Raw genomic sequence first — 72,089 nt, forward strand, 5'->3', positions numbered from 1 at the left:
AGATCTGTTCTTGTTTTCACAACCAGAAGCCCTCCCTTCATAAGCAAATGAGTATAAACAAGGATACAAAAATGCTATAATGGAATTTCATAAGCAGTACAACTTAGGAAGTAAAAAGACTATTGGAAATCCTCCCAGTGAAACTCAGAATGATGCCCCTTCCACTATCCAAACAAAGGATGACTATTAAAAAGAGCCTCCTAAAGAACAAGAACATAATAGCAAAGAGATAGACAAATCTCAAACCTCTTTCAGCATTGAGACTGAGTTGGCTAAAGTTAAAAGTTTGATTCCCTTAACAAAATTAAACAATAAAAATGCATATAGGTCATAAGTTATGAAAGCCCTCAAAATAGGGAAGGGACATGCACAGTAAACCTGACCGATGACTAACCTGAGTTATTATTTGGACCTGAAGTGGAAGGAAAATCTTAGGATGGAATTGTGCCTCCTTTTTACATTAGTTTGAATATTGATGACAATATTATGTATAACACAATGCTTGACTTTGCTGCTTCTCACAATCTCATGCCCAGAGCCACCATGGAAAAACTGGGTTTAGATATGGCAAGGCCTTACAAAGATTTGTATTCCTTTGGTTCCAACAAGGTTAGATGCTTAGGTCTCATCAAAGACCTGCGTGTCACTTTAAACCAAAACCCAGTGAAAAGTCTAGTCATGGACATTGTAGTCACAAACATTCCCCCTAAGTATGGAATGTTCTATCAAGGTCTTGGGGAGAAAAGTTACAAGGTACTTTGCAAATGGATATGACCTATGCTGCCATTCCTATTTTTCGTCAATAGAGAAAATTATACAGGGAGAATATCATGAAATACATGGTTAGTAGCCAAGAAAAGTCAAATAATTACTCCCTGTACTCTGTGCATTCAGATTTAGACTCCTTTATTTTATACAATGATGAATCTGTAGAGGAGGAAGTTTCACATTTAGAATTTGAGCTAAGAAAGACAGAGGAAATGAAATTTGAACCTGGGAAACCAGAGGAAGAGAGTGAAGCCCTATGGAACATGGAATTTGATGGGGCTATAAGTAAGGAAGGAGCAGGGGTAGGTGTCTAGATTCTAAACTCACAAACATGGATAGCTAAAGGACACTCTTACAAAATAAACTTTCAATGTACAAACAATATAACTGAATATGAAGCATTAATCTTAGGACTGCAACTTTTAAAATGTAAGGGGTAAAAATAATTTCTGTGCATGGAGATTCAAAACACATAATTAACCATATTAAAGGTGAATATTCAGCCAAGAACCCTAAATTAAGAGCCTATAGAAATATGTTTTTAGATTTTCTTAATATTTTCCCTGAATATCAATTATCTCTTATTCCTAGAGGCCAGAATTTTTTTGCAGATTCTTTAGCTACTTCATCTGTTACTTGTAAGGTGTCATTCCATCCTAATAGAAAATATGAGGTTGAGATAAAACACAGACCAACTGTCCCAGTTAATGCAAGATATTGGCAAGTTTTTGAAAGTGACAAATAAGTAGAGAATCATTTACAAATTAAAGATGATTTTGAGTCTATAAATATTGATACAGATAATGATGTAGATGAAAATAAAAAAGAAATAGTGTTAAATGAAACTGATGACAATCAAGAAGAACTTGAGGTTGTGCAACAAAAAGACATTGTGTTTCCAAGAGGATTGGTACCATTGGAAGAGCTTTTTGGCGTCAATGATGTAGCCAAAAAGCCAAAAATAGAACCAATACGAACTGAGGTAGAGGATGATAACATAGGAACTGTAGAGAATCCTAAAATTGTGAAACTATCCAAGTCCTTGCCTCCTAAAGAAAAACAGAAATACATTAAGCTACTTAAGGAATTCTCTGATGTGTTTTCTTGGAGCTATGAAGATTTAAAATCATATGACACTAGTATCATACAACACACCATTCCCATAAGGGATGATCAAAAGCCCTTCAAACATAAATTGAGGAGAGTGAATCCAGTCTTATTACCTTTGATAGAAAAATAAATTAATTTTTTCTTTTGATGCGAAGATCATTGTACCCCTCAGATTTTAGAAATGGGTCTCTAATCTAGTACCTACCATAAAGAAAACAAGAGAAATTAGGCTCTATGTGGATTTTAGGAATCTAAACAAGGTCTATCTTAAGGACAAATGCCCTCTGCCCAAAATGGATCACATCCTACAAAAGGTAGTTGGTTCCAACAAAATCTCTTTGCTATATGGATTCTTAGGATACAACCAGGTTTTGGTTCATCCTGATGATCAACTCAAAATAACATTTACTACACCTTGGGGGATTTTTATGTATGTAAAAATTCCCTTTGGCCTTATGAATTGTTATAGACATTTTTGTGCCTTACAGCATTGAGCACGAAATGTCCATAATCTAAGGGATCCAAAGTCCCTAAACATGTTGTTCCTACCCCTAGAGAAACAAGGCTAACAAACCACAGCAATTCACAAAAGTTCTCCACCTGAAACTGCTCAGAAACAAGTCAATTCAGGATCATTTCAGTGGCTACACTAGCTGTCTGCGCTGAATGTCAAGGCCAACACTGGCTACCTACGTTGAATGTCAACTGGAATAAAGGCTACCTGCGTTGAACGAGAGTGGACAAGTGGCAGGCTCATTTCTCAAGGTGTCAAAACCCAGGAAGCTTCCAAAATGACACTTGCCTCAGGGAATTCGACTGGTGATGAGTAAGAGGTTCCAAATCTCCAAGTGGAAGCAAGAACCTCCAAGTGGACTGAAGAACTGACAGAGGGAGAGGACACTAGTCAGATCTCAAGCTGACTCATCCTCTCTCCAAACATCTATATATGGATCTCTCCTCCATGAGATCTAGGGGCTGGAATTTTATTATTGCAAAGAATTGATGTTGGTTTGAGATTGGAATCATTGGGTGCTTAATGCTTTGAAGGGGCTAAAGATAGGAATTCCATTTGCTGGGAAGGAGATGCTGGATTGGAGCCCTCTGGGTTGTATCTCTTCCTGAACCTTGTTATTCATCAATAAAGCTATCTTGGTTTCTCCTATATGCTGATGTATTTTGATGTATGAATGTATTAGCATGTTTAGTTTATTTCTAATCCTAAACTAGTTATGAATGTGAATATCTGTCTTTGTGTAGTGTTCTTCTCTTGTCTCAAGTAGTTGTTCTCTTGTTGCAAGTAATTGTTCTCTTGTGATCTTGCAGGAAGTTGTAGCTGGATAAGCAAGAAGGCAAGTAGCTGTGAACACCCGAAGAGAAGGGAGATTGGATCGAGGGACAAACGGAAGACACCGGTAAGTCTATTGATCTCTCTTCTTTCACATTTCATAAAGGAAGAAACCAGTATAGCTATACTCGTTTGTTGCTAAGGCACTGTCACACATTAGGTGGATAGGATCGTCCTGCATAGGCATTTTTCCCCACAAAAAATTGGCGACTCCGCTGGGGACATTTGTTTAGTCATTTTATTTGTGTTTCTATCATTTGTTTGCATCATAGACTTGATAGCAACAGTCGAACTGCATCTTTCCCGGATGCAAAGTAGAAAGTTGATGCTTTGATCCAATTGCTAGACTTGTCTATGATCTAAACAATGGATCCACAAATGATTTGATGATCCTTGTGATAGATCTTAGTAGCCTTCAAAGCATCCCTTTGATTACACCTTGCTTGTTGCTTTTATTTGGCCTGAAACAGTTGATTAAGTAGCAAACTGTGACCCAGAACCTGAGGGAAACGAGAGTTTCTCCTTCAGTGCAGACCCAGTGAAGGGATTGTGCATTTCAACGTAGGTCTCGTGAAGGCTGCCTGCGCTGAATGTCAAAACCCCTGTGTTGAGGTTGCGTTGAACCAGTTTTTCCTTGTGCAGCTGGGGTTCTCTGCTTGTTTTGCCTTGTTTTGATCTCTGATTTTTGCAGCCTGTAACCAGCATAGGTACCAGTCTAAAAACCCCTTTTCTCTGCTTACATTCTGCCTCCTTTTGTACAAAAAGACTGTGAGTGTTTTTATGTGTTTGTGGCGTCATTTACAGTTTTCCTTTGCATGAGTGAAATAGTCATCCTGTAGCCTTTGATTCAAATCTATTGATTGTGATCTTAGAAGAGAGTTCATTGGCTGTTTGCAGATTGATTATACATTTACTTTTGCTTATTGGTTTGAATTTGTCTCTTTTAAGTGTCGAAACAAGTATTCATTTCGAAAATCGTTAAGTGTTGTAATCTCTTCTATCTTCTCTGATTTCGAAAAAGTGAACTTGTTTATATTGATCATTTAAAAGCAAATTCAAAGTTGTACAAAAAGCTTTCTTTGTAGGCATCAATACTAAGAAAGCGGAAAACAAACACCTGCATTGTGCATTTGCATTTGATAGTTTGCATGTTGGATTTAGGAAAAGTGCATTAGAGCGTGCTGATTGCTCTTTCAGAAAAGACGGTGTCTTTCTTTTCCCTTAGTAGCTAGGATTTTCAAAGTTGAAAAGATATAAAGCTTGCTTATCATCTTTAGACTACATTTAGGAATTTGTATCATACATCTCGTGGTGAACCTTGAAAGGAAAACTTTAAAAATATCAACCTAAAATAAATTGAATGAACTTAACAACGCTTTGTAACATAACGCACAACATAGAGGTCTAGGCTAGAGATGTGTTCCGGCGTCGTTAAGCTGGGTGACTGTCGATCTCGTGGAAGGTGGGTGATTCCTCCTGAGGGACGATAGTGCCAGTACGGATTGTGCTCCCACGTACCGTCGCGTATATATTGGGAGACCCCTATAGGCATAAAACCTTTATCCTTAGGAAGCCGTGTCGGCCGCCCTACTGATCGCAATGCACTGAACACAGCATTAAGGAAGATCGACCGCCCGTACCTTAAAAAGTATTCTGCAGTTTTGTGAAAAGTTTGGCACACCCTCTACCTAGAACTCCAGAGCAGTTCCTTTTGGCCTTTTTCAGACTCTATAATGGAAAAAGTCCATCCGAGCATTTGTCACTTCGGGCTCGTTAAAACATCGAAGGAGACTAGAGTCATCTTTTGCTTTTTCTCGACTCTTTAAAATTGAAAAAGCAAGTTGTGTCCAAGCGTCGTTAAAATTTATTTTAAACGGAATAATCATCACCTTTCCCTCGTTGATCTTCGAAGTTAATCTCCCTTCATCACAAGTTCTTGTAGAATCGCTAAGAAATCTTTTGGATAGACTAGATATGTCTGAACAACCGTCGACATCTAGGACTGTGTCATCCGACACAGCAGTGGCACAACCTCCTACTGCTACCCCAACGATGTTCAATGGTATACCATCTGTCCCGGCAAGTTATCAACAACAAGCCGGGGTCCCACTAGGGACTGCTTCGACGACATGGTTAGTTCCTATTTCCTCATCCAGATTATCATCTGGTATTTCTTATGTTGAAACTCAACAAATTGATCCAATGTGTCTTCAAAGGCCAATCTACCCTTTAAGTACTGGATTGCCACCATATGGAGGGCAGTATACCTTTTCATTGTTCCCTCCCAGAGAACAACCATATGAGAGTTTACAACAAAGTTCAGGTCAAACTGGAATTACATCCAGCGGTTGGGTACCAATACTGCCTCAGCAACCAAGGGTTGTATATTCAACACAACCAGTCCACCCTGTGTCGAATATTCCCACTATACCTACTATAGTGACTGTGTCGCAAGTACAAGCGCTACCTGTTGTATGTAAACCCCAAGTTTCTCAGGTTGCAATACAACAACCTCTTGTCTCAACGACTCAATCACAACCTCAGGTTAGTGCCTCCTTATCTGGAGCGACTCAGGATCAAACAAGTACTGTGACTCCTCATCTTGGTCAATCATCCAGTATTGGACAACAGCAAATGGTCCAACAACCAGGGCTGGTTCAATCTCAACAACCGCCATTCCAGCAATCATATCAAGGACCTGAGCAACAAGTCTTTGTAAGTAATGGGCAACCATATTATAGTGGTTATGCCCATCAACCTTGTCAAAGTTGCCAGCATTATGCTGGTATGAAAAGACCCACTGCTCAGGCGATTCCATCTTATCCTAGGTATGCTTCGCCTAACCTGAATCAACAGTTGCCCTTTGTAGCAACTCTAGAATTACCAGATCTAAACCGGCTGACGAATGATCCAATTGCTTATGCCCCTTGGTGGCCAGCGATTCCGCATAAACTTCTGTCAGATTTTCCTAAATTTAATGGAAATCCAGGTGAAGATCCTTCGAGTCACGTGATGACATTTCATCTATGGTGTTCATCAAACACCCTAAACGATGATTCGATAAGGCTTCGCCTTTTTCAGAGGACGTTAACGGGTCCAACAGCAAAATGGTATATTGAATTGCCTAGAGCTTCGTTTGACAACTTCAGTACCTTAGCCACGACTTTCTTAACCCATTTTCAATTACCGATAAGGTATGAAACGGGAACGGAACTCCTAACCAACTTCAAACAGACAACGGCCACTCACATATCTGATCATATACATGAGTGTCGACGTCGTCGTAGGATGGTGAAAACGTATGTTCCCGATCAGCTATTAGCTGAATGGTTTATCAAATCCTTACTTCCTACAATCACGGAAGATGTGGCAAAGGGGGGAGTCGTAACAGAAGAGCAAGTCATCGCTCGTGCGCAATATCTGGACTTGGTCTATACTCAGTCTGGCACGCTCTATGACAAGATACCTAACGCCCCTAGACCGGAATTCTCAATTCCTCCTCCTCTTAAATAAAAAAATGACTCTCAAGCCGGTGATGGTGTGATTGGGACGACATAAACGAAATCGACAAAGGCTACATCTAAAGAAGCCTGTAAGATTTCCAGTCAAAATGCAAATGAGGAACTTCTTGCCTCGGAAGTAAATGCCGCGTCGACCGACAAGGGAAAACAACTGAAGCAACCAGGGGGCAAGAAGAAAAAGAAAGGGAGAAAAAGGAAACCCCCTGTGGGGTGTCATATATGCGATGAGGATCATTGGACGAAAGATTGTCCACATATAGCTGAAGTTAAGAAACTCTTTAAGAGTTCAAAAACCTCAGCAGTATTGACTGATCCGTTTCCAAGCCCAGGAACCAAACTGGTTGCTAATCAAAATGCTTCCCGATCCCAAGTGCTTATGTTGTCTACCTCAAAGCAGCAGAATGATGCTTTGACAAGGAATAAAGATTACAGGAATCCACAACTGTCGAATAACAAGGCTAATGAACAACCTAGTAGTTCGACGACAACTTTGACCGAAGTTGTGCCACCCATCATTCCTGAACCAATGATAAAGTCGCCAAAGGGAGTAGTACACAAATCGACATTTAATCCTTGTGCCAAAGTAGCACAGAATTATAATATAGTAGAGGACCTGGCCCAATCGCCGTCCGCTACGTCGACACTTGAGGTACCGCAAAATTTCCCCTCCCAAAAGCAAGCTTTATTATCAGCAATAGGTGGGATTGGCCCAATGGATTCCAATCTTGTGGCCTTTGATCATAAAGGATATGACCCTCAGTTACCAGCTCAACTAGCTTTCCTTATTCAAGTGAAAGCCCTCAACAAAACTGTTCATCGAACAATTATTGATGAGGGGGCATCTACATGTATTATGTCGATGAGTTGCTGGAAAACTTTAGGATCTCCAACCTTGTCACTATCTTCGACAACATTAAAAGCATTCGACGGAAGGACATATACCCCATATGGTATCCTAAATAACTTGAAAGTTGAACTAGGGGGAAAAACAGTAGAAATTGATGTTGAAGTCATCGATGGAAATCTTGATTACAACATCCTACTAGGAAGACCATGGATATATGCCATGGCAGCTGTTGTGTCGACCTATTTTAGAAATATTTCATTCCCTTTCCAAGGAGGGATTACAATCGTTGATCAACAAAACTTCCTCCCCAACGGTTCTCAAGTTACTGGAAGCATTCCAATGATCCATGGAAGCAATCATTCGCTCCAAAATATCGGAGTAGGTCTCCTAAAAGACCCTGCCTTAATGGGTACTTTTTCCCTACCGCCTCCGAGTAATCTGGCGGAAGTGGCCATAGTGGAATATGAAACCTTCTATATCTAATGTATTTGGACTCCGAGGACGGTTACTATCTTATGTCAACCTCGTTAAAAAATGAAACAAGGAGTCATGAGGATAGTTCTTTTACTGTGTCAAATCTCAAAGGTAAACCTTCATTCCAACCACCGAGTTGAATGCAATGAAGCTTGGGGAGCAAGCATGCACCTCGATTTGCGTTATTATGCTGGGGGCATGCAAACTTATCGAGCAGTTTCAGCATGCAGTTCAAGCTCGTTAAAAAAATAAACCCGCATCGAGCAGTTTTAGCACAAAGTTCATGCTCGTTAAAAAATAAACGCAAGATCCGAGCAGTTTTAGCGCATAGTTCATGCTCGTTAAAAAATAAACATAAGATCGAGCAAGTGTTTCAACCCGCGTTTAGGCTCATTAAAAAATGAACTATCCCGGTAAATAACCACTGTGAATGTAATATAATCAGCCGTTAAAGCCTTGGTCGTGTTTGCACCGTCACCTCCACTTTTCATTTGGCCGATCGTTCACCTCCATATGATTGTTTACCCATTTTGAGGAACAGCTGCGAAGAGTGATTACACCTAGCCATCCTTGTGACACTGCCGTGATTGGAAAATTCCAACCTGTACCTGGAATCAGCTGCTATCCCTGTTTATCACTCGTTTCTCAAAAGACGAGTCTTCTTTAAGCTCTTTTCAACTGACTCGTAAAATATGAAAAGATTGCCGAGTTTTGGCCTTCCAACTCGTTAAAGCGACCGGAATAGCTATCCCTCCTCTAGATTTTAATCTTTTTGGACCTAAGGGATTATTGCACAAAAAGATCGAGCGCTTGTTTTGTTCGGCTCGTTAAAGCTATCGAAAACTCATCCCTTCTGTATTGTTTTATACTTTTTCGGACTTAAGGGATTAGATGACGAAAAAGGAATTTTGGAGTTGACTTTATGTACCTTTTCAGACTCTCTAAAAATGAAAAGGACCGAGTTATCCTTATCGTTAGACTCGTTAAAATCATTAAATAACGACAAACTTGTCTTTAGATGAGAACGAGTTTCACTATCGCTAGGCTCGTTAAAACATAGCGATGGGCTTGCCCGAAGGGCAGGTTATAGAAAAAGCATATGTTATCCTCCTCAAGCTTGACAAAAATAAAGAGGTACTGGTCAGCAATGACTGGGGAAAAATTGGGAGAAACTAAAGAAAACTTTGATGGTAGCAAGTCGCTCTTGAACATGACACTTTTCCTCCGTACCACAATCGGGTTGGGTTGTTTCATTCACCGGTCACATCCATAGTCTCGCCATACCATCCATATTTGGGGTAATGCTACCGATCCATCACATCAGTGTCGCCATATGTTCAAGAGAAGTCGTTCAGAAAGAGTCAACCGTGTCCCATCCACTACCATACATTATCCTTCATCCATTCATGACCGCCACCCTGAATCATATGTCATAGATCGTTTTCACCTCCATTAAAATCATTAGCTCTGTTCCGTGTCACTGATGTGGGATTCATTAAGGCCCTCCTGTGACTGATCGCTTCTTTTCGACATCAGCTCATTATCCAAGAAGTTGATCTAGGAACAACCCCTTCAGTACTTTGAAGCTTGCATGCCACAATGGCAAGTTTCTCACTTCTGGCGACAGGTATACATCAATGACCTTCGACCGAAAGATTTTGCGTGGTGTTCGACGCCAAGTCCTTTATTCACATCACGTGAATTGTACTGCAGTACCTTGAGGGTCATTATCATTATCGGTGATTCCTCTCGCGCTTGTTAACGGTTTACATCATTGACTGGTAATCAAGCGATGTCTTTCCATGTTCGACTTCAGAACAATTCTCACATGGATCGACTTGTACTTAGAGTGAAGATCGAACGAGTTTGAAGACCCCGGATCTAGTTTCATCCATCCGGGCTGTGATATATATTCAGGAAAGATAAAGACATTGACATGTACATCATTGCAGCAGATAATCATCCTATTCAAAGGATGATAATTTCATCAAAATTATCAGTCTATCATCAGACGATTGTCTGTTCTATGTATAGAAAAATGAATTTATGAAGCTGAGCATGGGAATGCCCGCCTCAGCTAGATCATGAAAGCAGTATGAAAAATAATGTATTGTATTGTATTACAGGTCTCCTCCCAGCATTGGATGAACTTCGGATCCCCCTGATAAAGCATTTCGCCCGATAAACAGCCTCATACTTTAGGGGGCAACTGTTATAGACATTTTTGTGCCTTACAACATTGAGCATAAAATGTCCATAATCTAAGGGATCCAAAGTCCCTAAACATGTTGTTCCTACCCCTAGAGAAACAAGGCTAACAAACCACAGCAATTCACAAAAGTTCTCCACCTAAAACTGCTCAGAAACAAGTCAATTCAGGATCATTTCAGTGGCTACACTAGCTGTCTGCGCTGAATGTCAAAGCCAACACTAGCTACCTGCGTTGAATGTCAACTGGAACAAAGGCTACCTGCGCTGAACGGGAGTGGACAAGTGGCAGGCTCATTTCTCAAGGTGTCAAAACCCAGGAAGCTTCCAAAATGACACTTGCCTTAGGGAATTCGACTAGTGATGAGTAAGAGGTTCCAAATCTCCAAGTGGAAGCAAGAACCTCCAAGTGGACTCAAGAACTGACAGAGGGAGAGGACACTAGTCAGATCTCAAGCTGACTCATCCTCTCTCCAAACATCTATATATGGATCTTTCCTCCATGTGATCTAGGGGCTGGAATTTTATTATTGCAAAGAATTGTTGTTGGTTTGAGACTGGAATCATTGGGTGCTTAATGCTTTGAAGGGGCTGAAGATAGGAATTCCATTTGTTGGGAAGGAGATGCTGGATTGGAGCCCTCTGGGTTGTATCTCTTCCTGAACCTTATTATTCATCAATAAAGCTATCTTGGTTTCTCCTATATGCTGATGTATTTTGATGTATGAATGTATTAGCATGTTTAGTTTATTTCTAATCCTAAACTAGTTATGAATGTGAATATATGTCTTTGTGTAGTGTTCTTCTCTTGTCTCAAGTAGCTATTCTCTTGGCGCAAGTAGCTGTTCTCTTGTGATCTTGCAGGAAGTTGTAGCTGGATAAGCAAGAAGGCAAGTAGCTGTGAACACTCGAAGAGAAGGGAGATTGGATCAAGGGACAAACAGAAGACACCGGTGTAGAGTCTCCACTTTACACTTGGCTATCCATTATTTCCTACAGTTTTCCCTCACTCATCTCTCCCTTTTGCTCCATTTTGCTGCATAAACTCACCCAGATCATTACATATGATGCCATTAAGCATGATTTAGGGATTTTGCTAATGTGTGACTATTTTGTTTAGATTTTGATGTATTTACAGGCATTCCGCAGCCATCTGCTAATTCCGCAGCCATCTGCTGATTCCGCAGCCATCTGATGATCCCGCAGCCTTTTTGTTAAACTAAAGGTTCCACGTGTCATTTTGCCAAATGAGCCACATGGGTACTTAGGAATCAAGGTGCTCGAGGTTCCTGTGCTATCTGTTCAGCCATCCACGTCACCTGTACCTCTGGTCAACGAGGGTCAAGTTACGGTCAATAAAGGTAGCTTAACGGTGATACATAAGCTGCTAGGTCACGTCAGTCTAAAAGGTGACTTTTCCATCTTATGCAGGCCGTGGGGGACATAATCCAACTCTGGATTCAATGCCCATATCGACCAGAACCTCCAGCTCATCCACGCAGCATTATGACGTGTTTTGTTCCTTAATTACGCATGACAGTTAGTTAGTTTTCCAGTTTTAGCTGTACGCATTAGGCCGTCTTTCAGATGCCTATAAAACTAGCGTTTGCATATGCTGAACTTTACTTTTTAGTTGCTGCATTTCATAAACTTGTTGTTAATTTAGAGCATTTGAAGACTCTGTTTTTATAGTGCTGTTCTAGCACTCTGGACTGTATTTTTCTGCACATGGAGTAATAGAAACAATGCTGTTCTGAAGTTTACAATTCTCTGAGTTTTCTTTGGATGATATGAATGGAGGGCCCCTATTCATGTTAGCCTTGTAAAGTATTTTATGTATTTTATGTGCAGCATTTCCTTATTTCTATTCAGCATTTCTTTTAGTTAAAACATGTACAGTGTAATTTACCTTCTTGTTATTTCATTTTCCAGCCTTTCTTTTTAGCTGATCAGCATTGTTATTTTGCAGGTTTTTTAAGCCCGGGATTGATTTCGTGTTTGTGTATTTGCTTAAATATCTAGTGGTAGTTTTAGTTGACAGATTCAAGTTGCTGCCCTTACTTTATTTTCATAGCTGATTTTTTAGCTTTATTTCTCAAAGTGGTTTGCTAACATATGAATGATCTCTTTTATCATAAATTGTCTATCTCTTAGAGATCAAAATACTAATAACTTGCAGCTGGCTTTGGGTGCTTTATAGACTAATCTTTAACTACTCTCTAATCGTGTCTTACACAGTACTATGTGTTAGAGGCAGAGAGTTAGAGAGAGCTGAATATCATAACTAGTCTTTAAAGTAGATTTTCTCATTTTTTATCATTTCTTAGACTTATCTTTAGCTACTTCCTAATCGTGTCTTACACAGTACTATGTGTTAGAGGCAGAGAGTTAGGAAGAGATAAACTTTATCATTGGTCTTTTAAGTGATTTTCTTACCTTTTATTTTGCAGCAACATGAATGGTGTCTAATGCCATTAGAAAGTGGTTCTTTGCTTTCAAGTTATTTCAAGTTATTTATTTCATTCAAGCTTTTCCTTTTCAGCAAGTAGTTAAAAATCACTAATCACACACTCTCACTCATCTAGAATTCACTTTACACACACCATCACTCATCTGTTTATAAATCACCACTCCATTTTAGGAAGATAAATCACCCACAAACAACACCCCCAAACGACAAAAACTCTAAGAGGTTGCTTAAGTACATATAGTACACCTTCACTTCATCACCTTACGAGCCCCGGGTTGACAATTAATGACATCAATTTAGGAACACTAAATTGACTAAACATTTTGGCGTCGTTGCCAGGGAAGTGAAATTAAGTATCCATATTCTTAGAAAAAAAAACACATAAAAAAACATAAAAAGATTTCAAGGAAAGAGGTTGATAACCTATCAAAGTATGCTCTCCTCTTGCACTGCAAGGTGAACTGGAGGATCAGAAAAGAGAAAGTTATTGATTTGGTAGTTTCTTGAGTATGCTCTCTTCTTGCACCTAGAGTGAACTGGAAGATCAGAAAAAGAACTATTAACTTGACTTGAAGAAAAAATAAAAAATGACATGCATAGAGCTAGAGATTCTAGAGGACGGTTTTTAGCTAGAGCTCGAAGTTCAATTTTTACAAGTCCATCTGCTTCAAGGGATAGACCAGAGACACCCCCCTTATCTCCAACCGAAACTCCTAGTCCTAGAATTCCTGGAATTCAAGAGCCAAGAGTTGACTCTCCTACACCTTCTATTGAGTTTGAACCAGGAAGAGACTCTTCTCTCTCTCCTACAGGAAGACCAATTGTAATTGAGGAATTGGAATCATCTGAAGAAGAAGGAGAAATCTCTTCTCATTCACCTTTTGTAGAGGAACCATAAGATTTTGAAATCCCTAGGAGAATCATCATGGCAGAGGAAGAAGGAGGAGGTAGAGGTAGAGGTAGAGGAGGAGGAGGAAACAACAATAACAATAATGGAGGTAGAGGTCCCATTGGAGGAGGAAATAGAAATGGGGATAATTCATTTGGGTTTCCCATTGTTAATGAGGATTCCTGAGCCACCATGAAAAACATATCACCATCTGTCCTCCCTAACTTCCATGGGTTAAGGACTGAGGACCCTGAAACATTCTTATTTGAGTTTGAAGTGGTGTGTCGAACTTATGGCTACCTGGATGACTCTCAGAAACTCAAGTTGTTCCCTTCAACACTGAAGGATCAAGCCTTGAAATGGTTCATTGGGTTACTCACTCAATCCATTAGGACTTGGGATGAGATGAAATAGACATTTTTGGATAGGTATTTAGACTATTGTATGCCTACTAATCACAAGGACGAGGTTTTTAAAATGATACAAAAAGAAGATGAGAGTCTAGAAGATTTACTTGAAAGGTTTCAATATAACTTGAAAAGAGCAAAAATGAATACCTTGGATGAAGAGACCTTAAAAGCCCTCTTATTAAAAGCCATTAGGGATGAATGGATAGACATCTTAAACATGATGGGGAAAGGGGATATTTCTCAACTTTCTCTCAATGACATAGCAGAACTTTGTATCCATCTCTCAAGGGGCAAATCAAAAACTCAAAAAGGGCCTAGAGATCCTTCTCTCCTTAGGGCAAATAAATCTGCAACAGGATCAGTGAGTAGGGCTGAAATCGGCAGTATGTTTGATGAATTTAAAACTGACATCTTAGGGAGTCTTAGTGAACAACTTGATACCCTTAAGATTCACAATAAACAAAAAGCAGAAGCTGAGGCTTTGGCTATCTTTTGCCCGAAATGTAGAAAGAAACATGCTTTAAGGGAATGTCCCTTAGATGCACACGTTGTAGAAACATGTGTAATTTGCTCAGAAACTCATGAGACCAAGGATTGTCCTTCAATTCCTGGCCTCAAAGCAGTCTTTCAAGAGGATCCAGACACACTTGAATCTCTTTGTTTTATTGCAAGGAGACCTTGGCAAGGACAACAGAATCAAAGGTTTAACAACTCTATGAATTCTCAATCCCAACCAAATTGGAATCCTTGGCAACAACCTTGGCCTCAACCTCAAAATGCTTTCCAAGCATGGATGCAAAGCATGCAAAATCCTTATGGGAGATTTGCTCAATTCTATCAATATCCTCCATCATTTCAGAATCAGCAAGCTTCACAACTTCCAAACCAAGGTCAACAACTATCATTGCCATACCCTCAACAACAACAACCTCCTCCACAAAATCAAAATTCTCAACTAGCACTTCAATCCCAGCAGAAATCAAACCAACTTCCCTCTCAGCCATTACCAAATCCAAATAATAGGAACCCTCAAAATTCTTACATGATGGAAGGTCAACCATTCCCTACCTATATGGTTGTTCCTCTCAATGAAGTACAACTTAAATCAGGTAGAATCTTAGATCAACCTTCTACAAGTGTTCAACAACCAAGCATTTCTGAGGAGGAATCTCTCAAAGTCAATAAAGGTTCTGAAGTATCACTTCAAAACCAAAACATCCAAAAAGAAAAAGAAAAAGAATCAACTTCTACAACTCCCATAGTTGAGCAACCTACACCTGCAGCTACACCTCCTTTTCCTGAAAGATTGCAAATTGACAAAGGGGTGGAAAAGCAGATATGGGTGGCTGACTATAGCTTCCTAGATGAATTGAAGAATGTATGTATCAAGATCCCCTTGTTACAAGCCATTAAAGAAATTCCCATTCTAGCGAAGACAATAAAGGAGTTGAGTTTGAAGAAAACAGGAAAAAGAACCAGAGATACTAAAAGGATACATCTAGTTGGAAAAATTGCAGACATTATGATGGGTAAGATTACCATGCAAAAGTATGTAGATCCGGTAGCCCTATTGTCAAAACTCATATTAATGGGGTTGAAATCCCAAATACTCTGATTGACTTAGGAGCCGCGATCAACATCATGAGTAGACAGACCATGGATCAGTTAAAGCTTCCTAACCTTCTCTTTACACCTACTTTGCTGCAGCTTGCAGATAGATCAATCATTAAACCTGATGGTGTATTGGAAGATATTCCAGTCTCTCTAGATTCTTGGGAATATCCAGTTGATTTTATGATTTTAACTCGCAATAACAATCTAGGAGGACATCCTCTTATTATAGGAAGACCTTGGCTGGCCAGAGCTGATGCTTTCATAAGTTGTAGGTCTGGAGACATGTATATATCAGATGGTAATTCCACCAAGAAGTTCAACTTGTATCCCCTAGCAAAAGCTATAACAGAAATAGGAGAAGATGAATGGGTAGAGGATGAAGATACTATTCAACCTGTTCTAACCATCTCTGAGATTAGTGAAGACAGTCAAATTCTAAATACATTAGAAAATTTTGAAGTATCTCTAGAATATGACTCTACACATTTTCAGATAGATGCAGATATTGAATATCTCTCCTCTAGACAGATGTCTCTCTTCTCAATGGAAGAGTTTGGTAGTTCTACAGTTGAAATCCTTCCAGGAAAAACATTGAACATTAACAAGAACTTGGGAAGACCACAACAAGAAGAATTAACTAAACTGTTGCAAAAACATTCCACTGCCTTTGCATGGGAATACACTGACATGAAAGGAATCGATCCTAAGACTTGTATTCATCACATCTACATTGAAGAAAATAGCAGACCTATTAGGCAACCACAAAGAAGGATGAATCCAAACCTTAGGGAAATCGTGAAAGAAGAACTCCAGAAATTGCTCAAGGTAAACTTCATTTACCCCATTTCAGATAGCCAATGGGTTTCTCCCTTGGTTATAGTGCCCAAAAAGAATGGTAAATGGAGAGTTTGCATTGATTATCGAGAATTGAACAAGGCAACCTTAAAGGATCATTTTCCTCTACCTTTTATTGATCAGGTACTAGACACTTTAGCAGGTAAAAAGTATTTCTCATTCTTGGATGGTTTTAGTGGATACAATCAAATTCAGGTAGCACCTGAAGATCAAGACAAAACCACATTCACTTGTCCTTGGGGAACTTTTGCCTACCGAGTACTCCCTTTTGGATTGTGCAATGCACCCGCTACATTTCAAAGGGCTGTATTAGGAATCTTTTCAGATCTGATTCATGATTGTGTAGAGGTATACATGGACGATTTCACAGTTTATGGTAATACATTTGAAGAAGCTTTAGAAAATTTGGAAAAAGTACTGGTAAGATGTAAGGAAACAAATCTTTCTTTAAGTCATGAAAAGTGTTTTATGATGTTTACTGAAGGGATTGTTTTAGGACATCATATTTCGGGAGATGGAATTAAGGTTGATAGATCCAAATTTGAAGTCATCTCTAAGTTACCTATTCCAAATTGCCAGAAGGATGTTAGAAATTTTCTTGGGTTTACTTGGTATTACAGAAGATTTATTGAAAACTTCACTAGGATAACATCTCCTCTTTTCAAATTGCTTACCAAAGACTGTGAGTTTAAATGGGATCCTGAGTGTCAATCTGCCTTTGAAGCTTTAAAGTCTAGAATATCTGAAGCACCCATCTTAAGGGGGCCAAATTGGAAACTCCCTTTCCACATCTCTACTGATGCTTCAGATACAGCTCTAGGAGCTATTTTGGGACAAAAGGATTTGATCCCTTATGCCATTTATTACACAAGTAAGAATTTGACTCCCACTGAGTTAAATTATATTGTTACAGAAAAAGAGTTCTTAGCTGTGGTACATGCAATCAACAAGTTTAGACACTACATAACCAGCTATGAAACCTTTGTCCATACTGATCACTCTGCCATAAGATATCTAATGAACAAACCTGTTACTAATGGTAGAGTTACAAGATGGCTTTTACTCTTACAAGAATTCAACATTACTGTGTTAGATAGACATGGAAAACAAAACACAGTAGCTGATTTCTTGTCTAGAATCCAAAACACTAATGAGGATTCTCCAGTAGAAGATAAGTTTCCAGATGAATACTTATTTGCAGTGACTACCAAGACTCCTTGGTATGCAGATATGGCTAATTATCTTGTTACAGGGAAGCTTCCTCTACACTTGTTTCCTAATGAGAAAAGGAAAATCATTCAGGAGAGTGCATATTATTCTTGGATTTCTAATGAATTTTTCAAAACAGGGCCAGATTGTATAATCAGAAGGTGTGTTCGGGAAGATGAAATGCCTGACATCCTTAAGGCATGTCATGATGAACCATGCGGCGGGCACTTTGTTGACAAGAGGACAGCCTATAAAATCCTTTCTCTAGGATATTATTGGCCTTCTCTCTTTAAAGATGCAAAGCAGTATGTTAGAAGGTGTGACAGCTGCCAAAGAGTTGGGAAACCAACTCCTTCAAATGAAATGCCTCTACAGCCTCAGGTATGCATCGAACCCTTTGAGAAATGGGCTCTAGATTTCGTTGGACCAATTAATCCACCATCAAAGCAAAAAAGGTATATACTGGTTTGTACTGATTATGTTACTAAGTGGGTAGAAGCAAAAGCATTGCCTTCTGCCACTGAAAATTCAGTTGTTCAATTTCTTTTTGAGGATATTTTCACTCGTTTTTGTGTCCCAAGGGAAATTGTGACAGATCAGGGAAGCCAGTTTACATCTAAATTGATGGAGAAGCTGATGGAGGAATATAAGATCAAGCATAGAACATCTACTCCCTACCATCCACAATCCAATGGCCAAGTGGAATCTACCAATAAAGTTCTTGAAGGCATTATCACCAAGACTGTTCATCTTCATAGAAGAGATTGGGCGGAAAGGCTCCCTGAAGCCTTATGGGCCTATAGGACTACATGGAAGAACACAACAGGACATTCTCCCTATGAACTTGTTTATGGGAAGGTAGTCCTGCTCCCCATTGAGTTCCAAATCAAGACCTTCAAGATGGCAGTCCAATTGGGAATGAGCCTCTCAGAAGCTCAAAGACACAGAATGGACCAGGTAAATGAGCTAGATGAAATAAGACAAGATGCAATTCTAAGGACCGATCTAGTTCAGCACCAAAGATCTAAATGGCATGATCGTCATATCAAAGAAAGAAAGTTTCAGAGAGGAGATTGGGCTCTATTGTTTGATTCAAAGTTCAAAGACTTCAAAGGAAAGTTTCAAACTCATTGGCTTGGGCCATATGAGATTGATGAAGTCTTTAGCAATGGAGCAGTTCGAGTAAAAACTATTGATGAATTTCATACTCCTCTTATTGTGAATGGCCACCGCTTGAAAATCTACCAGAAGCCATTCTCAAAAGAAGAGTTTGTCAAATTGTTCAAAGAAGATTCTGCAATCAGGTTGGTGGAGAGGAATTCTTCTCCTCCATCAGCCTAATCTTTGGTTTTTGAAAAAAAAAAAACAAAAAAAAAAATAATAAATGTATGAGCCTGAAAATCAATCTCTGATTGGCAGTCTCATACAGAAAACCTGAGGTGAAAATCAGGGTCACCTGACACCTCATGTTTTCCAATAAAAAAAAAATAAAAAAAAATCTCTCTCTTCCATTTCATTTCACCATTTCATCCACCTCATTCACCATCTCATCACTTTCACTCCACCTCATTTCTTTCTATCATCCATCCATTCATTAATCCATTCATTACATTTCACTCCATCAATAAAGTCATTTTTTTTAGACAACTAAAGTTATTTTGTGCAGCCGGAGGGTACTACTGCAGATTCCGCAGCCATCTGAAGATTCTGCAGCCATCTAACGATTCCGCAGCTCTCTGCACCTGCATAAAAAAACACAGTCTGTTTGAAAAAGTTACAGTCAGAAGTCATCAATAATAAGTGGAAAAGGGTCATGCAACAGCAACAACACAATGAAGGGTTAGTGGAAAATAATCAAAAGCAATTCAAACGCGGACCTGAGATATGATTTAAAATCCTAAACTTACAGTTATCTCATTTTGCTAAAGTTCCGGGGTTATGTTTTTTGCCATTAAATGTAATGATTATCCGTTTTTATCCATCATACAACCACAAATCCACGTATCTCCTCACTCATCGGTCATGATTCATCACGATTTTGAAACTGGATTGCGGCTGCTCTTTCATTAAGGGTTTCGTACCTAAATGACGTAGACTATTGTACTACGTCTCTCCAAGTCATAATCCCGCAGCCAAATGGAGACCTGTGACCGAAGCCTAAGGACCTAACCATTTACACCCATCACCTCATAACCCTCATACGCTCGTATCACTCCATTTCATTCACGCTGTTTCATTTCCTCATTTCCCTCATTCCGCTGTGCTCACTACGCTGTTACCTCATACTCTGTTTTTTTTTACGTATTCCTCTCTGCTAATTCAGGTTACTAGTGTTACGGCTGTTACATTAGAGCCGTAATTTTATGGTGTTAAGGCCACTGTTGAAGCCGTGTAGCCTTTTGATTTAAGAACAGAGCCATAAATTCACTGTGTTAAGGCTACTGTTGAAGCCGTGTAACCTCCCTTTTCCAAAAGTTTGAAGAACAGAGCCGTAGAGTCCATGGGTAAACTTTTAAGGGCGGAACCCGAGGGTTCAAAATTTCTGGAGGGATATCCTCAAGTTAAAGAAGCGTTGCAGAAAGCAAACTGGCTCCAATGCATCCAGAAGTTCAAAGGTTACCATAGAGAGGTTACGAAGGCCTTTGCACGTTCCTTCAGGGATAAAGATAATCAAGTGGAGATAGGGGACCTGAAGTTTACAATCACTGAGAGCAACATAGCACAAGCCACTTCCCTTCCACAAACTGGAGAAAGATGGTTTAAAAACCGATCAGTCCAAGACCAACAGTGGAAGCAAATCTTGAAGAACCCAGGTATGGATACCAGCATCTTTACAAAAGGGATTCCTGTTACTTATGTCAAGGAAGAATGGACAACCTTACTGTTACTAGTGCAAAAATTCTTTACTTGTGAGGGAAGATTTGGAGTCTTATATGTTTACCATGCCAAAGTCATGATGCATTTCTTAGGAGATGATATTAACCTTCCATATTTTCTACTCTCAAGTCTTAGGAAAATGTGTTCAATGGCCCAAAAGAACCCAACAAACATTGAATCACATCTATGTCATCATGGTCTTGTTAAAATGCTGGTTGAGGAACAGTTGAAAGCAAAAAGAGATACCTGGGAGAAATTTCTTGTAAGAAACCACTTTGAGGAAGCAGGAGAAACCTCTGTGCCTAGAAAGAGTAGGAGAAAATGAAAGGAGGCCACCCCTGAAACTGTTGACCAAGAGGAAACTGTTGTCCAAGAGGAAACTATTGTCCAAGAGGAAACTGTTCAAGAGCAGATTGTAGAAGAAACTGATGTACATCATTTTGAACATGATATTGATCCTGAGCCTGTTGTGGACATTGGTCAAACAGCTCAAGGAATTATCACAGAAACTCTTTCAGAACTTGCCCAAGAAATTGCTCAAAAGAGAAAAGAGAGTAGAATGAAACAAAAGAAAGATAAAGGCAAAGCTGTAGCTCAAGAAACTCACGCTACTCCTAAGAACTCTAGTGAAGAAGATACTCGACCCTTAGCACAAAGAATGGCCAAACTTCATGAAACTGCCCTTTCCAAAAAGGAGGAAAAACAAAAGCAAAAAGTACCAAAAGAAAAACAAAGTACCACCTCTGTAAGAAGGAGTAGTAGATTACAAAACAGAAAAGTAGGGGCCACAAAGGGTAAACAGTCATTCTTCATTGACTTGAGCACACCTCAAAAAGGTGCTACAAGTCTTGACTTGGAGAAAAGTCGTTCACACGCTGAGTATGTAGAGACCAGTCCTCCACGTGAGGAAATTCCATTTGAGCATGAGCCTGAATTTGAACAAGGATCCGAATTTCAGTATGAGCATAGCCCAAGGCATTCACCTGAGGTTGACCTTGATCAAAAAAAAGTTTACAATTACCTGGAGACGCTGGAACAAGCAGTGGCTGGGCCAAGCACTGCTCAACCCTTGGAGCAACAAGTCCAATCACTGAAGCAGGAAATATTTGAGATAGAGGTGCTAAATCGCCACATCAAGCAAGAAAATGAAAAACTGAAGATACAGGGCAATGTGGACAAGATGGTTCAAGATAATACCATGCTTCATATGGGTCTGTGGCAGAAGGAAAACAAAAAGCTCAAGAAGAGATGCAGAAAATTAAACAGAGCTTTAATCAATTTGAAATTCAGGCGTTTGATGAAAAGACCAAGGGTCAATGTGGCCACACAGAGAAAGAAGAGAAGGCTGGATGTCCTAGCTGAGGCATCCTAGCAGGTGGACTGAACCATGTTTTTGATTGCATGAGGACATGCAATACCCTCGCAGTGGGGGTATGTAGAGTCTCCACTTTACACTTGGTTATCCATTATTTCCTACAGTTTTCCCTCACTCATCTCTCCCTTTTGCTCCATTTTGCTGCATAAACTCACCAAGATCATTACATATGATGGCATTAAGCATGATTTAGGGATTTTTCTAATGTGTGACTGTTTTGTTTAGATTTTGATGTATTTACAGGCATTCCACAGCCATCTGCTGATTCCGTAGCCATCTGTTGATTCCGCAGCCATCTGATGATCTCGTAGCCTTTTTGTTAAACTAAAGGTTCCACGTGTCATTTTTCCAAATGAGCCACATGGGTACTTAGGAATCAAGGTGCTCGAGGTTCCTGTGCTATCTGTTCAGCCATCCACATCACCTGTACCTCTGGTCAATGAGGGTCAAGTTACGGTCAATAAAGGTAGATTAACGGTGATACGTAAGCTGCTAGGTCACGTCAGTCTAAAAGGTGACTTGTCCATCTTATGCAGGCTGTGGGGGACATAATCCAACTCTGGATTCAATGCCCATATCGACCAGAACCTCCAGCTCATCCACGCAGCATTATGACGTGTTTTGTTCCTGAATTACGCATGACAGTTAGTTAGTTTTCCAGTTTTAGCTGTACGCATTAGGCCGTCTTTTAGATGCCTATAAAACTAGCGTTTGCATACACTGAACTTTACTTTGTAGTTGCTGCATTTCATAAACTTGTTGTTAATTTAGAGCATTTGAAGACTCTGTTTTTATAGTGCTATTCTAGCACTCTGGACTGTATTTTTCTGCACATGGAGTAATAGAAACAGTGTTGTTCTGAAGTTTACAATTCTCTGAGTTTTCTTTGGATGATATGAATGGAGGGCCCCTGTTCATGTTAGCCTTGTAAAGTATTTTATGTATTTTATGTGCAGCATTTCCTTATTTCTATTCAACATTTCTTTTAGTTAAAACATGTACAACGTAATTTACCTTCTTGTTATTTCATTTTCCAGCCTTTCTTTTTAGCTGATCAGCATTGTTCTTTTGCAGGTTTTTTAAGCCCGGGATTGATTTCATGTTTGTGTATTTGCTTAAATATCTAGTGGTAGTTTTAGTTGACAGATTCAAGTTGCTGCCCTTACTTTATTTTCATAGCTGATTTTTTAGCTTTATTTCTCAAAGTGGTTTGCTAACATATGAATGATCTCTTTTATCATAAATTGTCTATATCTTAGAGATCAAAATACTAATAACTTGTAGCTGGCTTTGGGTGCTTTATAGACTAATCTTTAACTACTCTCTAATCGTGTCTTACACAGTACTATGTGTTAGAGGCAGAGAGTTAGAGAGAGCTGAATATCATAACTAGTCTTTAAAGTAGATTTTCTCATTTTTTATCATATCTTAGACTTATCTTTAGCTACTTCCTAATCGTGTCTTACACAGTACTATGTGTTAGAGGAAGAGAGTTAGGAAGAGATAAACTTTATCATTGGTCTTTTAAGTGATTTTCTTACCTTTTATTTTGTAGCAACATGAATGGTGTCTAATGCCATTAGAAAGTGGTTCTTTGCTTTCAAGTTATTTCAAGTTATTTATTTCATTCAAGCTTTTCCTTTTCAGCAAGTAGTTAAAAATCACTAATCACACACTCTCACTCATCTAGAATTCACTTTACACACACCATCACTCATCTGTTTATAAATCACCACTCCATTTTAGGAAGATAAATCACCCACAAACAACACCCCAAAACGACAAAAACTCTAAGAGGTTGCTTAAGTACATATAGTACACCTTCACTTCATCAGCTTACGAGCCCCGGGTTGACAATTAATGACATCAATTTAGGAACACTAAATTGAATAAACAACCGGTAAGTCTATTGATCTCTCTTCTTTCACATTTCATAAAGGAAGAAACCAGTATAGCTGTACTCGTTTGTTGCTAAGGCACTGTCACACCTTAGGTGGATAGGATCGTCCTGCATAGGCATTTTTCCCCACAACATGAATGTTGGGGCCACTTTTCAAAGAGTAACAAACATAACATTTGTTGATGAAATAGATAGATTCATTGTGATTTACCTAGATGATATAAATATGTTTTCAAAAATGGATGAAGAACACCTATTTCATTTAAGAAATGTTTTTGAAAAGTGCAGAAAATATGGTATCTCACTACACCCTAAGAAGACTTTTTTTGGTTTAGAGGAGGAAAAAATTCTAGGTCATATCATTTCAAAAGAAGGTATTAAAATAGATCCTAACAAAGTCAAAGCCATACTGAAAATTGACCCTCCTAGAAACAAGAAAGAAGTTCAATCCTTCATTGGTAGGATAACTTTCCTTAGAAGATTTATTCCTAACTTGGCCGAAATCTTAAGATCCATTACAAACACGCCAAAGAAAGATATTGAAATAAACTGGAATACTGAAGCCAATAAATCTTTCAGTGAAGTAAAGTTATCTTTAACCACTGCATCAGTTTTGATAAGACTTGACTTTACAAAGGATTTTATGATTTTTTCTTTTGCAACAGAGCATACTATTGCAGTTGTTTTATTGCAGAAAAATAGTGAAGGATATGAACATTCCATAGCTTTCTTCAACAGAGATTTAATGGATGCCTCATTAAAGTATAACATCAGGGAGAAACAAGCCTTTGCTTTGGTGAAAGCACTAAAATACTTCAGAGTTTACATCCTACATTCCAATATCATTACATTTGTCCCAAGTGTTGTGGTAAAGGATATTCTGACACAAACTTACCCAGATGGTAGGAGAGGGAAATGGATTGTAGTCATCCTAGAATATGGCATTGAGATAATACCTACAAAGCTAATCAAAGGTCAGGGATTAGCTAAGCTAATGGTTGAGTCCAATTTTCATGCACTATATATTAATTTTATAGCTGCACTTGATGAACAAGAAGAGTTGGAAACTCCATAGGTATCATAGGCCTATGTTACCTCTCCATGGTATGCAGACATTGTCTTTGTGTTAAAAAATTTACAAGCTCCTCCTGGTTTAACAAAGACAAAAGCTAGGTTTCTAAAAATGAAAGTTATGAAATTCTGTATTTTAGATCAGATTGTATATTGGAAAGATGTTGGAGGTATTTTGCTAAACTGTTTGTTGAAAGATGAAGCAGTTAGGGCCATGGAAGTGTCTCATCAAGGAGACTGTGGAGGCCATTTGTAATGGATGACCACAACCAACAAAATATTGAGGGTTGGTTTTTACTGGCATATCTTGTTTGCAAATGTGCATAAGAAAGTCACCACTTGCCACTAGTGCCCAATTTTTGAAGGCAAGAGAAAGCTTTTTCCTTTACCATTGAAACCCATTTCAGTTGAGGTTCCTTTTCAATAGTGGGGTCTAGATTTCATTGGTGAAATCCATCCAAGCTCCTCAGGCCAACATAAATGGATCTTGACATCCAATGACTACTTTACTAAGTGGATTGAAGCTATTCCAACCAGACAGGCCACAGACACTATAATCATTCAATTTTTAGAAGGTTACATTCTATTTAGGTTTGGATGTCCACATAAGATTATCATTGAAAACATTGTTTCCTTTAAATCAAAGAAAATGGTTGATACCACATAAAATTAAGACACACTATTTCCTATTATCCACAAGGGAATGGGTTAGTTGAGTCTTCTAATAAGATTCTAGTCAACATCATCAAGAAATTATTGCAGGAAAATAAAAAATCTTGGCATAAGAAGTTGACTAATGCCTTGTGGGCTGATAGAATTAGCACAAAGAAATATATTGGGATGTCTCCATTTCAATTAGTATATGGATTAGATGCAATTTTTGTACTTCCTTGGGAATCCCTATGCTAAAGTTACTGTAGGAAGAACAAGTAGAATCAAATGATTTACAAAGAAGAATCAATTAGACCATACAGTTGCAACAATTCGGGGAGGAGGTCTACAACAAAATTCAACTCATTTAGGATAAAATCAAGAAGATCCATGACAAAAGGACAAAAGTAGATGATTTCCAAATAGATGACCTTGTGTTAAAATGGGATTCAAGGAATGAAGATGAAGGTAAGCATGGTAAATTCGACAGTCTGTGGAAAGGTCCATATAAAATTGAAACTTTAAAAGGTAACAATGCATTTTTGTTAAAGGAATTAACTGGAGAAGGACTGCCAAGTGGACCTATCAATGGAAGACTACTCAAACATTACTTTCTTCCAGAACAGATCAGTTTCATTTAGAATCATTGTAAATATCATTTTACTATTCTACTTCAAAAGTGAGGGTGTCTCACAATAAGAGTTGAAGCTCAGGGAGAAGGCCCTAAGATTCTGATGATTTTTTGCCCATATTTAAAAATAACAGTAGGTAAATCAGTTCAGTCACAAAATAAAGACAACTTGCCCAATGGATAAAGGCTACTGATCTACAACATTCTTGACACCTCACAAGGAGGATGATATCCCTATCGAAGCCACTGTTAGGTTCCTATAATTTATAGGATCATAAGTTGATTATCTTTGAATTTTCATGATTGTGATTGTTGTAAATAATGTTTCATTCTACAAATGATTTCCAAGAAAAAAAATAGAAAAAGTATAAAAATATAAAAAGAAAAGGAAGTGGATAAAATAGAAAGAAAAAATATATATGTGAAAAATGAAAAAACCCCAAATAAGTGAGCAAGTATAAATGCCACTGCATTTCAAAAATAAAAATAAAAATATGCATGAGAAATTCCTTTAGAAATTTAAATAATGTGCAACTATTTAAAATTCCACATTGGAGTTAGAACAAGATAGGTTTAATGGTTTAATCACATTGTTTAAGCGTGATTAGACTTGTGAATAATGTTAGTTTAGTTAGAATAGAAATTGTTTGACCACACAATTTAATCGTGGTCAGATTAGTTTTATTTAGGTTAGTTAAGGTTTGATTAATTAACCACATTGTGTAATCGTGGTTAAATTAGTTTTTAAATAAAGTTTATTTTCTTACAACTATGTAAATATTTGAGTGCATAGTTTAAGTGCACCCAAATTAGACTTAATTAAGATGTGTAATTAGTTCAATCACAATGTATAAAATGTGAAGCAATATTAATAAAATTTTTAGTTTGATGCGACATGTTTTTCACTTGTAATAAAGGATGTGCAACAATGAACTACTGAGGTCTTACCCACCCGGATCAAAGGCAGGTGATGAGTTCAGACCCCCCTTACCCTTCGACAGTTAACCAAAAGGGGGGGGGGGGGGGGGGGGGGGGTTCTGAAAAGCGGTCTCCCCATTACTGCTTGTGAAACGTGTCACCTCTAGGCTTATTGCGGACTCCCTCCCCCACCTAAAACCATATACATTCCCCCCCTCCGAAATCCTCCTTTTGACTCTTGCATTTGTGACCATTGACTCACCCCATGCTCTAGCTCCACTTCTTTTCCACCATGTGGTGCTTCCCGGTCCCCACCTCACTCCTATATGATGCCACGACATGGCATTCCCCACTTCGTTCCTCTCCCATTGCGGTCACATCCCTCCCCCACTCCACTCTCGTTCCGACACATAGCACTATTTTATATCCATTATATAAGTGATTCCCACTATAACAGACTCTTTCCAATTTAACGTCCCAATCCTAACGGTAATCTAGTTTTAGATTATAAAACAAGCCAAATCCCATTTATTCACCCTCCTTTCATTGTTCTCAGACATTTGTAGCCAGAATTTGTTCCAAGTACCCAATCAACATACATAGTCTACTACAACATCCAGTCATCGAACTAGCTTCTCACTGTGACCAATCAACAAACACACAACCTTTGTATGCCAAGCCACCATTTTTCATCCAACTTTTTCTGGGTAAAATCTATATTCACAATTCTTTTCTATTGAGTATGGCTCCTAAATGGAAAACTAAGGTGACAAAAGAGAACCCCCTCCTTCCCTTTGTCATTGATCTAGACCATCAACTCCTAGTAGACCGAGAGTACAAAATTAGTGAAACCAATAGTGGGTTCCACCTTTACGAACTCCACAACTGGTTAAAGCATAAATTCATAGACCTCAACGATGAATTGGGCATGTGACATTCCTCCCTACATCAACTCATTTTCCCTCAGACCTACAAATACCCTGAGTTTGTCTCATGGTGCCAATTTCGATATATTCCCAGTTAGAGGGAAATTATGGCCCTAAATAATGACATCCTTTTCACATTTACCTCTAAATCCATCTCCCAAATGCTCCAAATTCAAAACTCTGCACCTCCGAAACCTTTTATAGTAGATTCCTTCATGGAACTCTACAAGAACCTCACCTTCCCTCACAGAGCAAATATTTTTGAAACATTTCTCCCTGAGGATGCTCAATTACCCAAGAAAAATCCCTCTATTCATCCTCTATGTTCCCTGAGATGAAAAACCTATTATCTCAATTGTTTCATGTTTACTTGGCTACCAATCCGATCAATGGGTTGATTAGGCCATCATTGGTTTTTTATCAGTCTTTACAACAGGTGAAAAACCCTCCATCTTCAGCTACATTTAGTTTCTAGCAGATACCATCCTTGATCAGTTCCTAAAGTTTTGTACAGAAGGAACCTTTAAATATGCATCAGTTCTGGATTATTTTTTTTTATACCATTAGGCAGACATATTTCAGTTTCCATTACAGAGATTGGATGAACAAGGAAATTCCTAATCTGTAATTCATTGGACCTCCTTGGTGAGGAAACATTCCAATGAATTTACTTTCGTTGACTTTGTTGACCAATTTTTATATACGTTTTGCTACCTATTGGATAGTGAAGTTGAACCTAGAATAGGGCTTGAAATAAGAAGGATTTTACACCTTAGTGATTAGACCAAAATAGGTGACTGGTACTTATACTAGAATAACACAGAAATTAGGGTGTACGGGTGTGAATTTCTACCTTACAAGTTGCCAAAGTATTTCCCAATGAGAATTTTCTCATTAGAATACATTAGCTAGATGATTCAGACTGATGATCTTCATTCTGTAACAACAAAGAGAAAATCAGAGTGTAAAATTAAAGCACAGATCGACCCTTTCATCTGTAACACCAGAGAAACAACAAAAGAAGCCAAAATCCTCCTAAACCGAATGAATTTTAAACTCCGTTTCACCTGGTCATGTGACCCCTTTGGAGTTATTTCAAAGCTAAGAGTATAACATAAGACTACTCCATACATTCACATTCCCACGCTAGAAATTGAGAAATACATGAATCGAGATCAACGGCTAGAAAACACTCTGCACGAGGTAGAAGAATAGGTAATCTCCACTACAACAGCACATACTCCTACATCATAGGATAAGAAGGACAAGAGACCAAGGGAAGAGGCTTCCCCTTGTTATCAGGAAATCTAGTGTCTATGCAGAGCTGCTAGTCCCACTAAGGCTGGTAGCTACCTTAGAAACAAACAAACTAAAACCACTTTCGTTTTCCTTTATGAAAAATAGATAAGAGGGGAATAAAGGAGACCAACCTTTGTCTTGCGCTTGGTTCCTTGTTTGATTCCTCTCCCTTCTAATAGATCTTTGCCACTCGCTTCCTTGTCTACCCAGCTTTAAAGAGCACCTGTAGAATCAAAGCAGCATAACACTATCCAAGAACATAGATCTATTATCATAAACAATATAGGACCATATATATATTGACCACACAAATGCATATATCATCAATCATACAAGAATGTGGAGGAAAACTTGAATAGATTTATTAATAATCAAGAATAGCAAAGAGGATTACAACCAATTGTTCTGACCTAGCATCATCCTCTCAGCAAGAAAACCCTTCTTCACCTCATGAAAAGCTTAGATCACCCAACACTATGATGTTGCACCAAGAAACTAGTAGCACTTCCTTACAAGATACAAAATTCCAGCCTCTGGATCTCTGGGATGAGGGATCCATATATAGATGTTTGCAAGGGGGTTGAGTCAGCTTTTGAGATTTGATTAGTGTCTTCTCTCTGATAGTTCTTGATTCCACTTGGAGATTGATGATCTCTTACTCATCCCTAGGCAAATGCAGAGAGGCAAGTGTCACAGGAGAAGTTTCTGAAAGATTCCATGATCCTCCACCTTGCAAATTGACCCTACCATTTGTCCACTCTCACCCATCACACCCCATAGAAGGGATTTTCAAGATGCATCGCACCTCCCGTGTGTATTTAGGTGGGATGCAGCGCACTTTGACCATGGATCAGGTGAGATGGTCCAGTTTTGACCAGTTCTGAGTAGTTTTTCATGGAGAACTTCTGGGAGAAGATGTAATCAGTTTACCTTGTTCTTTTAGAGGTTGGAACAACACTTTTAGGGACTTAAGGGCCCTTGTTTTATGGACATTTATGATTTGGGTTGCAGTGCCCAAAAATATCTATAACAGTTGCCCCCTAAAGCATGAGTTCGTTAATCTATTGATGTCAGGTGAAATGCTTTATCATGAGGATCTGAAGTTTTTTCAAGATGGAAGGCGACCTGTAATAAGATACAATACAATACATTATCTTCATAATATTTTCATGATCTAGCTGAGGCGGGCATTCCCATTCTTAGCTTTATAAATTCATTTTCATGTACATAAGACAGACAATCGTCTGAGTGTAGACTGATGATTCTAGTATAGCCATCATCCCTTAGGTTGGATGATTATCTATGCAGTAATGATGTACATTTGATGTCTTTATTTTCCTGAATATATATCGCAGCCTATATGGATGAAACTAGATCTGGGGTCTTCAATCTTGTTCAATCTTCACTCAAAGTACAAGTCGATCCATGTGAGAGATGTTCTGGAGTCGAACATGGAAAGACATCGCCTGATTACTAGCCAATGATGTAAGCTATTAACAGGCGCGAGAGGAATCACCGATAATGATGATGACCCTCAAGGTACTATAGTACAATTCATGTGGTGTGAATAAGGGACTTTGCGTCAAAAACCACTGAAAATCTTTTAGTCGAAGGCCATTGATGTAAACCTGTCGCCGGAAGTGAGAAACTTGCCATTGAGGCATGCAAGTTTCAAAGTACTGAAAGGGTTGTTCCTAGATCAACTTCTTGGATAATGAGTTGAAGTCGACAAGAAGCGATACGTCATAGGAGGGCCTTAGTGAATCCCACATCAATGACACGAAATGGAGCAAATGACTTTAATGGAGGTGAAAACGACCTGGTGATATAAGGTTCAGGGTGGCAGTCATGAAAGAATGGAGCGTAAATGTATTGCAGTGGGTGAGACACAGGTGAATTTTCTGAGTGACTTCTCTTGAACATATCAACGACACTAACATGATGGATTGGTAGTGTTAACCCCAAATATGGATGGTGTGATGGAACCATGGTGATATGACTAGTGAACGGAACAACCCAACCCGGCTCGGATGCGGAGTGAAAGTGTCATGTTCAAGAGTGACTTGCTACCAATAAAGTTTTTTCAAGTTTTCTTCTCAATTTTTCCCCAGTCATTGCTGACCAGTACCTCTTTATTTTTGTCAAGATTGCGGAGGATAACATATGCTTGTTCTATAATTTTCCCTTCGGGCAAACCCATCGCTATGTTTTAACGAGCCTAGCGATAGTGAAACTCGTTCTTGTCTATATGGACAAGTTTGTTGCTATTTGGTTTTAATGAGTTTAACGAAAAGGATAACTCGGTCCTTTTCAATTTCAGAGAGTCTGAAAAAGGGACGTAAAGAAAACTCCAATAATCCCTTTTCGTCATATAATCCCTTGAGTCCGAAAAAGTATAAAACAATACAAAAGGGATGAATTTTCGATACTTTTAACGAGCCGAACAAAACAAGCGCTCGATTTTTTTGTGTAATAATCCCTCAAGTCCAAAAAGATTAAAATCTAAAGGAGGGATAGCACTTCCGGTCAATTTAACGAGCTGGAGAGGCCAATCGCTCGGCAATCTTTTCATATTTTATGAGTCAGTTGAAATGAGCTTAAAGGAGACTCGTTTCTTGAGGAACGAGTGATAAATTCGGGTAGCAATTGATTCCAGGTAAGGTTTGGAATTTTCCAATCACAGCAGTGTCACAAGGATGGCTAACAGGATCACTCTTCGCAGTTGTTCCTCAAAAAGGGTAAACAATCAAATGGAGGTGAATGATTGGCCAATACAGAGTGGAGGTGATGATGAGAACATGACCAAGGCTTCAAAGGTTGATGATAATACATTCACAAAGGTTATTTACCAAAAAATGGTTCATTTTTTAATGAGCTTAAACTGAAGAGGGAACATTTTCTCATTGCTTATGTTTATTTTTTAACGAGCTTGAATTCCGCGTTAAAACTTCTCGATCCAGTCGTATAATAAGGATGTCTCATTTAAAAATGGCATTTTTTTAAAGCTTTGCCCCGCATCCTTTCTTTATGCAAGTTAGGAAACGACCAATCCTACGAGTTTAAAGGGTTAGAGGACCTACAAATTTAAAAAATAAATGGTCGCTCTTCGCTTGCACGCCAAAAGGTTTGCATGCCCCCGAGTATAGTGAAGTAGAGTTTCCCAGGTTACCCCTCAATTTGCAGACAAAACCTTTGTTTTATCGGGAAAGGCATACCTTTTACAGGTTACCCCTCAATTTGTAGACAAAACATTTGCTCTATCGGGAAATGCCTACCTTCTGACAGAGGTATCTTATTCCATTCTAATCTCATAAACTAGTCATATATCCTTTGCGGAAACCTACTCTATACCCAAGGTTTTCCTATCGAAACAGGCCAGGGTGCATGCACCCTGGGTTTCAGTCATATCCTCTGAATCACTCGCGCTCATCAGGAGGATGGACTGGGGATTGATGAGACATTCCTTGCATGAAAAGACCATTCAGGGATGGTATATGACTATTTACTATGTGTGAACTGGGAAATGAAAGCTGGTCTACGAGCTTGACAACTCTTCCTTCATGCGGAAAACACATTACTCTAAAGAGTGAGGAGACAATGGCTCCCATGCAATAAATATAGTCACATCCAAGGAGTAGATTATAATCCAAGGGTCCTTGGACTACCATTACGTTCATGTGAACGGTTTTCCTTCTTAATGTTATCGGCACATTGGGAAGGATCCCTAACGGTCGACTGGTTCCTTTGTCAAAGCCTGTTAGATTTCTCATCTCAGGAAAAAGCGATGGTGAACCAAGCGCTTTCCAAACAGTTGAGGAAAGGATACTCACAGAAGCCCCTTCATCTATGATGGTACCAGCCATGACCATTTTGTATATTTGAGCAATGATTTGAAATGGTACACTAGCCTGTAAGTGGGGTCTACCTAGTAGATTCCAATCGAAGGGAACAACTAGGTTGCTTGGAGGTGGGACCGAATAGACGGCCGTATATGACTCTGACGAACTTCCTTCCTGTGATAAAGGAATGGGCAGACTGCCCCCATGTTCATCAGAGTCTGTGCTTATGAAGAGAATTTGAATGGTGTCGTTCTTGTTCTCTTCGGTGACTGTATCATCTGAAGATGGATCCTCTGAAGGCAAGACCAGGTCAACTTCCACCTCGACCTTTTGACTTTCGTCTGGTGTGGATTTAGATGGTTTACCTTCAATGATAGATGCTTCAACCGACCACAATGGCGTGTCAGCCAGATTCTAAACTGGTGACAGACTCGGCGAGAGTTTCTTATATCCAGGAGGAAGTCGTAACGGTGAAACCGAACGGTCGTCCAAAACTCTTTTAGCCTCATCTAAGAAGGGACAACGATGGACGGCGTGATCGCCTTCACACAGTTTACAAGGAAATTTACATTTTTCCTTTTGTCCAGGGGCTTCACTTTCACTAGTCGACGGTGTATTTTCAACATGATCATAAGAGGTTGACGACACCGGATTTGTGCAAACGAGGGGACCAGTCCCTTAAGATCCGAGGGATGCAAGGACAATCTCGATGATAGTGGTATCCTTTGAAAATGACACATGGCGATTTAGGCCTGGACGGTGCAGTGTGTGTATTTTCGCTAGACGATGCTTGGTTGCCCCTTTTCGCCTTTGGCTCCTTCTTCTTCTTCTCTTTCTTCTTCTTCTTCTTCTCAGTTCCTTGATTTTTGGCTTTACTAGCTTCATCAAGCAAAGAGGAAGGAGGAGAGGAAGAATTGGATGAAGTAGAAGGTTTGGGGGTAACTCTGGGATCGTTTAGTTGCTGACTTGATTGTCCAGGAATCATGGTGTTATGAACGATAGAGGTTGATAAGAGCCATATGGGCAAGCCGATTTCTAATCCTAGAAGCGACAATGTGGCCATATGGGGCGCACCAACATCTCCCTAAGAGGAGAAAGGACTAGGATTTCCCCCAAGGGGAACTCCTTGGTTGGTGGACTCCATTTTTCTCAACCTAAGACCAACGTAGGAAAGGTGATATTTATTCTGATTAAAATAAATTTTAGACGCTTTGACACAACTTTTTTTTTCAATTTTTAAGACTCGAGAAAAAACAAAAGATGACTCTTGTCGCCTTCGATTTTTAATGAGCCTGAAGTGACAAGTGCTCAGATGGACCTTTTCCTTTAAGGAGTCTGAAAAGGAATGGAAGAGACTGCTCTAGAAATCTAGACAGAGGATTACCAAACCAATCGCAAAGCTGCAAAATACTTTTTACGGTACAGTGGTCAATCTTCCCGAATGCTGTGTTCAGTGCATTGTGATCGATAGGGCTGCAGACACGGCTTCCTATGGATAAAGGATAAAGCCTATTGTGGTCTCCCAATATATACTCGAAGGTACTTGGGAGCACAAGTTCGTACTGGCACTTATCATCTCAAAGTGGAGGAATCACCTAACCATCAATGAAAACAACAGTTACCAGGCTTTACGACACCGGAATACGTCTCTAGCCTAGACTTCTAAATGTCGTGCGTTCGGTTCCAAAGCGTTTTTAGATTCATTAAATTTATTTTACAGTTGATCTTGCTTAAGAAATTTTCCTTTCAGGTTCACTGTGTGATGTAGATGTACAATTCCTAAAATGCAATCTAAGATGATAAACAATCGTTTAATCTTCTTTTTGCAATGAAAATCCTAGCTACTAAGGAAAGAGAGATGATATTCTTTCAACATAGAGCAGAGAGCACACACTATATGCACTGTCCTAAATCAAACCAACAAACAATCTAAATGCAAATGCACATGCATGTATTTGTTTTCAGCCTTCTTAATGTGTGAATGATAAAAAGAAAGCTAAGCGCAAATCTGAATTATTTTTCAAAGCGACATTACTAGCAAGTTTCCTTTCAGGACAAAATGAGGACAATGATGACACTTTGCAATTTGGAATTGACAACTTTCTTTCGACACTTGAAAAACTACTAATTCAAACCAAATATAAGAGTAATAGTGTAATCGACTATCAAGAAAAATCGGATTCTCTTCTATGACTAAAAATGACACTTGCAACACTTTCAAATCAAGAAACGACAGTTCAATTACGCTACTTCTTTGTAAAAGAGAACTGAAAATGGCTCAAAATATACAAAAACATTTACAGTCCTTTGCACAATGGAGGCGGAATAATGGCAAGGAAGGGGGTTTCAACAGAGGTGTACTGACTACAGGCAGCAAAACTCCTGAATAGAGCTGAAAAGAGTGAACACAGAAACCAAAATCTAAGAGCAGAAGAGGCCTTGTCTTATCAGCGTACCTGTAACACAGGTAAAAAGAGATGCAGTGCACCTACTACACTCGGGAAGTGTGATGCATCCATAATCCAAAGAAGAGATAGTGCGATGGTCCAGGGACGAGACTTCAACTGGGTTCCGGGTCAAAGTTTGCATCTCAATTCAGGGATTTAGGCCGAGCAAGTGGTAATCAGTAAATCAATCACAGGGGTAGATCTAAAGAGGTTACTAGAGCCACCACAAGGGCAATTAGAGAGCTTTTAAATCAATTGTTCAGTTCATAAACAAAACTTGGAGATAGACTGAAGCATCATTGATCTACTTTGCACTTGCATAGCAAATGCAGTTCGAAGGCTAGCTGGCTTAACTTTAGGCTCCATCTGTAAGTTTATAAAGTAAACAAATGTATACAAACAAACAATCTATTCGTTCCCCAGTAGAGTCGCCATTTTGTTATCGGGAAATCTAGTGTCTATGCAGAGCTGCTAGTCCCACTAAGGCTGGTAGCTACCTTAGAAACAAACAAACTAAAACCACTTTCGTTTTCCTTTATGAAAAATAGATAAGAGGGGAATAAAGGAGACCAACCTTTGTCTTGTGCTTGGTTCCTTGCTTGATTCCTCTCCCTTCTGATAGATCTTTGCCACTCGCTTCCTCGTCTACCCAGCTTCAAAGAGCACCTGTAGAATCAAAGCAGCATAACACAATCCAAGAACATAGATCTATTATCATAAACAATATAGGACCATATATATATTGACCACACAAATGCATATATCATCAATCATACAAGAATGTGGAGGAAAACTTGAATAGCTTTATTAATAATCAAGAATAGCAAAGAGGATTACAACCAATTGTTCTGACCTAGCATCATGCTCTCAGCAAGAAAGCCCTTCTTCACCTCATGAAACGCTTAGATCACCCAACACTATGATGTTGCACCAAGAAACCAGCAGCACTTCCTTACAAGATACAAAATTCCAGCCTCTGGATCTCTAGGATAAGGGATCCATATATAGATGTTTGCAAGGGGGTTGAGTCAGATTTTGAGATTTGATTAGTGTCCTCTCTCTGATAGTTCTTGATTCCACTTGGAGATTGATGATCTCTTACTCATCCATGGGCGAATTCAGAGAGGCATTTGTCATAGGAGAAGTTTCTGAAAGATTCCATGATCCTCCACCTTGCAGATTGACCCTGCCATTTGTCCACTCTCGCCCATCGCACCCCATAGAAGGGGTTTTCAAGATGCATCACACCTCCCGTGTGTATTTAGGTGGGATGCAGCGCACTTTGACCATGGAGCAGGTGAAATGGTCCAGTTTTGACCAGTTCTGAGTAGTTTTTCATCGAGAACTTCTGGGAGAAGATGTAATCAGTTGACCTTGTTCTTTTAGAGGTTGGAACAAAACTTTTAGGGACTTAAGAGCCCTTGTTTTATGGACATTTATGATTGGGGTTGCAGTGCCCAAAAATGTCTATAACACCCCTACAGTAAAAAAAAATCTAGAGAAAGAGTTTCAAATCTATAAAAAAAGGAAAAGGACTAATCCAATAGAAGAAATCTTTCAAGAGGAGAATGCATAGTCCACCATTATTTTGATAGGCGCTCATGCATCAAGGAGAACTGAAGATATTTTTGTAGGGTCTCCATCCTATTTGGCCTCCCAAGAGCCATTAGACACCTCTCAGTTAGGGGAATTGGTTCATGACCAAGCTAAACCAAACATATTTTCTAAGTAGAGAGATATCAAGAAGAAAAATGACTTGCTAAAAGCTACAACATATAAACAATTTTGGAAGCAGGCAACCTCTTCACAGCATAGGCTATTGTCTACCTTTAACACAGAGAAAGGAAAAATCCAGATAACCTTCCTAAACATTGAGGTCCCTTTCCCAAAGACTCATGAAGATTATAAGAAATAAAATTTTTCCTTCAATATTGATCAAATTCATCCAATTGATCAAATATACTTGCACAAGAAAATAAGGGAGATGTTGTACTCCACTTTGACAACTTCAGCAATGGAAGCTTCTAGGCTACAAGCCTCTTTAAATAACATCCAGTCTCAGCTTAAATTAGAGAAAGTCTCTTCTCTAGGCAATTATACAAAAATCAAATCATTGGAAGTCCTTGTAATCAAACTTGGATATGATCCCAACAATGTGAAGGAAATAGAAGAGATTATCAGGAGGAAAAATGCTAACATTGCAACACTCAAGAAGGAGCTCAAGCTTCCCTCCACAGAAGACCCATAGACTAAGGAAGTTGGAGAGTTAGAGAAAGAAAAATAAGACATGTTAAGGATCATTATTGAACAAAGAGGATAGATCAAAGCAGTGGAGGTTGAAATGGAGAATTGTTAAAGGAAAGAGAACAATCCACATAGTTTGCAACCATTTCACTAACGACAGTTCCCATTGCATCTATATCAGTAGTAGGGGAATCCACTTCAACAAACATCACTAAGGGGCAATCTACAGATTCTTCAGAGGAACTTATTAGATCAATGGATGAGCTTTCAATCAGAGGACATGAAATTGAGAAGCTAAAAACTGAGCTGAATAACCTTCAAGAGAAGAAGTTGAAGATTGGAAAAGTATACTTAGTTGAGCTACAGAAAACTCATAAATTAACATATAATACTGAACAATTGCAAAATGAATCAGCAATGGCACAAACATTGGCACAGGAAAAAGAGAGTATATGGATAGAAATAAATGAGGCCATGACTGAATTATGGCCCTTAATTCAAATTATTTTTGAGAAAGAGGAGTTAATACATAGGTCTAAAGAGGTAATTGAAGAGGTAAAATAAGATTTAGGGAAGAGTCCGGTGAATCTACTACTCGATCAAAATTTTGAATTCAAATACTAAAGAAGAATTAGAAGAATTTTGAAATTGCAGATAAGACAGACAATTTTGGAGGTGAGGAGGGTCCTTACAAAAATGAACCATATGCTACAATTAGAGAACAAGTGTCACAATATGGAGTCCAAAATTCAGAAGTTCCACATAAAATTTAATGTGCTAAATCAGAAGTGACTGCCAAGTTTGATAGGGATTGGAGATAAGTTGATCAGTTTAGAATATTATCACTAGAAATTATATACCATAGCAAGGGATAAGTCAAAGTTTTCTACCATCAAAGGAAGTATCACAGGAAAATCCTTCATGGAAGCTTTGGACTTTGATCCACTAATAAAACATGAGATAAATCACTTGTTTATCATCAAAGCTACTTTTGAAAAGTACACCGAGATGAATGAAACCTATAGGAAGCTATTCAAATTATCCACTCCAACTGAAGACATATGGGACAAATTGTGTGAGTTACTTGGGTAAAACAATTTTTCACCTTCAACATCAAGGAAACACTTCTTCAGGCCGAGTCATCACCAGAAATCCTCAAAGATAGTGCTAGAGCACTACATCATTTTTATTTTCCTACTTTTTTGTACTATTTCTGTAATTAGTTTAGGATATTTTGTAAAAAATCTTGATATTTTCACTCTATATATTTTTTATCATTTTTGTATAAGTACTTCACAAATTGAACTACAAATGTTGGGACTTGTATCAAGAAAGCATATTTTGATGTAAAGTTGTTCACTGAGCTGAAAGTGATCATTTCATTGATATAGAAGATTGTTCCAAGATTCATGTGTGAGACCAATTAGTGAAGTATTCCCTTTTGTAAAGTTGTTATATCTCCTTTTTTCATATGTTTTCTTATCTGAATTGTTTCAAAGAAAATGAAGGACTGAACTTGTTTAATCACACTCTTTCTTGACTTATAGGCAACTTATATGTTTTCAAACTGAAACTAAATATAGAATTCATGTTAAAATTCTCTATGTTTAATTAAATATGAATCTATTCCTCTCTCTCACTCCACAAAGCTACAAAGATCTAATAGCCTTCCTACCTTTCCCTATTTCAATCTGTTCTGATATTTCTGTATGTGACCACCCTAAGACTTTGACTCCATTTCCCAATGACCTTTCCTTGTAGTTTCAACCGAACATTTGAAAAAGCCAAACTCTAAACCTAATAACTAGCCTTAAATCCCACTACAACAAATCTAAATCCAATAGAGATATCCCTCTTTGAGTTTAGAAGAGTTAGATTCCAATCTTAAAAGTGGTTTTGTGGTTACCTCTGGGTTTCTTTCAAAACCTTAAGAAATTAGAGAGTGATAACACTGGGTTGTAGCCTTTGATCCTTGGAAGTCTTACACAAGTTGAGGAAATGTTGATAGCACGAGCGAGTCCAATTTTGCAGGTAATGCATTCAATAGGTGTCCAATACAAATATAGAGGACACATAATAAATTTTCCTCAACATGTCAAATATGTTGCCAAGAAATTATCTAGACATATTAAAGACTTGGATTTAACAATAGTTTTGTGAAAAAAAAGTGAGCAAGGATCAAGCTATGATTTTTCTATTAGAAAGAAAAAGGTACAAGATGCATTAACCTATAAGATTCAAAATTATTCATATTATAAAGGTGTAGAAATTGATATGCATGTTGTGGAAAAGTTAACAAAAAGAACAACAAATGTGTCACATATGATTAATTCTATTATACCACCAGATATGGAAAATGATATGGACATTTCAATGTTGGAAGGAGCTCCAGGTCATGAAGATGCTTTAGGATATTATGACACAACATCCTTTGTTGCGACGCCTCCAAATTCACCTAGAGAAATTTATTTATTTTTAGCATGGGAGAAGAATCCTAATGGAGAAGTAAACCAACTAGATGTTTAAACTACAAATGTCATTAATTGGATTACAATTGGTTCATCTACAATAAATGAGTATAATATTGAAGGGTTATATGATATGGCATTTCTGACATTGTTCTCTAGAGGAGAAGTTGTTTGGTTACAACCACAACTAACAAATGTGCATCTTCATGAGTATGCAAAACATCTCCTCATATATCATGATAATAGGTTTGGAAGACATCCTTGATTTGGAAGACTTAATATTATCATGAGACACCATGCTAAAATGTCTTTTGTAGTTTTTGTTAAAAAAAATATGACAAAGCTACCAACAATAGTTGACGAGTTGAGGGAGCATTTACAAAGTCTTCCCAATTCTAAAATTGCACATAGATTGATGAGATTTGAACATGTTCTAAGAGGTACATGTGCATATTGGACCAAATGGCATGCAAAATTATGTGACTTTGTTCAACAAATTGGGATTCCTACAATATTCTTCACACTAAGTGTAGCAGGTATGCAATGGCGAGATTTTCATATATTGATGCCAACAACTCACCTACAGATCCAAAGGAAGAAAGGAGATGGAGATGCCAAAATGTGATTGATAATCCTCACATTGTATCAAGTTATGTGAATTTGAGACATATATTGTTTCGAGATGAAATATTTTCAAAATTTCATCATGCTACAGATTTTTGTGTCATTATGAATAGCAACATCGTTGATCTCCACATGTGCATGGGTTTCCTTGGCTAAAATATGCTCCCAATATGGAAAAATTAAATTGGAACGACCTAACTCAAGTTAGAATTGAAAAACAATACTTTGATAGATGTGTCCATGCATTCAATCCACGAATGAAAATCAAATAAATATCCTTATTCAATGAAATGATGATGATCATCCTTTCCTAAAGAACACTAAACAAATATTTCAATCTGATGCAATGGTGGACTATGAATAACTTCTAAATTATGTTGAGCACCACATAATGTGCCATGAGAAATCATGGCTTCAAAATAAGGGTGGAAAGTTTGTGTGTAGATATATAAGGCACCCTGGGAGCTACACAAAACGTCAAGACTTTATGTTCATGAGAGTGGAGAAAAAATATATGAACCTAGATGAAATGATGATAGATTAAATACACATAATCATGAAACATTAATAATGTGACATGCAAATATGGATTGGAAACCTGTTTTTTCTAGGCATATTTTGATTTACCATAGCGAAATATGCAGCAAAAGCAGAAAAAGGGTCAGAGAGCTTCCATGATATGTTGATGTGTATTTCTTCTATTCAAAATCCAAATGAACTAGCAGCATGTGCATATAGAACATTGTTGTGTGAGACTATTGTTGACAGGGATATAGGAGCACAAGAAACATGCCATATGATTTTGGAGCTTCCAATTTTTGAATGTAATCATAGATTCATTGTTCTAAATGTTAGGACAAAGGTTTTCAAACAAGTAAAAGTTGATGCATATAATGACCATAATGATAATTCTCTTATTGATGCATATATGAAGAGACCTGTGAGTATGGAGCACCTTTCATTGATAGAAGTTGCTAGATCCTGGTCATATGACAAATGTCTCCTTGAAGAGAAATGGTTACCATGAAATAATGCAGTCATTGTATGCGTATTTCCTAAGTTTTCTTCAGTTCTCCCTCGCGAAAATGATAGTTTTGTGGAGTTTTGTTTGTCCGAGTTGGTATTGTAGAAGCCATTTGATGATTTCATACAGATATTGGAGCTACATATGATGACATCATACGAAATTGAGAAATTTTTTTCTATATTACTTGGCATATTGATTGTAATCCAATACCTTCAAAGGATCCAACTCAATATCCAGATCAGGATGAATATTTTTTACATGTACAAAATGATTCTAAGCAACATGAGTGAGAGATTATTTCAGGTTTGTATAATAATAAGTTTATACATGTTAGTGAAGTTGACATGATTGAATTTAGGGATTGTGATGTTATGAACAATTGGAGCTCTAGATTTGTTAATGAAGAGGCATCAAGACGTGCAGTGAGCTTCACATCTAATTAAAAAATGTGAATGCAATTGTTACTACTGAATCTTAAAAAAAAAAATCATTTCAAAGTTTGGGAGAAAAGAAAAATAACTTATAATATAATTTTTTAACATTAAAAGGGAGATGGCAACAAAGTATCCTTGTATATGATTATCCAAGGGACAACAGGTACTGGAAAGTCTCACTTGATTAGTGCTATTAAACAAACACTTGAAATGGACTCTCTTCCTCATAAGATCCCATTGCTTCTTTTGGCCCCTACCGGCATTGCAACATTCAAGATATCTACATCAAAAATATACTTTACTATTCATATACCAGTAAGGAACTTCACCGATTTACAATGGTCACCTTTACTTACCTTACAAGAGGAGTTGAAGCATGTTAAGTACATCCTTATTGATGAGATGAGTGTTATAGGGAGAAATTTGTTAACATGTATTATTTCTCGGATTGTCAAGTTTTTCCTCATAATAAAAAAGTACTTTTGTAGGAATATCAATTATATTAGTTGGAGATTTGGGACAACTACTTGCTATATGGAAAGACCTGCATATGCATGTCAAGGTCATGCAAAAGAATTATGGAATTTATTCATAATTGTTGTAACTCTTGATACAATATTCAAGCAAGAGGGATAGAGAAATGAACAAAGATGTTTTTTTCATCTATTAACAAACATTAGAGATGTGATTCCAAAAGTAGAAGATTGGAAATTACTAATGACACCTACAGATTCCAATTTGGATGCTTCAACAAAAGCTTCATTTAATAAGGCTATACATTTGTTTGCAAGAAATGATGATGGTGCAAAATCACAATAAGTGTTTCTTGATGTCCCTAAATCACCTTGTTTCACGTAGTGTTGCTACAAGATCAGATAGAAACCATAGGATTGAAACGGGTGAAGAAACTTTGGATAATGAGATCCTTCTTGTTGTTGGAACTAGGGTTATGATTACTTCAAATTCATGGAATAATGTAGGACTTGTCAATGGTGCCCTTGGAGTAGTTCAAGATATTGTGTATAATCTTGGAACATCTCCTCCTGATCCTCCAACATATGTTTTAGTAAAATTTGATAATTAAGTTGGAGTTCCATGGGATGAAATATCCCCTCACATTGTTCCTATTACACCTATTGAAAGAGGTCAGAATAGATAAATTCCATTGATACTTTCTTGGGGATTAACAATTCATAAGTCCCAGGGATTGACACTAGAGAAGGAAACTATTGATATTGGAAGGATAGAGCGACAAGGTCTCACTTTTACAATGATATCTCAAGTTAAATATTTGGATGACCTTCGATTTCAACCTCCTTTTCCATATGATCGATATGAAAAGATGGCAAAGTGTGTCGGTATGTCTAAGGGAAAAAGAGAAGAAGAGAGATTAAGATTAAATATTAAGTAATTTATGTGTTTTTCAATATTTTCTTCATATCACATTTGAATGATATGATCAATGTATTTGTTTTTCAATATATTAATTATTTCATTTTTTATCACTAAACATTGTTACATTGATATTATTTGTTACTAATTGTATTTCTAATCCTGTAAATTTCAAAGTATGATGTAAAACTAAAAAATATAGATAATTATGATAATCTAAGAATGTGACATTACTGCCCCCTACTGGAACTAGCCTAGATCCATCTAACTCCGGATCTATCATGCACCGAGAGCGATCAAATCCCTTGAGGTGCAAGCCTTTCCTCAAATTCTACACTCCAAAAAGAAGGTTTTCACGTCAAGGGATTTGATCCCTCTTGGTGCATGATAGATTTGGAGTTAGATGGATCTAGGCTGTTGTGTAGAATGTAGAAGTAGATATCCCCTTTTAAGGTGGGGTAGCTCATTGCCCACTAAGGGTCGGGACAATCATGGGCCAGTTAATGTGGAGGGGGCTCATCTAAGGCCCATAGGAACCAGTGTGATGGCCATGAATGGGAGATAGAGCTCATGTTTGGCTTTTTCCCATGTGCTAAATTTGTGTTTCCCAAGCATCCTTTCCATTTTGTGGTACATTTCCTATTATAAGTGGCCAAATTATGCTTTTTTTCCTTTCCTTTAGTTGCATCAACCTCTGGGCATCTTTCCAGGCTCGACCCAAGGTGTGGACAAGGGGAGCGGGAGGCTAACCCTATGTGGACCTAGATGGGAAAAGTGATGAATGGGGTTAAAATGAGCAGAGGGGAGTGATGTATATGGTTTCGGGAAGCAGGACCATGCAACCGAAATCAATATTTCCCATGTAGTGCTGTCCCTAAAGCTAATGACCAGTAAAACAGATCCCATGGGACTAGGATACTAGGTTAGCTACTGAATCGAGCAAAGGAGACAAGAGCACAAACCTAGCTCACTCTTTCCTCTGAATCCCCCCACCAATCCATGCCTAAAGTGTTCATGATAAGTAAACAAAACTACTCAACTAAACCAATGAGAAGTCATACCCTTGGGGTCAGGAGGCCCACTTTCAAACATATGATCATAACAGATGGGTGAGGGACCGCAAGGTTGGCTCGTGTGCTAAAGAAAATGGCACATCGAGCTACCTAGTGGTTGCAAGGGGATGTTGGCTTCCAGCTGAGGACCATCTTGGAGAATTTTCTTCTCCTATGGGTATCACCCACAAAATGGTGGGTAACATATGGCTCCAACTAGGACATGTTCTATTTGGAGAGTGCACAAATGTACTCAAATGAAGAGGTCATGATAACTCCAAAAATCTCTTGAGTCGGCAAGCCTATCATCTGCACATATCACAAATCAAACACACAAGGAAACATGCTTTCACGGCGTCTCATGATCACATATGCTTCTATTAGGCCACTAAAAACTGGCTAGTAAATAAAATTTCAAATGCAGTCTTAATCTAAATGCAGATAATATAGCATGATAATATCATATGATGTTATTTATACAGAGGAATATCATTATGCAATACATCCTACCTAACATGCATATTACATTGTACAAGTACTAAGTGTAATTGTAGAGCCAATGCAATGAGGACATCACTAGATCAATATACAACTACTTTTCCCAATGATTACTTATGCAACGAATCCAAAAGCAAGGATCGGAACAATCATATGGAAGGTTACCAAGGTGGGAGGTGGGAGAATGGAGGATCATGGGAGAAGAGGAAACAAAGGGATGTAATCTACTACACAAGATCCTCTCCTCTATAACCAAAAGATAGAGATGTCAACAATCAGGCTCATAAATGTTTGATGGATGACAATCTTATAAATATCACTTTCATCATGGTCCTTATCGCTTATGTCATGCTTTATGGCCGTCGTAGGGTCATGATTAGTAGGAAAGGGATACTGATGAGATGGAGAAACACAAGTAGTTTTATAGGCCATTTTGTCACATCCGACCAGTGAGCCTCCTAATGGGATCAATCAACATCATATTCCCCCTTGTCACCATCTTGCACAAATCCCTAAGCATGTTCCCTTAATCCCTCAGAGTTTTAGCCCTAAAATACTTCATTTGAGCTAGTTTGAAGATCCTAAACTACTTCATTTGAGCTAGTTTATAGTCCTACTAGGTTGTGTTCACCTACAGGTTGCTCCACTGTGGCCTGCATTGGTCACTAGCAGGTTTATCCCCTTTTCACTTGCGCTGGTTCTATAAATCTGGGAGAATGATCGGGATTTCGAAAGATTCCCCTTCTAGGAGTTTCCATAAATTTTTTTAACTACTTACCTTGGATAAAAAATTTGGATCCTATCATTCCCTACTTTGGAGTTTTCACCACTTATCCTTTGATCCTATCGCACCATCAAAGGTGGACCTCTTACCCTAGATTGGTAATTGGATAAGAACTCCCAAATTTCCCTTCTTCTTTATATATTCCCAGCCATCTATGTGGTTGGGGGTTGGATTTTGGAGAGTGATTTTGCCCTTATGCTGACGTAGTGAGTGGTTATCATCTTGTTCATTTAGGGTGATTGGAGGTGCATATTGTGATAAGGAAAGGACAAGTCAACACCTTGGAGGAGGTCTTCTACAAGATCGACTACTACTTATGGTTGTAATCTCCTTCCATTTATATTAATGCAAATAATTCATTGGTTTCCTATATGTCATGTTATTATTTCACTTATTTCAATACCATGTTGATCTATTAAATGAAGTACTTAGATGATACTGCATAGATCTCGTAGTTTCTTGGCTTGAGTTATTTGACTTTGGATTGGAAGTTGGAATTGGAGCTTCCAAGCTAAGGAAGAAGTGAAGTGTGTGAAGGATTCTAAGTAGGCCTCACTCCGTCATCTATTTACTTTAATGAAAAACATTGTGTTCCTTGTCTCTCTGGTTGTTCTAGGTTAACCTGACCTAGGGGAGATACCTTTTTCTGCAATCATAAATCTCATATAACAAATTGGTGACTCCATTGGGGAAAAAATTATTCCCTTAGTGGTTTCCTTATCCATTGTGTTTGATTACCTCCTTGACAGACCTTTCTTGTATTATCCAACCAAGAACAAACCTAGGAAGCGATTTCATTCAAAAAAATTTGCAATTTTTGTGTTGGAATCCTCTTTCCCACACCCAACGAACCCCCCGTGCCTTTGAAAAAGTGTTGCACCTCACCATGGCCCACTCTGCACTAGTGTCTCTTCTGCACCAGCGTTGGCCCCTGTTTTTTCATGAATTTTGCCTTGGTTCTTGAGCCTCTCTTTGGTTAGCCTACTTCCAACTAAAATTCCTTGAATATTGAGTGTTTTTCTCCTTTGGTAAGAATTGGTATTGACTTTTCTTTGTTCTTATCATTTGGTCGCTTGCAAACTAATTTTGTTTGATAGCTGATTCCTTAGATGAATTTTTATTCTTGTCCTCATTCTGAAAAGTGTAATTGAATCAATGATTGAACATTTGCATCTTAGTGCCCTTAATTTCGAAAATTAAGTGTGGCAAAAAGACAAATTTTGCATCGACATTTAGGGTTTTTCATGTGCATTAGCATAGGAACAATTGCATTGGAAATGAAATTGCATCTTGCATCTTCCATCTTATTTGCTACATATTGTGTGTTGCATATTGAGTGTTTCCTCCCTTAGCTAGATTTTCATTGAAAGAGAAAATATTTATATTTTCTCATGATAGATTTGCATTTTTTTTCAGGTGGCATTCGTGGTGAGCCCCAAAACTGAAATATAATCAAAGATAAACAATAAAATTTATTGAATCAACCTAAGGACCATTTGTAACATTAATGGAAAAATTTATAGGTCTAGGCTAGAGACCTGTTCTAGCATCGTTAAACATAGGATTTGTCATTGTCTTCCAGCGTTGCATTTTGGGGGTGAAATCTCGTTCCATGTATGTGAGTGTATAGGATCATACTTCACATAGCTTCATGTATATTGGTGGCACTCCACACATTTAAAGTATACGAGAACGCTCTCATTGAATGGTTATGAATTAGACAATGCTACTACAGAACACACTCCCACGTACCATTATGTATACTTTGGGAGTCCCCAATAGGTTTCTATTCATCCATAGGTAACTAAGTCTTCCGCCTTGTATACTGTGATACACCAAACACAACATTCGGGGAGATTGGCTACCATACATTAAGTCCTTAGTTCGCCAAGGTGTATATTGCAGTTCACAGTTTCTTGGTAATCCTTTATGCCTAGATTACCCTCTTTTTGATTTATTTCTTTTTGAGTTAATAAAATTTATTATCTAACGTGGAAGAATAAAATCCCCCTCCTTTTCATTCATGTAGAATGAAAAAATAAGCCTCCTCTTCCTCCTGAGGCTAATCCTAACCATTGTCCAAAGCATAAGAAAATGCAAGCTACCAAATCAGGAACATTGAGAACTACTTTTGGCCCTCCACTTGATATTGATAAGCGAAAATCATCTATCCCTTTGAGTTATGAACCTAATATTACATCTATTCATTTAGGTGACACTGACACAATTGAAACAAAATTCCTTGTAACTTTGTTACCTGAGGTCATTGAATTTGATCTCCCTGAGTCAGAAACTTTGTTTCCTGAGGTTATTGAACTTGAGAAGCCTCAGTCATCTTCACCTGATTATTTGGGACCTATGACAGTGGTGGAGCTGCCAACATTTAGGGGATCTCCCTGGTATGAAGTCCCAACTAGATCTCACACTGTTCGGTGCAAGAGTCTCATCCAGTATGATGGCCCGATTGCCATTTTTGTAAATATCTAACTTAGCTCTTGCTTATCAACACATGAGAGTGGTTTGCTTTGTCTTCAAACAATGAGGTTCATGTGCCTAGTGAGTGCTTAGTGTCACTTTGTGTCAAGGTTCTTTCATTGCAAAGGGAGAGGGTGAGAGTGAGTTTCAAGTCAAAAGGGAATAGTCCCAACTCTATTAGAGACACACAACATAGTAGGACATGTGCAACTTCTTACAGAGTAGTCCACATGGATGCGAAAGTCACAAACACAAGGTGAGAAGATAACACGTACAACACCCAGCGGGATAGCCCGCACGAGCACGACGATCGTGATAACAAGTTTACGAAAATGAGTTTGTCGAGTGTCCAGTGGAATAGTCCACAAAGGAAAGACAACGTTAACGACTGATACACCACATTTCCAATAGCATATGTACTAAAACCACAGAAATAGTTCAACTATCTTAATACAGATTAAAACAACATGCATTAAAATCATCTAAAGAATAGTCTTACAAACGAATACAATACATGTGTGAAAACATGTTGGCTTGTTAACAAGCTTTTGAATTAATAAAAATTTCCAATACATATCGGTACACCATTCCATCACTAACCTTGATAGCGGGGCATTGGAGCCACTTTTCGCTCCTCAAAGAAAAGCCTACAGACTCTTAAGGCTATGTGGGAGGATCCAAGGTGAAAATTTTGTTGCATGTACAAATGAGGGGTATTTATAGCCAAGGGTGAAACTAACCCTTGTGATTGTTCGACTTCCCTCGAGACAGTTTGACTTAGATGACTCTTCAACTTTACATGTGGGTTTCTTGGACTTCCACGTTACATTACATTGATTGCAATAGTGTGGTCCACTATAGTGATGTTGTCGAGATGACTCATGACATGACTCGACACGATAGTGCTGGTATGTTCATGTTGATGGTGGTGTCCATGTGGAGATGCAGTGTTGCTGAGTGATGAGTATGCACTTAGTGTATCATAGCTTCAGCTCCACATGGTAAGGTGTACGAAGTCATCGATGGTCTTTGTGTTCACTTTATAGTCCATGCATGCACTTGTGTCTCCTTCACTTGCTATTGGTATGCTTCGTGTGTCCATCCGTGCGCGAAAAAGTCTCCTAGCATGCACTCCTTCTTCATCCTGTTCATCATCGTACCATGTTTCATCCATGTACATGTATCTACAATCACTCGTGATGAGACAAAATCAAATATAGAAATCTCCTAGTCTACCATGATGCAACATCTTTTGTTTCTAGGTGAAGGTGATCGGGAGCAAGGAAAATTTTAAGAACTCCCCCTAAATTTACATGTATAATAAATGGGCGAATCTCCATGGTATATAGGAAAAATGGAAGGCGATTTTATCAATAATATGATATGTATATATAATTTTTTGGCGAATCTCTCACCAGGCATGGCGAATATTTTACTCAATTATAAAATCTTGTGTTTATTGAATACACAAATGAAATCATTGCATTTCTTTAAAATATCTTTTGAAATCAAAATTACCGAAATTACATATCCATAACCTAGTGGGTGTAGGATAAAATTCACCCGTGTCATTCACAGAAAGCATGAGAAAAAACCTAATACTATATATAAAACCAAGAAAAATTCAAATTTATCACTTCTAGGGACCTCGTAACCACCTTGCCAATACACAAGTATGTTCATGTTTGCAATTAGAAAAATTACCCAAACTACAATCTGTTTACTCCAGCATATGTTGGAAAGTTATAGAAGGATGAATAGTGCAATCAATCCATTCCCTTTAGCCCTGGATTTGTTTCACTTTAAAACAAAAGTATACAAATATACTTGTCCAATGTCTATGCTTTAACCATTCACCTTAAGATGTTTTTACAACATAATTTCCTAAGTCTATTTAATATCTTCATTATCATAAAAACCAACCTATATCCATCTTAACTCCACATCTACCACTCTTAGGGGGATGAAATCTATTTATCCCTCTAAGCACTTGGTAGACCCAGAATTAAGATGGATCTAAGATGATAGAATTTCCCCTTTAAATAGTCTATGCTCACATGAATACCATGGTATTACCATGGGTCAATACCATGGGTTATCATAAAACTGGAGCTTAAAAATTACTATTAGTAATTTATAAAAATTAATAAAATTAATAGTTGATTTTTTTTTTTTTTTAACCAAGCTAAAATGTTTAACATACATTAAATTACCACATCAATATTTTTTCACTCTATGCTAGTTTGCATATCACGATATTTGATACCTCTCGGGGGTTAGTAGATCCAGAGTGAAGATGGATCTATGATGTTTTAATTCCCCCATTTAAATAGGCTACATTCCAGGTGAATACCATGGGTCAATACCATGTGCCAATTTGGTGAATACCATGGGTCAATACCATGTGCCATTTTTATTTTTATTAATACTAATATTAGGGTTAATAAATTTTTTTGCATGGTATTAATAACAATCTAGTCCATGGTATTTTTCCCATAGGTTTCACCTAAATATAACACATTTTTTGAGTGTTCGTAAATATAAGGTGACTTATGGAGTAAATATAAAAAAATGTTTTATTTGTTTACCATACCTCTCGTTTATTTATATTTTTATTAATTTACCATACCTCTTTTACAAATATGGTATTTGGCCCATAGGATTCACTAAAATAAAACATCTTTCTTGAGCCTTCATAAATAGAACAAGGGTTATGGACTAAATATAAAAAGAGGCTTTATTTATTTACCATGCGTCTAGTTTATTTATATATATTTTTTATTTACCATACCTTTTGAGTAAGTATAAAAAGACGTTTTATTTATTTACGATACCTCCACTTTACTTATATTTTTATTTGTTCACACCCTTGCATGTATATAAGGCGACTTATGGAGTAAATATAAAAAATGTTTTATTTATATACCACACCTCTCATTTATTTATATTTTAATTAATTTACCATACCTCTTTTATAAATATGGTATTTGGGCCTTTGGCCCATAGGATTCAATTAAATAAAACCTATTCTTTAAAATGGGTGAATGGATTCACTTAAATAAAACCTATTCTTGAAAATGGGCGAATGGAAGGTTGTAACTCCTAATTTCAAGGGCTAAATTTACCTTTTTTACCCTCTCCCTTAAAATAAGGTGGGCTATTTGAGGTGATTTGTAAAAATGTACTATGATACAAAATATTCGCCCACTAAAAATTTAAAACCCCTTAATTTCACCAAAGGGCGAACATTCGCCCCTAAAATTTTCTATGATCGGGAGAGAGGACAAAGCATTGAAACAATGTAAAGCACATTTCAGGTCGAGATGCAGGTTCCGATGAATTGTCAAGGAAAATTGTGTAGAGGTGACTTGGAGGCTGGGATGAGAAATCCGGAACAACAGTGACCATCTGCTGGATCTGTCTTAGGTGGACGGTAGAATTGTGCAAATTTTCCAGGGAGGCAGTGTAGGATCCAGGGAAGACATTGGCAGTGAAAACTGCGCAGATTCTCCAGAGAGGCTAGTAGTAGGTTGCGGGAGCTTACTGGCCAAAACTGAAAATAACTAAGAGGTCGGCCTGCAGGACATCTTTGCGTAGTTTCTGGGTTGAGTGGGGTGTCGGGCAGCTGGAGGACAACCCAAGAAAATTGCGCAATTTTCAGTAGGAGCAACAGGTCAACTGGCAGGGGGATTGGCTGACAGAACTACGCAATTTTTAGAGACAGTGCAGTGAAATTTAGCAGGTGCATGTCCCTCTTGTTTGCACAATTTATTTAGTTAGTGGAGGTAGGCACACTAACATCTTCTGCACAATTTTAGGGAGGAGTGAGGTTCGGGGTCACTGTCCAGTCAAACTCTTCAGTTGACCAGTGAGAGGCTTGATGGATTGGCTTCTAGGAAACGCAGATTGAGATGGATTCATTGGGAACCTTCTGCATTGTTTTGGGTGACAGTTAGCTAGGTCGATTCTAAGACTACACAATGTAGACTGATTGGGAGGCAGCCTCAAGCTCTGCGCAATTCTAGGCAGTTGTACTTGGTCACTGAGGGTTGAGACTGTGCACTGCAGCTCAACAAAGGTTCGGCTGATGGAGGGTGATCTGGTTGACAGACTTTTGTAAAAGTGGCTAAGTGTGTGAGCGAGTGAACTTGTGAATACAGGACCTTGTGAACACACACTCAACATGACTCGACGACAAGACACGTCAAACCAACAAGATAACATGTCCTAGTGTGACTGATTACGAGACTATCTAATGGTGAAAGTGACAAGTGCGACACTTTGGAAAACCATGAAGACACTTGTGTGACAATGCTTACAACATCATGTGTGAGTGTGATATATGTTTACATAGCCAACACCACTCAAACAAAAACCTTCAACATCACCAGAACAAGGTCGCAAGCATGAAATAGAAATCAACATGCTAAAGACGACAGTTGGTCAAACAAGGGAAAAGAAAGGAAGACATGTAGAGGAAACATATGAACTAACCTTTTTTGTTTGCACACATGCATGTTACTGAGGATATGATGATATGCCAATGACAAGTATACCTACAAACTCAACTAAGATGTGCACTTCGAAAGGTGCTCTTTACTCACCATACTTACCCTCGAGATGATCATGCATCCAACGGAGTTTGCATGCAGTCCTAATATTTTTCCATTACTTGGTCTCTTGTTCCTTCTCCTCAACTCCTTGGGAGTGATCTCAACATGTCAAATTTTCCTATTGTCACTGGGTGATGGATCAACACGATTTCAGTGAGAAGTGACTGTTGTTGGGATGAGGCCCTAAGAGGCGCATCTGTGTAGTTTATGCATGCAAGACTGACATAATAACTTGGAAAATGATGCATAGTTTTGAGGCACAGGACACTGCTACGGGATGGGGCCCTGGGAGGAAACCTTTGTGCAGTTTATGAATGGAGGGCAGTTGGACTACTCTGTGCATTTCTGGAGGGTGGAGTTGGCTGCTTGACTACTCTGCTTGGCTAGGGTCTCTGTGGGTTGCGCACTTTTAGTAGGTAAGCGAGGAAGCTTGATGGTTGCAGAAGCAAAGTGCAAAGTTCTGTGAAGCTCAATGAGTCTAGGTTGCTTGGGAAATGGCTAAGTTTGAGATCAATAACAAAGATGTAAACAATGATAAGACTCGATTTTGATTTCACATGGACACTTAGTGACACAACATAGACATCCAGAATGCATAAGAAATACTTTTCTTGATACAACAACCTTCATGAGAAGGGTGCATGAATCAAGTGTGAAACATGTCTATGTGATGAAAACCACTCATGTGCACATGCTTTCCCTTGAAACAAAACAACATCCCCTTTTGATGACAAGCAACAACCACTATGCCCAAAGATGACACATGCTGCATAAATATGAGAACACAGACAACTCTTAAGATCAAGGAGGGGAATCTTGATATCATTAGCTTACCAACATGTGACCAAGGATGATCAATCACAGGATCCAAGGTAGGCTCCGAAATTTGCATGCGAGCCAAAATTTTGGAGGGTGGTTGTAGCTGCTACAACATTGGTGACACTCTGGTAGAACTCCATCTTTTTATAAGGACCTTGTTTCGTGAAAAGTGAGTCTAGCCTTTTTGGAAGTATTGTTTGATTCCTTCATCATGATGGCTTCCGCACTAGCTTGTATGAAAGATGTAGTTCTTACCATTCTCTTGATCGGTTAGAACACACTCCAAGCCAAGTCAGCTTAGTTGTTTCGATTAGGGATGAGGGGTACATTGATGCACAAGTAGTATAATTGTCAGAGTTTAAGTTTCATCTCTGGTGTTACTCTGTTATGAGTAGGCTTGGATAGTACCTCAGTGGAATCATGCAAGAGCAAAAACATCACTCTGCTACTAGCGAGCCTGGTTAGTACCCCGGCAGAGTTACTTACATCACCTCTCTACACAGGATTCCTTTCTCTAATTTTTCCTTATTCATTTTTCATTTTTTCACTTTTTCATTTTTTGAAAGAACTATGCATAGGCACTTATTTATTTCAGAGGTAGAAGAGGGATCTCGACTTATTGAGAGCATAAGAGGTTATTCCTTCAGATGAGTATGTTATATATACCTTTGACAAACTTGTTAGGGTTTTCCCCCTCACCTTACTCTACTTGACTGCGATGACAAGGGTTAACCCAAAAGAATAGATTAGAGTAGGTGGTACTAGTTAACAGTGAAAGCATTTTGTTTTCACCAAGACTCACTCTGAACAGAGTGTATTTTCCATCAAGGCATCATTGACTGAAGACAAAAAGCTCTTTATAAAGAGAGAGGACAACATATAACCAAGTGTTGATAGTTGTACAAGTCCTCTTAGATTTGTATGACTTGTCTCGAGAGACAAACATGGTTGCATGAGAGGCTACAAGTGCAAGTAAGCAAAAAAAGAAGAATGAAAAAGCAGAAGTAAAGCGAAACAAAAAAATGGTAAGCAAAGCAAGCAAGCAAGAAAACAAAACCAAGTTAGCAAGAAAGCATACACACAAACTAGAAAGAAAATAAAACTAATAAGAAAAGACTACTCCTACTCCTACGCTAAATAATGCATGAGCCTACTCAAGTGAAGTGATATTTCCAATGCAACCATCAGTGCATTGGATGGCCCATGTTGGGGAAGGCATGAAGAATATGCATGTAAACTAGTGAAGCTAAAAGATTGATTAGAGAAGACCAATAAGCTCCGAGTTCTAAAAAATCCATAGAAAAGAAAAGAGCAAATGCACAAAACAAACATTCTACAGATGTACCATGGTGTTGCAGCGCACTGCGTGTAGACAGTAAACATACACACTCTTTGGACTGTGACATACAAGTGAACATGAGAAAGACCGACAGATTATGCTTTGCAAGCGCACTCATTGTGTAAGATTCCTCCAAGGTCAAGGTCTGAGAGATGGGATCATGTTATTCGAGTGGAGGATGTGAAATCTGGGTGTTTGGTTGATCTTCAATGCGAAGAAGAGAGTGATGAAGAGCCTTGGGTGTTTCGAATTTTTTTTTTATCGGAAGTGGAACCAACCTCTGGACAACGAGGGCCTGACATAACCATCAGCTCAGGCTGAAGTGCCTTAACAGTCTGCGAAGTTTCCACTCCGTCAATAGATATATCATCAGATACCAGTGACTTAGATAAATTAACAATGAGTGAATCAACATCATGATCAAATGAAGAAGTACAAAGATCACGAAAACCATGATCAACAAAATTCAGGATGTTTTTCGGCATCCTCATGATTTGATGAATCATTCAAAGGGGTAGATGAGAAACGAGGATGTTCTCCCTCTGTGTTTTTAATAATGAAAAATGGGAAAAAATTTCAGAGGAAGATGTGTCCTCTCCACAATGTAATGAAAAACTAAAATCCAATGTGTCATGTGAATGATTAGAAGTAGAAAAATTCAGAAATGAGTTTTCACAGGGAGAATCATACATGGAAAAATCACAAAGGATGTCAAGAAAGAGTGGATGAGGCACGGATGGAAGGGAGTCATCCTTCACCATGGGTTCTTCTTTAGATTCCTTCACACACTCATCATGAACAATAACGCAAGTTGGCTGCATAACACTAACTCCATCAACAAATTGATCCTTGTTCACAAGAAGTGTGGAGTTCGGAACAGAAGAACACAAGACAATACAATCTGGAGGATCAGAAAAACAGAGGGACAGAGGTTGAGGTAATAAGTCCACATGACAACTAGTAGGATTAAAATCCAAATCTACGCAGATATCAAGAGTAGGTGGGGTAGGAGGATGTGACAGTTCAATAGATGTGTGTGCACCTTCTACCACCTCACATTGCGGAGCTAGAGTTGTTTGATGAGAAGAGGATGGACAATCACTTGTAACATCGACCTTGTTCGTCTTAGATTTAACAACTCTAACATTGAGATATGTTGGGAGAGGTTTGAATGATTCTAAGAATTGCAGATTTTCAGATATGTAAAGAAGATACTTAAAGTTTCCATCGACAAATTCCCAATAAATTTCATATTCAGGAAATCGATATGCAAGATTACGAAATCCCATGTAAAATTGTTCAATGGATTCATCAGGTGCTTTCCATAATTTCAGAATTTCTTTATTGAGTGCTTTACGGTCAAAATGATTGAAAGAACAGTCTATCTCTGCGATCAGATGATGGAAAGAGTGAATAGATTTTTCAGGTAGTGTGGCACACCAATGTAGTGGGTGCCCTCGAAGTGTGTATCTGAACAACGTGCAGGTATCTTCAAAGATTTCATGCCTTTCACAGGAGCCTACAATGCCAACCCCGTGTCTAACCAAGGCTACTTGGATTCCACCATCGTATGTTTTATGCGACTAGTTATTCCAGAGCTCTTTCGAGATTTCAAAGTCATTTCCATAAGACATCCACTTCGGAAGATAAATTTTGTGTTTAGTCATGATAAGTATGCAGGTATTCAAAACAGATTGTGAGGACTCAACTTGTCACCTAGCCCTCCTTCTAGCACCAAAAATGTTGACTGTACTGGACTGGCCAATATTCAGGGGATCTCCTTGGTATGAAGTCCCAACTAGACCTCACACCATTTGGTGCAGGCATGCCATCCGGTATGATGGCCTAGTTTCCATTACCTTAAATATTTTTCTTAGCTCTTTCTTGTCATCATATGAGAGTGGTTTCCTTTGTCTTTCAACAATGAGGTTTCCGTGCCTATTGAGTGCTTAGTTTCAGTTTATGTCAAGTTTAATTCACTTCGGAGGGAGAGGGTGAGAGTGAGTCTCAAGTCGAAAGGGAATAGTCCCAACTGTATTAGAGACACACAACACAACAGGCAATGTGCATCTTCCCGCAAAGTAGTCTACATGGATGCGGCAATCCCAAACACAAGGTGAGAAGATAGAACATACAACACCCAGCGGAATAGTCCACACAAGCACGACAATTGTTATAACAAGTTTACAAAAATGAGTTTATCGAGTGTCCGGCGGAATAGTCCACACAGGCGAGACATCCTTAACAACTGATAAAACACATATCCAATAGCATATGTACTAAAACAATTGAAATAATTCAACTATATTAATACAGCTTAAAGCAACATGCATTCCAAGCGTCCAAAGAATAGTCTTACAAAAAAATATAATACATGTGTGGAAACATTTTTGCCTGTTAACAGGCTTCTGAATTAAGCGAAAGTTCTAAGACACATTGGTGCACCATTACATCACTAACCTCGATAGCAGGGAATTGGAGCCACTGCTCGCTCCTCAAAGAAAAGACTACATTCTCTCAAGGCTATGTGGGAGGAGCAAGGTGAAAAGTATTTTGCATGTACAAATGAGGGGTATATATAACCAAGGGTGAAACTAACCCTTGTGACTATTAGACTTCCATCATGACTGTTTGAATTACATTCTTCTTCAACTTTACATGTTGATCTCTTGGACTTCCACGTTACATTACATTGATTACAAAAGTATGGCCCATAGTAGTGATATGGCTGAGATGACTCATGACATGAATCAACATCATAGTGCTGGTATGTTCATGCTGATGGTGGTGTCCATATCAAGTTGAAGTGCTACTGAGTGATGAGTGTGTTGTTGGTGTTGTTAGCGCTTGAAATTTCACCTCAGGCTGAGAAAGGAAAACTCCAAGGCAACATCAAACCACTAAGCCTCGTAGCTAGCCCTACCGGGCAGGAGAGGGCTCTCTCCGGTATATCTCGGAAAAGATCTTCAAAGGGCGGAGATAACCAATAAAGAACACTGATTTTAGGCTAGTAAACTGATAAAAGGTTTGATTTGAGATTTTTAGGATTTTGGTGGAAAATCGGGGAAAGGCAATTTTGGGTACGGGGATTGGACACAGTTTTCGCAGGGGGCTCTTTGGGGCAAGATAGGAGACTGTATTGATGCCTTTGAAAGAGTTGGATGGATGAGAATGACTGGTGAGGAGCTAAGGAGAGCAAGCAATCACCTTGAATTCCCCTTAAACAGATGAAAACATTGATATTAAGCAAACTTAAAAGCAGAGCATGGAAATCATGAATTCTACTTTAACACTTCATTTGCCTAATTTGCAGAAGGAAAAGTAAGAAGATGATTCACATAAAAAACTTACAAGTACAAAGAGAAACACACCATCAATACATGTAACCACAGGAATCCCAAAAAGGACTGCAAAACCCTGGTCTTTCTTCCTTTGCCAAAATTGCAGAGATACAATGAGTAATACAATAGAAAGCTTTCTCCCTCAAGAGTCCAACCCCTCCAACCTCTGAAAATGATTGAGAAAATACATAATATAGACAATCTAACATCTTTCCTTGCCTCTAGGGGTCGAGCTCACTATCCTAGGAGCTGTTTCAACCAATTACAAACTGAGCACTAAAATCTAGGCAGTCAAAACAACTTACCTCTATAAGCTAGGCAACCAATTCATTCATTAAATTTTTGCCTATTTCATGAATGAATCTTCTAGAAGAGATAAATAAGTGTCAAAGTATCATAAAATTACATCATTTACATCAAGGAGGATCAAAATCCACTCCAAAAAGTCAAACCTAGTCAAAACTACGTTTTGCTGAGCTGTAGGTGCATTTCTGTGAAAATAGCCTGATGCGTAGCGCCCTGAATCTCAACGCGTAGCGCACCTTTGGGCCTGCTTTTGAGGCACTTCCCGGTGTCCAAATGAGGCAAAAGTGGGCGTGTTGGAAAGTTCTGGATGTCTACTTTCCAACCCAAGTGGAATTTATGAATTTGGTGACCATTTGCCCATTAAAAATTGCAATCTCCCAAGACTGCTTCCTGTGTGTCAAAAAGGTGGCAGAAAGTCATTTTTTGCTTTTTTTTGACCTCCTGGAGGCTCAAAACTTGATGGAATCTCTTGGAAATTGCTGAGAAAGTACATTTTTGCATGAAAAATCCAAAAATGCTGAGTTTTTGAGAAATGGACTTGCCCATCTTTAGGGTAGCGCGCGGCGCGCTACGCGTTGAGGGCAAAAACCTGTGTTTGGCACAAAAAATTCACAGTTGACAAAATTTTCTCCAAATTTCTTGAAATTTGGGCCGAGAGTCCCCAAACAAGTACCATGCTCAGTCAAATAGGCTTTGGCCAAAATTTGGAGTGGATCGGGCCTTTTTCGTCGTTTTAGTGCCTTGGCCAACCTCCTTGGATCTGGCGATTGTATTTTTGACATTTCTCTAAAACCATGACACCTGTAAAAAATGTGAAGGAGGTTTTTCTTCTTTGGCATGTTGTGGACGAAAATTTCTCTTAGTTTTCCAAAATTCATCTTTGATTTCTCTGAAACATCTTTTGAGTGAAACTTATCCCGATGTGTGAAACAAGGAATTTTGTCGAAATGAAGCGAAATGAAGGGGATAAGGGGCTTCTAAATTCTTGGGGAAATTTTTGGAAGTAGGGAGGGATGTTAGGAAGCAGGGGAAAGTGGAATCTCAGACATTGAGTGAGGGGAAGGGGTCAAAAAGGGCAAAACGCAGGCCCAACCTAGAAAATTGCCAAGTTGTAGCTAGAAACTAGGGTTTGTGCGAAAATGAGGAATTTGGGGAATCTTAGCGATGGGAAGCATTTGGTAAGGTACTTTAAGGATAGGGGAAGGTGTATGAACATTAGGAAACAATTTTTGCCAATGATTTGACCGTCCAAGAGAAATTTCCTTCAAAACCCGAGGAGAGGGAAATGAACCTTGCCTAGGCGCAACTGAAGCATGAACAAGGTGTAAAATGACTCATTAGACACTGAGATGATAATGACAACCCTATGAATGATGATAGACTCAGCTGAATAGTGACATAGATTGGCATTTGGACAACTTTAGAAGGAGTGAAAGCAAACCCTAGACCTAATGCCTAGTGACCAAATTTTGCTTGAAAACTCTTTGAAATGACAAAATTTGACCTTGACACTCTGAGACCACTTTGTAAGAGCATATTTGATCACTGGAGGAAGGCTGGAAAGATTGACACTAACAGGTGTATCATAACTTCACCTTCTCATGGAAAGGTGTGCAAAGTCTTCGATGGTCTTGGAGTCTGCTTCATATTTCATGCATGCACTTGTGTCTCCTTCAATTACTACTGGTACACTTCATGTTTTCGTATGTTCGAGAACAAGTCTCCTAGCATGGGCTACTTGTTCATCATGTTCATCTTCGCACCATGTTTCATCCATGTACCTGTATCTGAAATTAATCATGATGAAACGACATCAAATCCAAAAATCTCCTAGTCTACCATGATGCAACATATTTCATTTTTGGGTGCAGGTGATCGAGAAAGAGGACAGAGCATTGAAACTGTGCAAAGCACATTTCAGGCTGGGATGCAGGTTCCGGAGCACTATCAAGGAAAATTGCGTAGATGTCACTGGGAGGCTAGGATGAGAAGTCCAAAACAACAGTGACCATTAGAAAGATCTGGCTCGGATGGAGGGAATAACTACCAAAATTTTCCAAGGAGACAGTGCAGGCAGCAGGGAGGACACTGGAAATGATAAATGCATAGGTTCTGTAGGGAGGCTGATAGTGGGACGCGGGAGCTTGCTAGCAAAAATTGCATAGAACTGGGAGGCTGGCCTGCAGGACATCTCTGCATAATTTCTGGGCTGAGCGGTGTGTTGGTCACTTGGAGGATAGCCCAAGGAAACTACGCAGTTTTCATGAGGAGCAGCAGGCAGGCTAGAAGGGGGACTAGCTGACAGAACTACACAATTTTCAAAGACAATACAGTGATAGGCAGGGGTGCCTATCCCTCTTGTATGCACAATTTCTCCAGTCAATGAAGGCATGCATGCTGACACCTTCTGTGCAATATTTGGGAGGAGTGAGGCTCGGGGTCACTGCCTAGTCAAACTCTCTGGTTGATCAACGGGAGGCTTGATGGATTGACATATGAGAAATGCAGATTGATATGGCTTCATTGGGAAACTTTTGTGTTGTTCTGTGTGACATTCAACCAGGTCATTCTAGGATTGTGCAATGCAGACTACCTAGAAGGCAGCCTCAAGCTCTGTGCAATTTTGGGCAGTAGTACTTGGTCACTGAGGGTTGAGACTACGCAGCTCAACGGAGGTCCAACTGATGGAGGGTGGTCTAGTTGACAGACTTTCAGAAAAATGGTTGTGTGTGAGTGAGCGAACTTGTGACTACATGACCTTGTGAACGCACACTCAACATGACTCGACGACAAGACACCTCAAACCAACAAGAGAACATGTCTTAGTGTGATTGACAATGGGATTGTCTAATGGTAAAAGTGACAAGTGTGACACTTCATATATACCTTTAGATGACCGTGAGGATGCTTGTGCGACAATGCTTAAAACATAGTGCAAGAGTTCGATAGATGTTTCCATAGAAAGCACCACTCAAACATAAACCTTCAACATCACCAGAACAAGGTTGCAAGCATGACATAGTAATCAAAATGCCGAGGATGACAGTTGGTCAAACAAGCGAAAATAAAGGAAGACATGTAGAGGAAATACATGAAATGACCTTTTCTATCTGTGCACATGCATGTTACTGAGGATAGGATGATATGACAATGAAAAGCAGTCCCACAAAATCAACTAAGAGGTGTACCTCGAAAGTTTCTCTTTACTTACGATACTTACCATTGAGATGACCATGCATCTGATATAGTTTGCATGCAGTCCTAATATTTTTGCATTACTCGGTCTCTTGGTCCTTCTTCTCAATGCCTTGGGAGTGATCTCAGCATGTCAGATTTTCTTGTTATCACTGGGTGATGGAACAATGCGGTTTCAGCGGGAAGTGACTATTGTCGGGATGAGGTCCTAGGAGGCCCATCTGTGTAGTTTCTGCATGCAAGAATGGCATGAAAACTTGAAAAACACTGTGAAATTTTGAGGCATAGGACACTATTCGAGATGGGGACCCTGGGAGGACACCATTATGTAGTTTCTAAATGGAGGGTAGCTAGACTGCTCTGCGGATTTATGGAGAGCAGCGTTGGTTGCCTGACTGCTCTGCGCATTTCTGGATAGCAGTGTTGGCTTGGGTTTCTATGGGTTTTAGGGTTTCAATAGGCAAGGGAGAAAGCTTGATGGTTGTAGAAGCAAAGTGAAAAGTTCCAGGAAACTGAATGAGGCTAGGTTGCTTGGGAAATGGTTAAGCTGAGATAAGTAACACAGATGTAAATAGTGATAGGACTCGACTGTGATCGCATATGGACACTAGTGACACAACGTAGATCGTCCAGAATGCATAAAACATATTTTTCTTGATACTAAAACCTTCGTGACAAGAGTGTGTGAAGTGAGTGTGAAACATATCTATGTGATGACAACCACTCATGCACACATGATTTCCCTTGAAACAAAGCAACATTCCCTTTGCACGACAAACAACAATCCCTAGGGCCTATGCCCAAAGATGACACATGCTACATAAAGATGAGAACACTGACAACTTTTAATATCAAGGAGGGGAAGCTTGAGATCATCAGCTTACCAATTAGTGACCAAGGATGATCAATCGCATGAGCCAAGGATTCTCTAAAATTTTCATATGAGGAAAAATTTTGGAGGGTGGTTGTAGCCACTACAACAGGACCTTCCTCCTCTCTTCCTTTGTCTCTAACAGAACCAATATATCTTGGGCCTGACAATGAGCCTCTTCCATACGAACTTATGAGTATTGAAGAGATCCCTTAAGAAGAGCCTTGTCCTTCTACTCATGTTCATTAGGAAGGACTTCATTTTTATCAGACTGATCCTCTTCTGTCTCTTCAACCTCCGAGACAATCTCTTGTACCTGACTCTTTGGGTCTACCCACATATCTCTCACGGTAATCTTCACTCGGATTGTTAACCATGACTAGAACTAATTCAAACTCCCAGCTTGTGTCCACCACTATGGTTGAGACATCAAGTGTCACTTCCTCATCTATGTTTGTAACATCGACAGAAATTCATTTATATTTTGGCCCATCCATCTCGCTTGGCTATCAGTCATTATCTGGTACCTTTTCTAGTCTGGCTTCCATTCCTTGGACCTCTCCCATGTCATCCAATTCAAGAATAATGTCTGGAACTTCTCTTATGAATGCCACACAATATTCTCCTCTTCCTCCATCTACACCTACAATAGAGCAACAGGCTGGCCCTTATGTCAGTGGGAAAATCTACCCTCAACAGCCCAACCCTCCTTATGTTGGGTACCCTCCATCCGGATCGTAGTTTTCTCCATCATCCCATCCTCCCATGGCAGTGGGTCAACCTATTGTTGGTATACCTCAATATGGTAATCCACTTAGTTATAGTCCTCCTTATCCTAGAATGGCTTCCAGTGTTTGGCAACCTACTTTACTCATTCAACCTGGTTCATTTTGGGATCGATTGCTGAATCCTCAAACTGTACCATCTTCGTCACAAATTCCTACCTATCCATGAACACCTCAACAAGCTCAAGTACATGTGAGCCAACCTTTACAACCTATTCCAATAGTGTCTGGTTATCGCCAACTCTTGATTAGTCAACTTGTACAAGGTCCCTCACCTTCTCAATTGATTGCACAAGGTACTCCTCAAGTTCTGGTAGGTCAAATTCTTCAAAATTTGGCGCAGTATCAATCAAACTCGTACCGGGGGTGTAACAATCCAAAATAAATATAAAATTAAATTTCCTAATTAAAATCAGAATCAACAAATAAGTACATACCTATTATCTATGATTAATGTCTGCCAGATGACGAGAAGGTTTTGGGGACGACTCTCCACCCAACCGTAGGCTCAATTGTGCAAGGATTTGCTACAACTGGCCACCCCCTAGCCCTCAATCAACGTACTACTGGCAGTGACTCCTAAGTCTTAGAACTCCATTCTCCCAAGAGAATGCAAGATACAATCTCGGAATGATGGAATGCAGGAATGCCTCTCATCTTCCTCACCATCTATTAAATAGAACAACATTGGAAGGGGAACCACATGCACACACTCCATGTGTCTACATGCAACTTTCTTTTGATTTTTAGCTTTCTTGTTTTATTTCCTTCTTTTTGATAGTTTTCTTGTTTTATTTCTATTTATTCTTATTTAGAGTTTTAGTATGGTTATTACTATTTTTATTTTTATTTATTTTCTTGTATATATTTTTAATATCATTTATTATTTAACATTTATGATTTATTATCTTTATTATTTTTATTATTTATTATTTTAATTATTTATTATTATTATTAATTTTTATTTTTGCATTATTTATTATTTATTATTATTATATTATTTATTATTTTAATTATTTATTATTTATTATTAAGGGGAGGGATATTACAAACTCTCCCACTTTAAGGAACTTCGTCCCGAAGTTAAGTTGAATTAATTATTATTTTTATTATTTATTATTTATTAACTTCATGTTGCCAACACCCTCTGCTGAACTAGTATAACCAGCAGGCATCGAAAGTCCCCAACACCCCGGGAAATCTTAAGGAATCTTTGTCCTTTTTCCCACTTTCGGCACCAGACTAAGCCTGGCCCGGTTTGTATCCTAGTCCAAGTCTGGCCCCAAGGCTCGCGCCTGACTCAGACCTCATCTGCCCCAAGGCAGGCATCCGGTCCGGTACTCAATGACCCCGGGCATCTCGCAAGGCTGGCCCACTCCCTCCACAACTACGAAGGCACACAGCCCTAGGCATCGAAGTCCTTTACATCCCTTCCAGACTTCGGCATCCCAATACAATAATAGGCACCTAGCCTAGAACATCAGGCACTTGGCCTCCTCAAGATGGTCCCATAGCTCTTCTAGAGCTATCCATCAAGAGCTATACATGAGACAAAGGAACCACTGGCATATGTAGTGTTGATTGAGTTTTGTCCCCAGCCCATTTGGTGTTACTTATTCTCCCTCGTGCGTATGGGCTCACACGAGATCATCAAATAAACTGGCCCTCTCGGCCCATTTATGGAGTCCTGTGAATCATATGCATCCAATGCATTAACCATACCCTCATAGTATCATAGGAAATAATCCACATGCCAACTCTTGCATGTCATCATAAGAACGTTCATCTTTGTTAATTGCAACATTATGAATAATAAGGAATTGCATGCTCATGCATGTCATATATTTGTACGGAACTATCGCATGCTTCAGTTATACCATCAACATAATTATATTAAAGACATATCATGACTTCTCATAAATGAACCACATGTCAATAATCCTCATATTATAGCATCATAATTCATATGCCACGTTATGCATATCATATCCATCATGAGTATTGAACATTAAATACCTATCATCACTTAGTAAATGAATATGTCAATATATCTTGGCATAACATCATAATACCTTTGCATATCGCTACTATCGTATGGATACCTTATCACTATAAGAACCATATGTACATCATTATCTTCCTACCATGATAGCATGAAACATCATCAATATGTTTTCATCAAGTTGTCAATTACTTTTCAATAATCAGTTCGACTTCTTTCTACTAGGTAGTTGATTATTTACACCAATGGTATAATCATCTAAGTACATCGTTAAATTTCACATGAGCCTCATCATCTTGAGTCTTAATCTCTCGTCATATATTCTTCCTAGTGATGGCATCATTATTTAAATCATCTATCTCAAAATTAAAATCCTTTGATTTTACATCCCTTTACCCTTTGGCTTACTGATTCCAATACTACTATATGCAATTGCATATAAACATTTTTTCATCATGATCTAATTTTATATCATGCTTAATTTACTTGTACGATGATTTGATCCATGTTGATTTATTTGACAATCAACACTTCATCCACAAAAATATTTTCTTATCTCGTCGAGTTCGTAAAGTTCGTATCTCAATACCACTTGACTGCTTTATCATAAATTCAGTTTCATCAAGTTGGGCACAAACTATTTCTTATTAAATAGTGTCATTATTTTAGCTTTTGAAATAGTTGGAAACACTATTACCATCATTGTCCATGAGAAACTTAAATGTGAGGTGTTATGTGGAAACAACCTCTTTTAACGTTATGGGAAGTCCTGCTCATGAAATAATTAGTCAAGTACAATCTCTATTAATTGACTTTCACTTCTTTTGTCACTATGTACACAATCCTTCTCAAGGTATTTGTATAAAATTTATAGCAACATTCCTTCCTATATCTTCCTCGTTTATTATCATTTGATCATCATGCAACTTCACACCTTCACATTTTTAAAATATGTAGATCATCATTATGACCATTACCAATCATGTTTCTAGCTCTACTCATTAATACCTTTAAAAGAACTTTCTTCTTGATAGAACATCCCTTCATTTTCTCCTATCTGATATTCATAGACATATTTTTCTTTTTCTCCCTGTCTTGATTTCCTACTATTCCATGTCTATTGGCTTCAAAAATGGAAGTTTCTTCACTTCATTCTATTTTATTAAATTGACTTGAATTTCTCACCTCTAATCATTGTGGTTTTTCCTCCTCTCCTATAGCACTGATATACCTTGGAAATGTTGTTACTATTTCCAACTTGGGTAAGACCTGATAAATAAATTCATTAAGGTATCTACCAAGTGTAATCCACTTATCTTTTCCTGTTTTAAGACATCAACAGAATAAAATCTCCTTATCATATGTCTTGTTATCCATATTTCATTCATATAGTTAGTCACCTATGAAAAATTTTACAATGTGGCTCTCCCATTGTTATAGATGTTGTTATGCACACAACTTATCTTCTCCAATCATTCTATTTATCATACCTTGCAGGTTCCTTAAAATAACCTTCATTATTACCCTGATTTTCCAAGTTCATTAGTTGATTGCCAATATTTTCTTCTTTATGTGCATCATCCTTAGATAGACCTTATGGTGATACCTTTAGAGTACCAAGTCATGATTATACCAACTCTTCCATTATGTTCTAAAATCGGTTGTTTCTTCTTATTGATTTCTTACCCCTGTTGTGATACTTCTTCTCTACGATCCAAGTTGTCCATAATCACATGAACTATCATTAGCAAGTTTCTCCTTTCCATTTCTCTTTCGACATCTTTATCCACTATATGTAATTAAACTTGAATCATGAAACCTCATGTAACATTATACTCAACATCTAAACTGAAATCCAAGTCTGTACGATTTGCCATTGAGAATATAGTAGTAAATGAGCAGATACATGTAATCTGAATGGCAATGGCAGTGTAAAATTAAATTTATTAGAAGATCATATTGAGAGAGTTGTATTCTTGCAATAATAGACCAGAGAAATGCCAAGCAACTACTATTGCTAAAGGACAATGAGAACAACAATCCAACCCAAATAATTAGTGAATAGTATGATCAACATTCAAGGAATGTTATCTCTGTGTTTTTAGATTAGATTGAACAATGAAATAATGAACAGATGCTAGGGAACAATGATCATCTAAAGGTAATAAGATATGAGAGTTTATCCATTGTCAATTGGAACAGATTTCACTATTTTAGAGCACTTTAATTGGTGACAAATTTCAACTTCAATTATCCAAATACTTCAAGTGCTATGTAAACTGTGTTGTAAAATGAACTAGTGGTGAGTAGTTACACCAACATTAAGATTTGTTACAAACAAAACATGCCAGAGTACCATTTCAATAGTGCAATCTTTCAGAGAATTATACATCGTCAATTATGGGTAGATTATCACCATCCAATATTACAAGATTATATACTTTTTCAATGAATCAATGAGTCATAATAAAACTATATCTTTAATTATGTGACTCATTTAGATCTTTGTTATATGGTTGTGATGGAGAGAGCTATGCAAGCACAAACAACTCAAGAAAATGAGATAGTGGTTTTACCATGTAATGAGAGCAGAGAACCACAAAGGAAAGGACGAGTATCCATACCAAATAATCAGTTGTATATAATGATGCATGAGAAAACCAATGAGGAACTAATGAGTGCACCAAACTTTACCTTACACTTAATTTAATATCAGGTCTTACTTCTACCAAAACCAAATCAGTTATCAAAATGTGATAAAAAATAAAATAAAAAATTGATGAACTGTAAAAGAAAAGAAGGTTGATCTAGAGACCTTTTAAGAGAAATAAAAACACCACTGTAACTCAAGATTCATCATAAAACAAGAACCAATATACTCAATAATAATTACTATCAAAGTCTAACAAGGTTAATAAGTTATCCTTATTATCAGAGTTATGAGTTTAATAAGATATGTTTTTATCATAAATTATCAACAATCACAATACTTAAACCATAATTAAACCATAGATTATCAACAATTACGAATTTTTGTAGTATAAACCATGGAAACATGAATTAGAAGGTACTAATGATGTCAGAATAAATCTTAAGCAAGTGTATCTTGAGATTCTTATGGCTATTAAATAATTACTCTAAGGAAATTCAAGAAATCAAACCATCAAAGAAATATTCCACACCATAATAAGAAGAGACACTGCCACCTGACCTAGAACCGGATCGGATGACTGGGAAGGTTATCCCTCCCCAAAACAAAAAATAAAATCCTTTTATTAATAAGATGGTCCGCCTGCAAGCGCACCTGCGAAGGCAACACCATATCGAATCCCTTAAATTACAATACATTTAGCCATATTAACTGCTCGGATAAGGCATAAATTTCCTACATAAGACATAAGATTGTAAGCTTGTGGCCATGGATATGCGTGTTCCTGCAAATTCCATTGTTCCTTTCAACAACAATGTCGAGAAATATGCACACACAATAAGATCAATAGTACCATTTCCTCATCATAGCCCGATCACATAATCTCCACCCACTCAAATAGCCAACTGCATACTTGGTGGCTCTCCAGCTCACAAATGCAAAAGTTGTTGGCACTTGGACCACAGTGTTTAACAACTAGAAGAAATCATTGCAGAAGGGCGAGAAATTGTTTTCGTTCATATCAGAAGGAATGCAAATAGATTAGTGGACCTCCTTGCCAATAAAGGGGTGGAAGATAATCTGGCTTTGTGTTAGCTCACATAGAGTTCTCTCTCAATTGTCACCAAGTTCTCTCAATGTCAAACCCTCATCTCTCAAAACAAGATGCTTCAAAAAAAGAAATAACAATTCACTTGTAATCAAGATTTATGACAAGATTATTAGCTTACAACAATGATTCAATGAAGCATGTAAGGATTAATCAATAAAGCAAGTAAAGGAAATGACAATTAGATGAAAACGTTAGAACAATAACTCAAATGCCTTAATAGAAAGTGCTCTTAAAAATCTTCACTTATAATATGTTATGACAAATGGAGCAAGTGAGAATTATTCAAATGAAAGCACAAGTAAATGATCGTAGACAAGATTACTAATTAGGAAATTAAATATATACTACTTCAATCTAAAACACAAGTGAGATAAAGACGAATTACTCAATGTAATTTAGATCAAATAGCCAATGAGATCAAACAATTAGCAATGAAGTCTAGATTTATTAATGACCAAGTGAAGCAATCCAATAAATTAGATATAAATACAATGAAATGAAAATTAAATTAAAAAGTTAGTCACTTCCACAAGAAATCCTCCCTTTTAAATAAGGAGATGGGATACAATAGAAATAAATCTGAAACTCACTCAAGAAAATGTATTTTTGTTATGAGATTATGAAGGAATAATCCCTTAAATACTAAAAGAGAATTTCCAAATGAACGTTTAAATACCCCTCCTGAAAATATTAATGAGAGAAAATACAAGGACTAATATAAACCTTAAGAAAATGAATTTCCAGCATATATTCCACTGGCAAGGAACGAAAATAGGAATAACGCATTCTCGCATCGTGATTAGTAGAACTAATAATCCCACTTTGAAGATTAAAAAAATGGGGTATAATAACTGAAAACGTTGAGTAACTCCAAAATTTAATACCAAAATAGCTTCAGCAAAATAATAGTCAAAATTCACTTGTATTTGGGTTCGGTAAAGTCAAAATAATTTGACTCGATGACAGCTGGACAATCGAGTTAACTCAGCGACAACTCGAGTTATTAAATAATAAAGAAAAATAGACTTCGTCGTTTATGACAAAGCTTGATAACCAAAACTGCTAAGTAGACTGATTGTATTAATTTTAACCATGAGTGAACTAGGCCATGGTGGGCACATGAAACTATATTCAAAGTAACAATTTAAAACAACATGAGCTTTCTCGAAATTTAACTTCCTTCGCAGTTGCATCAATTGAGGGGTGGATCACATAAGGATAGAAAACTTGAAAATTAAATTAATTGACTATCTTTCGAAGGACCCAAAATTTAATAATCCATAACTCCATTCCCTCTGCGTGGAGGCACCCAAAAAAATTATTGACAGTACCAAAAGTTACCATTAAATAAATATTATTGCATTTCATTCTTTCACGAAAGAGAATCGAGTATTGTAAATTCGTTTTCATTAAACTTCACATAATATATTAGGAGGAAACTCCCTAAGGTAAAAGGAATAATTTATGGGCTATCATGCAAGGGTTTTAATAATCAAGGAAAGAGGGGCTTTACAAGAATAGAGAAAATCTGGGGTTATGGACAACTACTACTTGCATTTTTTTTTTTCGCTTTAAATTAAATTATTTCACTTCATTAAAACAAAATATGGATTAATTTAATTAAGGTAAAACAAAAATTTCTCTTTTAAAACCCCGCGTTGTGTACAATTACAAAGCTTTCCATGCCTCCATGGGCTCTACTTGAGAATCCCCAACAATTCCCAAGAAATTTGATTATAAATAATGGGGTGGTCTCTGGATTAAGAAAACTGGAATAAACAACCAGTAAAGATGTAGGGGACAACAAGAAGGAGCCCAAATATGAAAATATGTACATGATAAGATTAGCTGTGGAGATTACTCATAGGAATGACTTTAAAAATGAACACCATCAAAATATAACTATGCAGTAAGTATGCATTGAATAAAAATTTACGTGTATAGCGAGGGTTTGTAGAAAAAATATGCGGCCTCCTGGAAGTAACCATCCTGTAACTTCAAAACAAGTCAAGTTAAAAATTCCAACAAAATAATTTTTTTTTAAGATGCCCATAGGCCCTAAGGGTTGAGCCAAAGCTCTGATACCATATGTAACAATCCAAAATAAATATAAAATTAAATTTCCTAATTAAAATCAGAATCAACAAATAAGTACATACCTATATTATCTGTGATCAATGTCTGCCAGATGACGACAAGGTTTTGGGGACGACTCTCCACCCAACCGTAGGCTCAATTGTGCAAGGATTTGCTACAACTGGCCACCCCCAAGCCCTCAATCAACGTACTACTGGTAGTGACTCCTAAGTCTTAGAACTCCATTCTCCCAAGAGAATGCAAGATAGAATCTCGGAATGATGGAATGCAGGAATGCCTCATCTTCCTCACCATCTATTAAATAGAAC

Source organism: Pinus tabuliformis, chromosome 6 (genome assembly GCF_031772625.1).
Source record: "Pinus tabuliformis cultivar Carrire ecotype Pingquan chromosome 6, CPIR1, whole genome shotgun sequence".
Taxonomy (NCBI): domain Eukaryota; kingdom Viridiplantae; phylum Streptophyta; class Pinopsida; order Pinales; family Pinaceae; genus Pinus; species Pinus tabuliformis.